The 66431-nt window shown below is 47.0% G+C and overlaps 8 protein-coding genes across 15 annotated transcripts in view; 5 read left to right on the top strand and 3 right to left on the bottom strand.

Moving 5' to 3' along the window:
* The window catches only part of arpp21 (cAMP-regulated phosphoprotein, 21), a 12181-nt gene extending 2579 nt beyond the window's left edge, over positions 1-9602 (top strand). For 2 of the 4 annotated variants that reach the window (XM_076139496.1, XM_076139497.1), the window contains exons 2-20: positions 1964-2126; positions 2227-2401; positions 2592-2630; positions 2834-2911; positions 3006-3117; positions 3335-3473; positions 3884-4021; positions 4122-4221; positions 4473-4568; positions 4720-4757; positions 4856-4912; positions 5617-5807; positions 6525-6665; positions 6846-6967; positions 7109-7186; positions 7363-7512; positions 7592-7676; positions 8749-8858; positions 9011-9602. In XM_076139496.1, coding sequence (XP_075995611.1) covers positions 2231-2401; positions 2592-2630; positions 2834-2911; positions 3006-3117; positions 3335-3473; positions 3884-4021; positions 4122-4221; positions 4473-4568; positions 4720-4757; positions 4856-4912; positions 5617-5807; positions 6525-6665; positions 6846-6967; positions 7109-7186; positions 7363-7512; positions 7592-7676; positions 8749-8858; positions 9011-9169 — 2004 coding nt within the window. In that variant the 5' untranslated portion in view covers positions 1964-2126; positions 2227-2230 and the 3' untranslated portion in view covers positions 9170-9602. The remainder of the gene's footprint in view (positions 1-1963; positions 2127-2226; positions 2402-2591; positions 2631-2833; positions 2912-3005; positions 3118-3334; positions 3474-3883; positions 4022-4121; positions 4222-4472; positions 4569-4719; positions 4758-4855; positions 4913-5616; positions 5808-6524; positions 6666-6845; positions 6968-7108; positions 7187-7362; positions 7513-7591; positions 7677-8748; positions 8859-9010) is intronic. The other 2 variants (XM_076139498.1, XM_076139499.1) reach the window with 2 other exon arrangements.
* Positions 9603-11062: 1460 nt separating this feature from the next.
* On the bottom strand, positions 11063-19159 carry zftraf1 (zinc finger TRAF-type containing 1). 3 transcript variants are annotated; one of them, XM_076139376.1, is made up of 8 exons: positions 18631-19159; positions 18055-18495; positions 16834-16928; positions 15438-15485; positions 14848-14991; positions 13578-13789; positions 13052-13230; positions 11063-12957 (listed from the first exon to the last, which is right to left on the bottom strand). In XM_076139376.1, the coding sequence occupies exons 2-8, from the start codon at positions 18340-18342 to the stop codon at positions 12745-12747; spliced, it is 1179 nt and encodes a 392-aa protein (XP_075995491.1). In that variant the 5' UTR covers positions 18343-18495; positions 18631-19159; the 3' UTR covers positions 11063-12744. The 3 variants fall into 3 exon arrangements, with proteins under 3 accessions (XP_075995491.1, XP_075995492.1, XP_075995493.1); XM_076139377.1 differs by having other exon boundaries at positions 18055-18375; XM_076139378.1 differs by lacking the exon at positions 15438-15485.
* An 891-nt stretch (positions 19160-20050) lies between these two features.
* dclk3 (doublecortin-like kinase 3) lies at positions 20051-25324 on the bottom strand. Its single transcript, XM_076139090.1, has 7 exons — positions 25210-25324; positions 23824-24017; positions 23602-23733; positions 22173-23375; positions 21873-22005; positions 21583-21750; positions 20051-21444 (listed from the first exon to the last, which is right to left on the bottom strand). The coding sequence occupies exons 1-7, from the start codon at positions 25259-25261 to the stop codon at positions 20750-20752; spliced, it is 2577 nt and encodes an 858-aa protein (XP_075995205.1). The 5' UTR covers positions 25262-25324; the 3' UTR covers positions 20051-20749.
* A 4741-nt stretch (positions 25325-30065) lies between these two features.
* On the top strand, positions 30066-33072 carry fabp3 (fatty acid binding protein 3, muscle and heart). Its single transcript, XM_076139365.1, has 4 exons — positions 30066-30283; positions 31714-31886; positions 32379-32480; positions 32575-33072. Exons 1-4 carry the CDS (start codon positions 30211-30213, stop codon positions 32626-32628), a joined length of 402 nt encoding a protein of 133 aa, XP_075995480.1. The 5' UTR covers positions 30066-30210; the 3' UTR covers positions 32629-33072.
* A 2903-nt stretch (positions 33073-35975) lies between these two features.
* On the bottom strand, positions 35976-40507 carry zcchc17 (zinc finger, CCHC domain containing 17). 2 transcript variants are annotated; one of them, XM_076139363.1, is made up of 7 exons: positions 40462-40507; positions 39394-39584; positions 38293-38393; positions 38034-38125; positions 37853-37953; positions 37612-37766; positions 35976-37353 (listed from the first exon to the last, which is right to left on the bottom strand). In XM_076139363.1, the coding sequence occupies exons 2-7, from the start codon at positions 39530-39532 to the stop codon at positions 37189-37191; spliced, it is 753 nt and encodes a 250-aa protein (XP_075995478.1). In that variant the 5' UTR covers positions 39533-39584; positions 40462-40507; the 3' UTR covers positions 35976-37188. The 2 variants fall into 2 exon arrangements, with proteins under 2 accessions (XP_075995478.1, XP_075995479.1); XM_076139364.1 differs by having other exon boundaries at positions 39394-39546; positions 40462-40497.
* Positions 40508-40617: 110 nt separating this feature from the next.
* Positions 40618-44139, top strand: snrnp40 (small nuclear ribonucleoprotein 40 (U5)). Its single transcript, XM_076139035.1, has 10 exons — positions 40618-40837; positions 41330-41459; positions 41570-41663; positions 41780-41945; positions 42162-42284; positions 42373-42493; positions 42591-42673; positions 42947-43008; positions 43482-43585; positions 43870-44139. Exons 1-10 carry the CDS (start codon positions 40727-40729, stop codon positions 43917-43919), a joined length of 1044 nt encoding a protein of 347 aa, XP_075995150.1. The 5' UTR covers positions 40618-40726; the 3' UTR covers positions 43920-44139.
* A 1139-nt stretch (positions 44140-45278) lies between these two features.
* Positions 45279-50304, top strand: nkain1 (sodium/potassium transporting ATPase interacting 1). Of its 2 annotated transcripts, none has more exons than XM_076139399.1 (8): positions 45279-45378; positions 45690-46063; positions 46891-47028; positions 47177-47257; positions 47367-47564; positions 47870-47930; positions 48796-48877; positions 49038-50304. In XM_076139399.1, the coding sequence occupies exons 2-8, from the start codon at positions 46010-46012 to the stop codon at positions 49045-49047; spliced, it is 624 nt and encodes a 207-aa protein (XP_075995514.1). In that variant the 5' UTR covers positions 45279-45378; positions 45690-46009; the 3' UTR covers positions 49048-50304. The 2 variants fall into 2 exon arrangements, with proteins under 2 accessions (XP_075995514.1, XP_075995515.1); XM_076139400.1 differs by lacking the exon at positions 45279-45378 and adding an exon at positions 45406-45486.
* Positions 50305-51931: 1627 nt separating this feature from the next.
* The window catches only part of pum1 (pumilio RNA-binding family member 1), an 18543-nt gene continuing 4043 nt past the window's right edge, over positions 51932-66431 (top strand). Inside the window, exons 1-19 of the mRNA XM_076139217.1 lie at positions 51932-52043; positions 55175-55347; positions 57446-57568; positions 57721-57789; positions 58747-58852; positions 58994-59187; positions 59330-59502; positions 59592-59856; positions 59955-60048; positions 61595-61693; positions 61849-61991; positions 62808-62946; positions 63174-63308; positions 63441-63740; positions 63894-64136; positions 64315-64585; positions 65407-65536; positions 65702-65836; positions 66054-66191. Of these exons, the coding sequence (XP_075995332.1) occupies positions 55186-55347; positions 57446-57568; positions 57721-57789; positions 58747-58852; positions 58994-59187; positions 59330-59502; positions 59592-59856; positions 59955-60048; positions 61595-61693; positions 61849-61991; positions 62808-62946; positions 63174-63308; positions 63441-63740; positions 63894-64136; positions 64315-64585; positions 65407-65536; positions 65702-65836; positions 66054-66191 (2919 nt within the window). The 5' untranslated portion in view covers positions 51932-52043; positions 55175-55185. The remainder of the gene's footprint in view (positions 52044-55174; positions 55348-57445; positions 57569-57720; positions 57790-58746; positions 58853-58993; positions 59188-59329; positions 59503-59591; positions 59857-59954; positions 60049-61594; positions 61694-61848; positions 61992-62807; positions 62947-63173; positions 63309-63440; positions 63741-63893; positions 64137-64314; positions 64586-65406; positions 65537-65701; positions 65837-66053; positions 66192-66431) is intronic.

Raw genomic sequence — 66431 nt, 5'->3', positions numbered from 1 at the left:
TCCCCGGGCGGCGGGGCGCTTCTGCAGCGCTCAGCTCAAAAATCCGTAGCGCCGCTCAAATCCCTTCACCGCGGCCGTCGGCTGAAAAAGCCCCGGGACGGGCGGCGCTGCGGCGAGCAGCTCCATCACCAATCCTCCACTTCTCTATTCATCCCTCGCTTTCCCCTCACCCCTCTTCACCTTTTAAGTCCCCTCAGACTGCTTCCTCATCTCTCTTCCTCGGCCTCCCATTCATCTTGTTTTCTCCACAGTCTCTCCGCTCCCTGTCAGTGTTTCTGCCGCCCGTTTCTTATGTCACGTTCTTGTTCTCACTTGGAGAAAATGCAACACCAGCATGATTTGGATGCCAAATCCGGCCCAGAGGAGCTGTGTTGTTTGTGTTTGCCTCTCTCTGGGAGGTCAGAGGTCAGGCAGCCATGAAGTTGGTCGATCCCCAACGTCCTGCTCAGTGGCACCTCAGGCCCGATCCTGTAGAGTGTTTGTGATAGAGCCTGGTTCAGTCTGTAGAGACATGAAGGAGTTTAGAGGTGACGTCAGCAGACACCATCACAGTCTTTGTCTAAACAAGGCTGAATTGGTCTTCAGTGGGAGTTGGCCGATACAATTTACACCTTTTTAAAATTTTTAAGAATTACTGCGTTCAAAATGGGACCAACGAGGGGGCGTGGCTTTTATTGCGTGATGCTGACGGCACGGCAACAAGAAAATGCCAGGAGATAGATGCTGTCAGATTTATTTCATTGGAAATATTTTCTATGTATTTCATCATAAATTCACAAAATACAAGAAACAGCAGAGAATCGAATATGAACAGTGTTATACATTATACATACGGCTCAAACACACTATAGAACACATGTTTAAGCTGTAAGATGGATGAAAATAAATCTACATCTAAATAAATACAAACAGATAAGTTATCATTCTATATAATTGTGATTAGTAGGATCTTTATTTTGTGTAATTTAATCAGCAGATATCTTATTTTTAAATTAATCAATGAATCTTAGCTTTGTAAAATATTTAAAAAAAATAGTGACAATTGCAAAAACAGCTCAAATATGACACAGATCTCATTTGATTATTAAAATAATTGAAAGATTGATTTTCTTTCTGTTGATGAATCCAATTATTGATTCAGATCAGTCATCATTGTTTTCCTTTAGGCTTTGACTTCTCTTCCTTTATCCGTGTGAACATGAAGGCGTCACACTGAAGCCTCCCCACTCTCATTTTGAGTGTAAACGTTGCTGTCAGGTTCCGTGTTTTCGCAGTGGTGTCGTGGGACGTAAACACGGCTCACACAGGCACCCTTGGGTGTCACAGCCCGGTGTTGAGTAACGCTGTCCTGGGACGCAGCTTCCCTCTGTCTCAGGTGTTACAGGAATAAACGTTCCCATGAGCAAGAAGCGTCCCAGCTGAGCGCGCTCGGCTCTTTGTAGAAGATGGTGGAATGCTGCCTCCACTTTGTGTGTGTGTGTGTGTGCTTGTGTGTGTGTTGGTCTCGCTACCAGGATCACAGGCACAGCTTGGCATTCTGGGAATATCAGTGCTGGTGGATCGGATGATGCTCACCACAGCTGCTGTTTCTAAGAAAAGCTAGAGAACACACACACACGCATGCAAACACACGCACACGCGCGCGCACACACACACACACACACACATGCATACACTCACAGGAGCTGCACACAAGCAAAATACCACAGCCAAGCAAAGGTCTACATGTTCCTGTCATAGATACACACACACACTTTAACTGTAACACAATTTCAGCAGCAATTAACTGTCGAGCCATGGGAACACACACACACACACACACGCTTAAATACTCAATGTAATTTCCAGCAGCTATACTTTTTATGCAGCAACAACAATTTGATGGTTTGTTTGTGTTTTTGTGTGTGTGCGTGTGTGTGTGCCGACTAAAGCTCTGTTTTGCTTGTTTTTCCGATCGCGTCAGGCTTTTGGCTGTCGTGCTCTGAATCGCTGGCAGACAGAGGAGCGGCAGCGACGGCGAAGACGAGCCCAGAGCATAATCGCGTTACTGGCTGCCCCGTGGGATCATGGGATATATGACCTCATCATTCACCTGTGAGGCTCTGCAGTAAACAACGTCCTGATAGGTGGGGTCCGCAAACACACACAAAGACATCTGAAAGTGTACACACACGCACACACACAGCCTGATCATCCTCATTGTGTGTGTGTGTGTGTGTGTTTTAGACAGATGACTGAAGAAGCTGTAAGAAGCATGGACGTCCTCCCAGAATCCCACGCTCTGATGCCATGTGAGGTCATCGGCTGCTCCTCTCCTTCACCTTGTCTGCTCCCCTGCACCAATCAGAAGGAGGCGGAGGCGGAGGAGCATCTCCATGACAACAAGAAACAGGACCAGCAGGTGGGGAAGATTTATCCTAACATGAGAATCATCGTTGGGGAAAGCTGCTTATGATTTAAGGGCCAAGCTACTTTCTGCGTAAAGTAGTTAGCTACGCTACAAAAAAAGCAAAAAAGTAGCTGCACACACACACACACACACAGACACACACAGACGTTCACACTTTATAACAAATTGTCTTTCCTCGCAGAAACACTGTAACCAGGTGCAACCAAAGAGAAAAGTGAAGGTAAGCTAAAATAAAGTCTCTCTCACATTATTCATCTGACTGGGGTGTCAACTGCATACACTGTGTGTGTGTGTGTGTGTGTGTGTGTGTGTGTGTGTGTGTGTGTGTGTGTGTGTGTGTGTGTGTGTGTGTGTGTGTGTGTGTGTGTGTGTGTGTGTGTGTGTGTGTGTGTGTGTGTGTGTGTGTGTGTGTGTGTGTGTCAGCCCAAAGGGAGGTTGGTGCGGAGTATGGCTGTGTGTGAGGAGCCCTCCCCACCTGAAGATGGAACCCAAGACAGTCAGGTAACATACACTACTCACTACACATACACACACGGTCTTCCTCCGCCTCCTCATCATCATCATCATCAATCCTTTTCTGTTTCGTCCCTCACAGGCGTCTGTACAAGCAAACGGCTCGTCTAGCTGCCATGACAACGAGAGGACTTCCTGTAAGGAGGAAGAATTTGAGAAGAGCAGAGATCCAAAGAAAACCTCGCTGCCCAAAGGTCTGTGTGTGTGTGTGTGTGTGTGTGTGTGTGTGTGTGTGTGTTTATGATATCTCAGGGAGGAAAGCAAATCGGATGTAATAAGATGTGCTGTGGCTCTGCTGCGCTCTTGTTCATTGCTGTGACATTTTGTGTCTTTGTGTCGCCGCGGTAACGCGTCGTGTCTCTCTCTCTCTCTTTCTCACTCTCTCTCTCACTCTCACTCTCTCTCATTCAGAGCCTACACTGGAGTACAAAGACTCCACTGGTGTAGACCTGCACCAGTTCATCGTCCAAACTCTCAACAGCAACCCCAGAGACCGCATGATGCTGCTCAAACTGGAGCAGGAGATGATCGACTTCATCACCAGCACAAGGTCTGCTCTCTCTCTCTCTCTCTCTGTGTGTGTGTGTGTGTGTGTGTGTGTGTGTGTGTGTGTGTGTGTGTGTGTGTGTGTGTGTGTGTGTGTGTGTGTGTGTGTGTGTGTGTGTGTGTGTGTGTGTGTGTGTGTGTGTGTGTGTGTGTGTGTTAGGTTACTGCTCAATATATGGGGCCGGTTTTGTGTGTGTGTTTGGGCCACAGGAGATGAAATTGGACCTGAGGCCAAAACACACCAGCATTCTAAATCTATCTTCTCTCTCTCTCTCTCTCTCTCCTCTCTCCTCTCTCCTCTCTCCTCTCTCTCTCGCCTCTCTCTCCTCCCTCTCTCTCCTCACTCTTCCTCTTTTTTCTCTCTCCTCCCTCTCCTCCCTCCCTTTCTCTTCACTCTTCCTCTCCATCTCTCAGTCCCTTCAAGAAGTTCCCCCAGATGTCGTCCTACCACCGCATGCTGGTCCATCGGGTGGCGGCCTACTTTGGCATGGAGCACAATGTAGACCAGACAGGCAAGTCTGTCATCATCAACAGGACGAACAGCACACGCATGTAAGCACACGGAGAGTGTGTGTGTGTGTGAGTACGTGGGCGTTAAAGTCTGTGCGATGTCACCGTGCAGTAACGACGCTCGGCTCTGGTTCGTTTTCAGACCGGAGCAGCGTTTCATGGAGGAAGTGCACGAGGACAAAACGGAGGAGGTCCACCGATGGAAAGCCATTTTGAAGAGAGATAACAGTTCAGAGGAGCAGGTTAGACTCTCACTGCTCCCTCTCCTTCCTCAGTAATTGACATTGATCGTATCTGATTGGTCGAGTTTGACGTGTCCCCGTCTCTGTCTCTGTCCCCGTCTCTGTCTCTGTCTCTGTCCCTGTCTCTGTCTCTGTCTCTGTCCCTGTCCCTGTCCCTGTCCCTGTCCCTGTCCCTGTCCCTGTCTCTGTCTCTGTCTCTGTCTCTGTCTCTGTCTCTGTCCCTGTCCCTGTCTCTGTCTCTGTCCCTTCAGACACGAATTCACCCGCTGTGGGAGAAGCAGAGCAAGTCGATGGAGGAAAGAGAGGAGGAGTACAAACGAGTACGAGAGAGAATCTTCAGCCAAGAGGTAAGAGAGAGACACAGACAGACACTCAGACAGACACTCAGACAGACACTCAGACAGACACTCAGACAGACACTCAGACAGACTGACAGACAGACAGACAGGTGGACAGACAGAAAGCAGGATCTCTAATTTCTCTCATTCGCTCTTCCAGCCGCTCTGTGCCCAGGAGAGCTCCTATGTAGAAACCAGGTAACCTTGCCTGCAGTGTTTTCTCTCAATGTGCCTTTTCACCGTGTTACATTTAGATTACAATTTGACAAGTGTGTGTGTTTGTGTCCGCTGAGCAGGGCTGTGGAGGAGTACAATCCATACGCTGAGACCCAGAGGAGAAGGCAGCTCTTCAGGTAGGAGGCCATTTATCATCTTAATCTCGTCAGCCTACAGACTTCCTGCAGTAATCTTACATTCTGCAGACAATTAAAAACATTTAGATGCAGAAAAATACATCAAAACACTGAAAGGCGACACTTACACAATCACAACACAGATTACATTACTGCACGGTGGCATCAGGGGGTCGCCGCTCATTTCTTTTTTGAACCCATATAATGCTATGGTAATTTTTGTTCACAGTAATTTCTGCCTGTGAGTGCGGTAATGAAGCCGTCTGACTGTGGGACGCTGAGTGTGACACAGAGGAGTTCATGTGCAGACAGACAGGATGGGAGGGAGAAACAGAGACTTTCTCACTTTCTTATCAACAACAGCAGAATAGATCATGTTGTTCTCTCAGTGTAAGAATCAAATAGTTCCTGTTTCCTTTTCCTGTATAGAAATCCCGACGTCTCTTTGTCATCCATGCATCAGAAGCATCCGGGCGTCTCTTGCTTGCTTCATAAACATACACACACTCTGTAGCACAGGATTCATTTGGCGTACAGGATCCTGCGTGTTGCACTGGTCGGCCCATATCTGACCTTTATTGTGTGTGTGTGTGTGGAGGCATCGCAGCGTGTGTGAGAGCCGCTTTTGTCCCCGGCGTTCACATGAATGGCGCGGCGCTGTGCCGCTGTAAAGGCCGAGGGATGATTCTGAATGTGCCCCACAGGGGGAGCCGTGACAACTCGGGCTCCAGCTGGACGGGCAGCAGCAGGCACAGCAGCATAGAGACCGACTGTCGCTATGGCAACGAACCCCGACCTTGGAGCAGCACAGACTCCGACTCTTCATACCAGTGGACGAGCCCCGCCCCCAAAACCCGCCCGGCCGCCAACCACAGCTGGGACCCCCGAGGTTCAGGTGCGCCTCCGTTTTAAATCCAGTGTCAGAATCCTGCTTATCGCCGCTTTAACACTTCAGTCTGTATCGCAGCTTTGCCGAGGCGTCAATTCAGTCAGTCGGGGTGAGACAATTCGCTCCTTCGCTCCTACCTGCGCGCGATTGCACTTCATCACAGATTTTCCTCGCCACGTTTGGGGAGAAGGCTGTTTATACGCCCGTCTGTTCTCTACACTGCAGCGTCTAATTAACAAAAGGCAGTGAAAGTTCTGTTGGTGTGAAAATTTAACTCGAAGCGCCCGACGTTCACACCAGAGCTGTAAATTTTCACACAACACCTCCTGCCTTCCTCACATAGTCAGGAGGAGAAAAATACGTCATCACCATGGCAGCGCAGAGGGGGCTGCACGCTGCGAGCGGAGGGGATAGGAAGCCTCGCTCTGGACCCAAACCATGTGTGGTGATAATTGAGTGCTCTTCCTCCTTCCTCTTCCTCTCTAACTTTTGTTTTGTCGTCTTCCTCCACGTCCCCGCCGTCAGGGGACTGAAGAGCAAATAAAGTGGGAACGTTTAGAGACATTCAGAGGAAAATGGCCGCTCCCGTTTCTTCAAATAGCCACAATACTTCTCAAATTATTACAACCTAAGTCTCAAAACATTTAGTCTCTTCTTCTGGATCTCTATTTATCGTATCTGTCTCTCTCTGTCTCTCTCTGTCTCTTTCTCTGTCATTCTCAGGCTCCATCGCTCTGTTGCAAGTGTCCTCCACCTGTCCCCACCCGTCCTCCCCTCCCATCCTGGAGGAGCCTCCTGCGGCGACCTCGGCATACATGGAGAACGGCATCCCGCCTGGAAGCATATTAATGAACCCACATACTGGTGAGCGACACACACACACGCGCACACACAGAGCGGTGACATTTGAGCGTGATGATAGCCCTCACGCTGTGGCTGTAATGTCTTCCTGCGTGTGGGAATCGTTTTGTTTTGTCTGTTTTCTCCGTAAAAGAATAAACAGTGAGTGACATGTCCTCGTCTCCTCCTCTCTGCTGCCTACAGGACAGCCTTTCCTCAACCCTGATGGAACCCCTGCTGTGTACAACCCTCCTGACAGCCAGCAGCCAATCAGGAGCCAGACACAGCTGCAAGCCCCGCCCTCTCAACAGCAGCAGCAGCAGCAGGTAGGGCACACACCAATACACACACAGAAGGTGTCCTAGATGTACATGTACTATAACAGACATGTCTCTCTGTCTGTGTGTCTCTGTCTGTCTGTCTCTCTCTCTGTTTGTGTGTCTGTCTGTCCGTCTGTGTGTCTCTGTCAGGTGCTTCAGTACTCGTCTGTCTCTTACACAGCCCCACAGATGTTGCCTGTCTCTCCCTCACAACAGTACTCCACAGTATGTATCAATGTGTTGCCTTGACGATGGCAGGGCTTTGTGTGTGTGTGTGTGTGTGTGTGTGTGTGTGTGTGTGTGTGTGTGTGTGTGTGTGTGTGTGTGTGTGTGTGTGTGTGTGTGTGTGTGTGTGTGTGTGTGTGTGTGTGCACGCTGACCTCCTTTCTCTTGCCTGACAGGTGGAAGATCTCTCCACGCAGTTTGCTCACGTGACAGTGAGCTGTCAGCCATCAGGAGAAGCCCCGCCCCTTTACCCCCCAGGTCAGGGTTACATCTATGCAGCCCCGCCCCCCCCCACCCCCTCCAGCTACTGCCAGCCCTCACCTCAGGTAGGAGGAGCACCCTACAGGGCTGACACCCACCCTGCCCTCACGTGTGGCGCCTTCATGTCTGGTTGTGTCCCTGCAGGTGCCTCTGTATTACTATGGCCAGTACCCTACCTCAGCCCAGCACTCATGTAGGCCGCTCTCACCCAGCCAAGCAGCTCAACCAGGTACCCACATTTCTGCATACGTCTGTGTGTGTGTGTGCGCCGGCCTGTGTGTGTGCGCGAGAGAGAGAGAGGCTGTGGCAGTAGGGGAGGGGGCCGTTACACTGTCAGAGATGTAGTCTGAGGGTCTCACAGTGAACCGGTCTCTTTTCTTGCTGTTTCTGTTCATCAGAGAGTGAAACGATACGTGGCCCAACATAAGGCACCGCTTAAACCTCACACTGTTGGAAAATAGCTTCTAGTATATAAGCAGTAATTTGTCTAACCACCACTAATACACGTACAGTTTGCATGAGTGTGTGTCAGTGATATAACATTTACTTTCTCTCTTGTCAGATTGGTGTCGTAGCGCCGCTCCTCAGCCTCGCCTGCACTAACCTGCTTTCTGTTCTGACATCACTCCGTACATTTACATGCACTCAATACTCAAGAGCTCAATCAAAATGTGATTAACACAAACAGAAGCACAGAATCAATACGTACACACAGCAGGGTGTGTATGCACAGTATGAGACGACTCGGTCTAAAACATTTAACCTTAAAAAAATCCATTTACAATCATCTGGATCTGTTTCTGAGGAATTTTACTTCAATTTGCATTTTATATTACATTTAAAAAAAATGTAATATTGCCTTAATCACAGAAATATAGAAGTATTAAAGCACACATAAATGTACGGAGTGTTCAGTTCTCATATGGGTTATTGCTTATTAACTGCTGAAGCCGGACCGCACCTCTATTCTGGGTACCCTGAAATAAAGACCTTAACCCAGTTAGGGCTAATGGAGGGGACATGAAGTCAGGGGATGTAGTTGGTGTCCTTACCCAGAGAAGATGCCTGCGATGAACAGAGTGGAAACCTTGCAAACTCTGGAGCTCTACTCTGGACTAAGCTTCTAGAAACTACTAACCTCACGAATGAAGAGCAAAAAAAACGAATTTGAAAAGTATTATATGCAATGCTGACTGCAAGAATGAGCTCAGTGGGAGAAGAAATATGAGGACTGAAGTGGTTCAGCCAAACAGTAGTGGGGTGTTGTGGTGACGTTGTGTTGTATGTGTGTGTGTATGCAGCAGGTTACGCCCCCCCTGCCCTCAGGGTGCAGCAGTCCTCCCCCGGCCGAACCCAGGCTGTGCTGGGGACCTACACACCCATGGCCTCTCATCAGTGTAGCATGGTTCAGGTAACACAGAGCACCCAAAGGTCTCATTGTGCCCCGGCTATAAACATCTCAGCCCCCCAACCCCCCAAACAAGAAGTGTGTAAGTTCACAAAGTGCTTGTGATGGCAAATAACTTCCTCCCTCTCTCTCTCCCTCCCTCCCTCTCTGTGCAGGGGGGAGTGTCTGTCGCCTATCCTCAGAGTAAACTCATGACCGGGGCTGGGGGGGAGGGGGGCTTCTGCTGCATGGTGCCTCCACCCGCCCACCACAGCAGCTGCCACCCCCCCAGCTGCACCAACCTCAGCGGCCCGGCCTGGGGCGCACGGTACTGAAGCACGAAAGCCACTTCCACGGACGGAGCGTTGAGACTTTGGTTCCTGTGTGAACGTGCACATACTCAACGCACACACCTTTTTTCTTTTCTTTTTTTTGTTCTCACTGCAGACCACCCCTCCCCCTCCCTCACTTTTACACCCACCTCCTCCCCAGGGATGCCCACAGGATACATTGTTCCCACTCACACACATATAGACTATCGTGTATGCACAGAGACACACACAGGCACAAGCACAACACCCACTCACACAAATGTGTCACTGTACCAAAGCTTAATAGTATATATCAGTCCCGCTGTATTGAATGCATACTTTATATACACAAATGAAGTTTTATATTGATATTAAATTATATATTCTGTTTTAAGCAAATGCTATGTGTGAAAATAAAAACGGTGTGACTGGATTGATCCGTCACATTTCTATACGCTCTGGACTCACTGTCTCATCTCCTGCAGGCCCGATGAGTGTGTGTAGGGAATAAAGCACAATGTCCTGCTGACTCACAATATCACAACATGACACACAAACACTCATCATGCACATTATAAAGACATTTCAAAGTAGTGTCTCATAATATCTGAATAAAGATCTCAGGCAGGTTTTTGTTTTCACTCGGTTGGCATGCACATTACAAGCAGGCTTTCATGATATCAGCCACATGAACATTTACCTGCGGTCCAACATTTGTAAACAAACGCCACGCGCTCGTAAACTGTTTTGTGATTGGTCAAATTTGAGCAGGAAGTGACTTCGCCCCCTCACCTGGAAAAAGTTCACTTCTTCCCTCAATCAAAATCTCTAACACACTCGTAAATGGAGCATCAGCACCATGTGTGTGTGTAATTGCTTTGCTTGCTGTTGTCTCGTTGGTTTAACACCGTTAGGTCAAGTCACCAACAGATGCGCTCTGATGGAGGCAAACAACCAAATATTCACAATTTCTCTCCTGAAGACGCATCAGGTAAGCTTGGTTAGATATCTATTTTTTTTGGGCCTTTGAAAACATCAACAAACTATTTTTTATAGCACTTACAGTACAGGAAGTGTCGTTTATTGAGTCGGTTGCTTTCTCACTGCAAACAATTGCAACCGGTTTCGGTTTACAAACTCACCAGTGGTCGAACTGTGACGGATAAATTGACACGGACATTGATTTAGATCAGCGGCTCTACTCAGGATATAATAATAAATATAATGAACAAAATACACGATAACATTAAATCTGATAAGGCAGATGGCTGTTATAATGTATGAGACGTTGTAAATGTGATAGCTCCCGAAAAAGAATATTATAAAACGCGGACCCCGATCAATAAAGCACATGAATTATTGGCATTAAAAATAATAATAAAACATAAACATAATAAACATAAATCAAATACAGTGCAAACAAATCAGACATATAAACATGAAGCAGTGCAAGAGAAAGTATAAGAGAAAGTATAGTGATTGGGGACATAGATGTATCTCTACCAGGCTCCAGGGCGCCCTCTGGTGGCTGCTGAGCACTAGAGCCATCACACACACATATACTGCAGCTGTTTGGTCACTATGGGAACTTTGATTCATCTTCCTTTTTGAGGGGTTGAACTGTTTACCCAAACTCAGATTCTGTCAGTAGGAGGTGCTGGTGACACAGATACACAAACTGAAATCTTTCAAACGTAAATATAAATGCTTCACTCTTGCGAGTTACTGAATTTAAATAACAGCGTTGCCGTGGTGCAAACAATACTGTAAGATTACATCATTTCTCAAGACGGCGGCTTAAGAAACGTATCCATCATCCATATATGGAGAACTGCAGTTAAGTTAGGTATAGATCATAACTGTGGGAGCGACCTCATCATTTATCCGGCCACAGTCAGACACACACAGGCAGCGGTGCAGGTTCCATCATCTTTAATAAAAGGCACATGTACAGCCATAGTGAGATGAGTGAGTCCACTGGCATAGAGACGAAGCGTTAAAACACAGAAATACAGGAAGTAGAGGTCAGGAGGAGAGAGAGAGAGAGAGAGAGAGAGCTCTATCTGCTTTACAGTAGAATCTATTCCTAGTAACAAGATCTCGATCTCATTCAAGTAAGTCTAACACTAATATGTCACCACGGTAAGGTAACCCCCCCCCCCCCCTCCCAACCCCCTCGTCCCCCTCGGCCGCTCATCCCCAACCCCACCCTGCTGACACACACATACACACACACACACACAAACATGCACGCACACACACTCAGCCACGCGTCCAGCACCGTCTGATTCCTACTGCCTACTGGTCTGAAGTCTTTGCCTGGTGGGGGGGGCGAGGGGGGGCAAGGTTTCTCTCCAAGCGTGGTCCAACTCCAGGTCCTCGTCCACCTGAGAGGCCCGTTGCACTCTGGGGGTTTTGTCGCCCCCTGCTGTTGAGATATCCTGCTGCGAGGGGGGGGGGGGGGGGGGGATTAGATTGTTCGCAGAGGGACGCGGAAATCTCACAGCTCTGATCTGTTTACGCACACACACACACACATTCACACACACACACATACAGGCACACACACACACTAAAATCCAACTAAAAAGTTCACAGGTATTTAAATATTTAGGGTTAAAGAGAAATAAAAAAAAAAATGGTTTTAAGTTAGCGTCCAAAGGGTCAATAAGCATAAGGACTTAAGATAAGGGTGCAGCCGGGCCGTCGCTCCTGTGGGGGACACGGGAAAGGGGGGGGGGAGGAGGCCATCTTTGTTTCGCTCCAACAAAGTCTGAGACATAAAATGGCTGCCGGTGCCAAAACAGAATAAAGTCTGTGATAAAACTCAGGCCTCTGTGTGTGTGTGTGTGTGTGTGTGTGTGTGTGTGTGTGTGTGTGTGTGTAGAGGGACAGGATGAAAATGCGCACAAACACACGCACGCACGCACGCGCACACACACACTCTATACATTGATCCACAGGTCCCAATCAGAACAGCTGGGAGTGACTAACAGTTCTCCAGTCCATCACTTTTCACCATTTTGTCTTCTTTTTTTTTCACATTAAAATTCTTTGGGACATTTTGAACATGCAAGCCGAGTTTGGGCTTCACTCGTTGTCTTTCACACTCGTTCTCTCGTTCTCACACACACACACACACACACACACACACACACACAGAGCCACCCTTCACATCCCGCTTTGGTTAGGTGTGTGTACCACCTCCCGCCCACACACCCGCACCTTGAGGCCCCCCCTCCCCTCCATTCCATATCAACAGCCACCCATCTCCATAGCAACTGGGGGGGTGGGTCGCACTTGTAAAGGAGGTAAGTGTAATTAGTGGTGTGTGTGTGTGTGTGTGTGTTGAATATACCCTGCAAATGTGTCTATCCATGTCAATGCGTGAGTAAATATGTTTATATGCATTGGTGTGTGTGTGTGTCTGCGTGTGTGTGTGTGTGTGTGTGTGTTGACATTAAGAGGTATCAGTGGTTCAGTGGTGTCTCGTAAATCTTCGCCCACGCTCTTCTCCTTCACGCGTTTCCTCCCTTCCATGCACTCTTCCTCCTCCTCCTTCTCCTCCTCCTCCTTCTCCTTCTCCCCCCTCACTCCTTTTATTTTTGGACTTGGAAGATAAAGAGGCGCAGGTTGATGTTTTTGGCGGCCAGCAGTTTGTTGCACTCCACCGAGTCGGAGATGGGCAGAGGGACGTACTCGGTCTCGTTGGCGTCGTTGCTGAAGGAGTGATGGTGGATGACGGGCTTGATCCGCACGTCGTCGTACGGCCCCTTCAGCAGCAGGAAGGAGCACTCCAGGGCCGAATTCACCTGGAGACACGGCGGTGACAGGCGTCAAAGGGAAACACCAAGCTTAGGAGTTGCTTGTGTGTGTGTGTGGGAGGGCGTGAGTGTGTGTGTGTACCTTGCTCTTCAGGATGAGCTGGAAAGAGAGGGTGCGCTTGCAGGACAGGTTGGGATTGCGCTCCGAGTCGTTAACGCGGGCCTTCAGGACCCACGTCTGATTGAGGACGGTGAAGCGCGGTGTTTCATAATACAGGCGGGTGATGAAGTCGTCGGTGCGGTACGGCCGGAACTGCACCTCTGCACGGAGAGGAGAGGGAGAGGAGGAGGAGGAGGTAGAGCAGATAATGAGGAGAGGGAAGACGAGACATGGAGGCTACGCTGCTGTAGCTCCTGGTTCATACAGCTCAGTGTGTGTAGCTGCTCCCAATACTGAGTATGAATGCCATTACATGACGTACACATTGAGGGAATCAGGACGTGTTGCTTGATCACAGTCACAGGCGTTTACTCTGATTAAGACGTTTACAAAGCAGCGTTAACCTCATAAAACCTCAATTACTCCGAGTAGCTTGTGCGGAAGTGTGTAAAGTGTGTGTGAACGTACTGAGTGGTTGAAGGGTGTGTGTGTGTGTGTGTGTGTGTACCTGTAAACCCGATCTTCTCGTAGCAGAGCAGGCTGAAGATGGTGTTGTAGAGCTGCATGTCTCTGCGGTGGCTCTGGTCCATCTCTCCCAGTATTCCCATCAGCTCCGTCCCAGTCTTGGTGGGATGGGAACACTCGCCCTCGTGTGCTGGCAGCTCGTGGAACGGCCCCTGCCAAGGGCAGCCGATCCTCTTGTACTTACACTGTGTCACCCTGGCAACAAAACGGCAAGACGGTATTGAACGTGAGCCTCGTGGACAGAAAGGCTCTGTATCAATGACATTTGAACAGAAAGGATCTTTGATGAATACTTAGAGAGTGTAAGGCTCTAATAATAATCAAAGGTACTAATTAGCAGAGGTTGTGAATTGAGGCTAATCATTACCGTGCTAATCGCTGGTGTGTGCCGAGGGACGACCTCAGGAAAGAACGATATGGATTCATATCAATTAGACCGTGGATAAAGGAGCAGTGCAAAGAATGCCTGTGTCTGTGTGTGTGTGTATGTGTGTGTGTGTGTGTGTGTCTGTGTGTGTGCGTGTGTGTGAAAGGCAGCAATTAGCCTCCGTGCTGACACGCTGCTAATTACAACTCCACTCATTCATCTCCATTCAACTGCAGCACAAAGTTTGGTCCCAGCCGTTACAGGGCTGCTGGGAGTCGGCGCCTTGCTCAAAGGCATTAAGGCAGCCTGAGATGAGTGAACCTATCCACCGTTCTGTCATAAAGAGTAAATACCTATAAGCACAAATTCCCATTGTTGCAGATACACATCAGCAGAACAGCACGCCTGGAGTCACCTGATGACGGCCACCACTGTTGTCATGGTAACACAAGCATGGGCATTGCTGTCCTAAGAATCTGTTGGGTCATCTGTTGCTATAGGAACAAACCCACTGGGTTTTTTTGCAGGGGAATTTAACTACCCTGTGCTCTCACACACACACACACGCACACACACACACACACTCTGTAATCACATTAGTTGTTTTTTTTCCTCAGAAGCTGTAGGTCACATGCTTCACTTTCCCAAAATCAACCCCATGTGACACTGCTCAGTTATCACACACACACACACACACACACACACCACATGACGGCCTTTTTAACCCTGGTGTGTGTTAGATTGGACACAGCTTGTGTATTTCCTTGTTACTTTCCAATGCGAAACCCTGTCACGACTTTGTCTGTAGCTGTTGGTTATGCATGGTAGAGTTCTGATCTGGCAACACAAAATGTCTATTTCTGAGTGAGTGTGTGAGTGTGTTTACCTGTCTTGGCACTCCTCTTTCTGGTGTCTCTCTAAGCTGGAGCGAGCAAACTGTTTTAGGCAGAAGGTGCACTCTGTGGGCAGCTCGCTGACCGCCTTCTCTACTGCCAGGTTCCTGCAGCACAGATTCTTACTAATCTCACACCTGCACACACAGATACACACACAGTCACAACACAAGTCAAGTCAGGTCAGTAGCCCCATATCATATACAATGTCTCAAAGGGTTTAACAGGCGGTGCCCGACTGAGCCCAGAGCTCTCTAGGAAAAACTTAAAAGTTAATAAGTTTACCTCAATACTCAATGCACTCTGGACTGCCTTACTGCTATTGGCTTTGTGTTGTGCATTTTTCAGACTCTACAGAGACCCCGCCCCCCTTTAAAGATGAATCAACTCCATCCTGCAGGGACGGTGACGCTATTTTACAAAGGAGTTGATTGGTCATCAGGCACAGCTTTGTGTTTCTGCCCGACTAAGCGCCAACCTAACCTGCTCAGTCCCAGGATAGCTGTGGAGCATAAGTTACCATGGCGACAGAGTGTGATTAGAATTGAGGCAATGAGAGAGAGAGACAGGGAGAGAGAGAGACCTTTCTGAAGAGTCCTGATTCCGGAGCTGCTGTCCAGAACTGGATCGGCTAATCGAGAGAGGCAGGAATTAATCGTTAATTTAAATTTCAACTTACTTGTTTAGTGATGTTAATTAGTAGAGTGTGTGTTAGGTAATTACCAGTGTTTGTGTAGAGAAGTGAAGTGTAATTGATTGATTTAAATGTAAACACCATAACTGACATGTCCATAGCAATTAATGAGGTCCGGACAGACAAACAGGCCATTGTCTGTGTGTGTGTGTGTGTGTGTGTGTGTGTGTGTGTGTGTGTGTGTGTGTGTGTGTGTGTGTGTGTGTGTGTGTGTGTGTGTGTGTGTGTGTGTGTGTGTGTGTGTGTGTGTGTGTGTGTGTGTGTGTGAGAAACTAAGGCAGTTGTCTGGGGGACAGGAAGTAATTGAAGAACTGAGATCACTATGATGAATACTTCTTTATACTCAAGACTTGAGTTCGCCATAATATTATTAGATCGTCATTTCATGACGAGGCGAAGAGCAGAAAGACACATGTGACACGTAAACTTGGATGCTAAGAAGAGAAAGGGGGCGCGGAGGAGGCGAGGATAAATTAGAAAAGCGCTCAAAGACGACGCGACCAAATTATGTTTTGACATTTTTCGAGGTACAGCCGACTGTGTGGTAGCCGTCTTCATCGTCCCCACATACTATACATATAATTTCCCCTCGGGGATCAAAATAAATAACCTTTACTAAATAGAAAGTGAAAGGTTCATCAAAAGAGCTGGAATGGATCTATTTTTCATCATGGTTTATGAGTCATCCGTTATTTTAGATGGTCTGAAAGTCTCACACCAGCATGAAAAGCAACAAGGTTGGCCATCTTTGTATTTATATTTCCCAAACACTGAAATACTAAGTGAACATCCTACCAATTATACCTAAAAACACAATACTACACAACACCCATAATAAATGTCTTTACTTTGTTAACATCTAATAATTACATACATTAATCCAAATGGCTGTCTTGCCTCCTCTTGAACATCGATGTCACTTCTCAGTTAAACCTTGCAAATGCTGCAACTTTACTTTGTTTATTTAGAAAAGAGGCGAGTACAGCGCCAAATGTGCCGTCAAAATTATCATAATCTAAAGTTGCCTAAATAAATGATAGTGAGGTCATCAGACTGACAAAGTGACATCATAGAAACAATGACAAGTACAAAAGTGATGTCATACAAACAGTACAATGATGTCATATTTGTGTGTGTGTGAGAATGAAATACCAATCCCCCAGTTTATCTCTGCGCCTACTTTACTATCTAATAACGGCATAAAGCACATGAAGCCAAATATCTGTCTATTTTAAACTCTTAAGCTCTTAAGCCATGAGATTGTTGCTACAGTAGTTTGGTGTACCTGCAGTTGGGACACGTGGCCTGTTCCTCCTTGAGACGAGAGTCAGCCAAAAGGTGGATAAAGCAGCCGGCACACATCAAGTGTCCGTTGGTGCACTGTAACAGAGAAAAGGGAAGAGGGACAATTAAACCAAAGGGTCTGAGGAAAGTTTTTGGAACATTTGGTTGGATAGATTGTGTCGTATACTCATACTTCCCAGGAGTGGGAGGAATGGATATTTTGGTCAACAGAACCATTTATGGTCAATTTAAATTGTTGAACCCAATACAAAAGGTATAAGAGAGGGCACAGCAACTGACGACATATCCCTTTAACCTATCTAATAATCAACTCATTTGTAATTTTTTTAACCATTTCTTTTACTTATTGGATCTTCCCTGTCTCATTATGTGCAATGTTGTGTGCTGACACTAAGCTACATTCTCTGTATGTACAGTATTGTTAATGCTTATGGTAATGATAATATTGGTAAGATAGTGAACTTGCTTGTCACTTGCCACAATAAACCAAAGGCTAAATATGGGAAATATAAGAGGAAATGTTTAATTTGGAACTTTTTGAATAAAGGATGGACGTTGCCTTTGTTCACTTTCTGGTTGTGACACAGGGATCTGGACTGTTGTGGGCTTTGCTTTTATGGCATAGTGTCAGTGTGTGTGTGTGTGTTTGGCCTCTTATGGACGGAATATGTTTGCGATAAATGTGAAAAATGTAACAAATGCCACGTGTGCTGTGTGGTAGAGAGGGGCGTGTAAATGTTTGCAACTAATGATTCATTCAATATGGCCACTTGACTTTGAAGGAAGCAGACCGAGGGCTCCATTTTGTAGAGGACCTCTGGGTGGGTTCAAGGAAGGGGACTGGATTATGTAAATTTAGGTTTGGTTTCAACTCGTGTGGTGTGTGTCTGTGTGTGTGGTGTGTGAGGGCTGGGGCTTGGCTGAAGGTTATTTTGAGGGTCATTCACAGTATTATGACATACTGTAAACTTCTGGCAGCACAGCTGACCAAAGGGGCTTTCTGGTTGATCTGTTTGTATTAAACTCAGAAACATGGACCTGTGTGTGTGAACCTGCATCACTACAAACAAACGGGCTTTAGAACATTCAACAGGTCTGGAGATGGGGGGCTCATGTGGGGGTCCTAGTCTGGAGGCCTCCTGTTAAGTGTCAGTAGCTTTAGGTTTATGAGGGGCAGGATTGTGATTAACACCATGGTTACCTGGTAGACAGAAGCCTTGGGTAAGTCTAGGCACACGGTGCAGCACAGCACTGAGTACAGCCTCTCCTCCAGCTTCCCTGACTCTCCTTCGGGCACTTTGGCCCTCTTCTTGGGTGGCTCGTCCGGTTCAGAATCAGGCCCGTCTCGTCGTATGCCGACCTCCTCTTGCATGGCTGCCACCCCGGCGACAGCCTCCATCGCTACCCCCACGGCCCCGACCCCCAAGCCGGCCGAGGAGGAGCCAGGGGCGGCCGCAACGCCCACGTCTCTCTCCTCCAGTGAAGACATGTCGAAGACTGTCTAGAATCGTATGATGTGTACCTGCCAGGTAGGCAGAGCCCGGAACATAAGCAGGTTAGCTCAGGCTAGCGCTCAACCTGTCAGGCTAACGGTCAGCTGACGGCAACTGGCTAGCTCGTTAGCTAAAGCTACGGCAGCGGGCTGTCAGAGGGAAACACAGGATAACTTGATATTAACGCCCCGGAAAAGCCAACGACTGTGTAATAACGAGCTCATGTGCATAATATAACTACGGCTACCATCATCATTAAATGTTTACTAGTTTATTGGACTTACAGTGGTGCTAGCGGACTATGCGGCTAGCTCGGTTGACAAACACAGCCGTCCTCTCTCTCCTGGCTCAGGCAGAACAAAAACAACTCAGCCGTCTCTCTGCTCTCTCTTGTTGTGCTCTCTCTCGACGCCGTTATTCGCACTGACAGCAGATTTACAACGACGTGCACCAGCGGCCCTCCTCGGCTGCTCGGTTACGGTCTCCGCTCCGGTACCTGCTGACTATTCACGGGACTCGCGGGAGCTGTCGTTGTGTTCGGAGCTGGGGCTACAGGAGAGTTTCGCTGGGACTCGTCTCTTTAGCTACACAGCCATCTTTGTTTTTTTTCTGCACGTCTCCCCCGACTTCACCGCGACTCTGGGTCAAATTTCGTTATTACTCAGGCAGGTTCACGGCCGTGGTGAATAACGCGAGTATACACGGTTAAAAAAAAGTCAATATGTCGTCTGTAACTACAAAGACCTGTTCAGCATCACAGCAGCAGCACAGCCATGCTCGGCTGACAGCGGAGTGTTTAGTTGTGGCAGATGACTTGGGGTATTTAAAGAGTTTGGCTCCGCGCATGCGCACCGAGCACCTGCGGGTCAGTATATGTCAGGACTTGAAAGGTGACCAAAATCTGAGATGCGACAAAACAAAACGTCCATGAGGTGAAACATCCTTCATATATCTACAAATAAAACGTTAGACCACAACAATAATAAGACTTTAACTTCATACAAGGAATTTACAAAACTTTACCTAGCAACAGCAATTCAAAACATTCAGTTGTAGCTGCTTTGGTATGCTGGCAAAGTGGTTCAACTGGTTGTAAGGGACCCTATCTGTGTGTATGTGTGTGTGTGGAAACATGAATAATAAATGATTCAGACCAGAAGAGGGTGATTGAAGAGAGGAGAAAGAAGGCCGAGCTGCCCTTGGCTATGAATACGAGGTCAGATGGCATTTCTAGTCTTTTTCATCCCTTCAGTGCCCCAGATATGTTGGCTTACCAGCTTCAGGGGCCGGGCGGGGGTGGGGGGTGTTTGTGTGTGTGGAATGGGGGGTTGTAAAAGTGTGTTTGGGGTGTGGTGAGCAGGATGTCACAGTGTCAGCTGTCTGTGATCAGGAGGGACAGGCTCTAAAACACTCCCATTGGACAGCCAGATACGCCTTTTATGGTCTGTGTGGAATGGCAAGTGAGCCATACCATTCTCAGCCACACGTATAGCACACACACACACACACACACACACACACACACACTTTAGTTTACACAGTAGCAGTACGCAGTTCCGCACTGTGTTATTAGAGTCAAGCCTGTTATTTGCATTATCATTTGAATAGGATGGCGTAATCATTTGTGTTCATTCTCCATTGTCACCATGTCGCAGTGCCAGGGATAATATTTCAGTTTCAGTATTTAATAACAAGCACGGTAAAAATAAATCCATTCTCAGAAAGAGGCTATTCATAATGTTCTGTTGATGGCATGCGAGAATATGTTAAATACAGAATGCAACTACTGCACGTCAATTATAAATGTCTCAGAGCAGATGCTTCTACTTACATGTTATATATGTTAATACTGCCAGATAAGGCTTCATACAGGACAAAGCCTCCACACACCCCCATTCTGCACTTTCATTTCCATCTAGGATTTCGAAAGGAGGATGGGAAAATAGCTGCCAACAAAGTTAAACGTGTGGTTCTGGAAAATAGGAAGATAAACAAAACAAAGAAGGACTAAAGGATTCTTGTAATACAGAACGATGTTGGGAAAATGGATAAACCGGACTCCATTCATTATAACAGTCATTTCCCAAGTACATCACTACTGCCAAGACTGTAACCCATCATCCTCTTACAGTCCCAGATGGACATAAGCCCTCCTTCATCTACAAAAGATGACGATCTCTTGACAGGATAAAAGCCTTTCACAACTTTTAAGAGATGTATCTAATCTTGTCTATCTATCTCTATTCACCAGGCTCTCATCGTCTGTAGGTCATTGAAAGATTCAGCAGTATTGTTAGTGACGCTGCCGACGCTGATCTAATCAGTCAGGACGGCCGTTTTGCTGACAGTGAGGCTGGGACTGTGTTGGTGCGGGTGGCTGGTTGATCTTCGGGTGAAGGTTCGTTAGTCCGGGCCAGAGTTTGTGGACGTTTCCAGCTGGGTGCTGGATGCGTTTGGCGTTGTTTTGTTGGTTTGAGGTGTCGGAGATGCTGGAGGAGACTTTAGTGGGTTGTTTTCTTTGGATTGGTCAGTTGTAATGCGGGGCACAAGATCAGTTTGGTTTGCGTTGGCACTGAGTTGTGCAGGGGGGCTGGTCAGGGCGACTGGGCTGCAGTCTGTGTTTGACATTGGGGGATCTTGACTCTGAATCGGTTGCCTGCCGAGCTCCGAGCTGTGTGATCCAGAGTCTGCAGAGGGGGGCTGTGACTTCTGATGGACAGATCTAGTATCTGACTGTGTGTGTGCCTCCATCTGTGCTGGTTTGTCCTCGTCCCGGGCCTGGACAGGTCCTGTGTTAAGCTCACTTTGTCTCTCATTGCGTCTCCTGAGCTCTGCTTGGTCTATGAGAGCTCCTTTACCGTTTACGTGTCCCACTTCTTCATGTGTAGGTGTTTCTGCTGCATTTGTCAAAGTTGGCGTCTTCATTCTAACTGGTTCTCTCCCAAGGTCGGCTGGGTTCATTTGAGCTTTATGTTTGAGCGCCCCCTGCCTGCAGATTGAAGCCATAGCCTTTACCCAGGGGTGCAGCAGGGCCTGTTCTGCTGTCAGCCTAACAGAGGGATCCGGCTGAAGCAGAGCTCTGACAAGACCCTTGGCATCTACACACACACACACACACGCAAGCAGGAGAAAAAAAGAGAGTGTGTATTTGAGTGTTCATTCATGCGGGTGAATGCACATGTGAGGATACGTATGTGCGTTTGTGCAGGTGCACCGTGTGTTTCTGTAAGTCTCACCCTCTGAGATGGGGTCCCAGTAGGGGGACAGGAAGTGGAGTTGTGCTTGTTTTATTAGCTGAAACAGTTCTTCCTGGTCCCGATCTCGGCTCCGGAATGGAGGGAAGCCACACAGCAGGATGTAGAGAATAACACCCAGAGCCCATACATCCACCGCTACTCCATAACCTGTGGGGTCAGACCACAGACACTTCTGTCAAGTCAAACACCCCAGTCTGACAGAGCAAAGGTGAATTCAACAGTGTGATGGATGCAAAGAGGAAATGACAACGACAGCAAACCGCTCTAACCTGTCTCTGCCAGGATCTCCGGGGCTACGTATGTGGGTGTGCCACATATTGTGAAAACTGGTTCAGTCACAACCATGGCCAGACCAAAGTCGCCCAGCTTCAGCCTCCAGCTAGAGTCGGCCACATGCTCGATCTGAGAGAAAGAGAGAGGAAGAGGAGGGAGGAAGAGTTAAGAGCCCAGAGATGCTTTGAGTCACAAACTTTAGCTACCAACCTATTTGTTTCCTACAACATGTGTTTGACTCAGACTAAGAGACAAAAACAGGTGGACACCAGTGAGTCTTTACTGGTTTCACTCACCAGCAGGTTTTCAGGTTTGAGGTCTCGGTGGACGATGCTCCTGCTGTGGATGAAACTCAGCGCCTCGCTCACGTCCGACACCATTAGCCCCGCCTCCGCCTCGGGGAACTTCCCCCTCTCTGCGATGGCCTCAAACAGGTCCCCCCCGCTCACAAACTCCATCACCAGGTAGGAGTGTGTGGGCGTGTGGTGGTGGGCCAACAGGCGCACAACACGTGGGTGACGCAGGCTCCCCAGGAGGCTCAGCTCGTTCTGCATCATGTGCTCTCGACCAATCAGCTTGGAGCGCTCGATGATTTTCAGGGCCAGGGTTTGTCCGTTGTCACGGCGGCGGGACTCTCGCACCACAGCGAAGTTCCCGTCTCCCACCACGCGGCCTATGTCGTAGCAACGCTCGATGTCTGACAGGGTGACGTCACTCCCGTCTACGGGGAGGTCAAAGGTCACCGCCTGCTCTGTTTCTCTGTGTACGGGCCTGATGTCTGGCAGAGGGTGTAGGAGCTGGATTTGTGGCTGGCATTTATCTTCACTCCTGCTGATCGGTGGAGGAGGTGGAGAGCTGATGAGAATCTGCGGGTTTGTCACTTCCTGGTTTGTTGGCGAACTTCCTTTTTGCTTCCTGGACAAAGGCGGAAGTGGGACTCTCCCAGGTATGGGATTGGTCCGCTTTGAAAGCTGATGTTTTGCCCGTCTTCCTAAGCAGTTCTCACACAGTGCAGGAGAGGGGACGTCCTCCTCTCTGAGACCCTCTTCTGGTTTAAACGGACCAATAACAGAAGGCTGTTGCTCTTTGGCTCCGCCCCTCAGGTGGAGTCTCTGCAGGTGGTTTGGAGGGTGGACAGGTTTTCTGCATGCGTTCCTCTTATGACACTGCTTTGTGTCTGAGTTGTGGCTCTCTGGCTGTTGTGTCTCTGTGTGTTGTGCGATTCTGTGCGTGTTAGAATGCGTCTTGACGTTGGCGTCCTGGTTGGTGTCTGTCCCGCTGCTGTCTGTCCCCTCGCTGTATCCGCTGTCTCCCTTAGTGGCTTTATCTGGCGCTGGACGGAGCTTCTTCTCCCAGACCCGCAGCGCCTCGGCCCTGTACTGGAAATGCTCTGGAAACAGCTCCTCCAGGGCCTCCTGCACGCCACCCAACTCTGGGCGAGACTTCCCCAGCGCCAGGAACGCCACCTCGCCGCAGAAGAAGTCACACACACCCCTCACCTGGGAGCAGAAAAGAGAGAGGGCAGCAATATTTTAAAGGGCTATTCCACACAGAATTCCGATGCCAATTGGAACTTATGACATCACCAATCATAGTTCTGCCAAAATGTTAATCTTAACATGACAGTTGGGAAGACGATCACATTTATTTGTAATTGTTTTCATTGTTTTGTCTTTGAGTTCAGGCCCGGGCAGCAGATGTGTGTCAGCCGTGTTTGAGCCTCACCTCTCGTGCGCAGGGCGTGTAAAGGCGTGTGACTCTGGCCCGATGCCAGCGAGGAAATCCCAGGGCTTCTGAGATATCCAATAACAGCTGGTCAAAGGAAACTACACCCCTACGGTTCAACAGAATGGTTACCTTGGAGACAAAGACACAGATGATGGCGAAATGAGACGAGGATTTCCCATGTGAGCGAGCTTCTTTGTGACTTTGTGACGCTGCGTTCACCTTTCTCAGGGCGCTTTGGCCACAGGGGCGGACGACGGTGACCAGGCGAGGACGCTCTGCGCTCTCCTCGGCGTGCCGGGTGTGGAAGACCGGCGGAGGGAGGCACTGGTTCCTGTTGACCCGTCCATGGTGGGGACGAGCGGGCCACAACTGGGGCGCACAACCGGGACGTTTCACAGAGGGCGCAGGGTGAGCTGGAGTAAGGGGCCCGGGAGGAAGGAGAGGGAAAGTGAAAAGGACACATCATCACCCAGTCTTTTTTTAAGACTGTATACAAAGAAAAACTAATAAGTAACACAACACCAGTTTCTCATCCTGTGTGTGTGAAAACAAATCCGACCGATCAGATTTGAGGCTTTTCCATCCTCTGAGTGCAAGAGGCCATTTGAGATTCTTCGAGCACCTTGCCCACTTGCTGAATTATTCAGGCTTCCTTAAGTCATGCACACCCACACACACACGCACACACCCACACACAACTTAACAAAAGCTTGCCTGACCTGGTTAGGGCTCAGCTGAATCTGCATGATTAATGAAGCATTAGAGACACACAGCATCTTTGACGTTTCACTTTCTGGCACACGCAGGGAGACGGAGAGGAGATGTTATCCGTCCGGTCAGCAGGAGTTTGTTTAGTGTGTTTGCAGAAGCAGAAACACAAGAGCATGCCTCTAACATGATCACCCCCCTACCTACACCCCCCTCTAATGAAACGCTACTGTCCCCCTGAGAGCGGGAAATGCCACACACAAGCAGAACAAACACACAAAGTCCACATCCCCTTAATAAGCGTTTTCTAAAGAGCCAGCAGAGGACAGTGGACGCAGACGAAATGTCTTCTATAAGTGTCTCTAAATCCTAACTCAGACGAGACGACAATATATCAAAGTTATCACATGAGATCTACTTCATATAAGAGACAATTTCAAGTCCTAATATTTAGTTTAACCCTTTCATTTTGACCTCTCAAACAACAAAACAAACCCATAGTACTTTAATAATGGACTTGACCTTTTTAAGGCCTTTTTTCTAATTATGGTTTGATATTCAATTATGGGTCTGTAAACATTTTTATCCATTAACGGTCCTTTCATTAAAACTAAGGTTCATTTAAAATAAATCTAATTTTCTGGAGCCACTATGAATCAACTCAAGATACACTCATTCTGTCTTGAAGCGTTCTATATGGAATTCTAAATTTCCCTTAAAAATCCATTAATCGTTGTTGTTTTGTGCTTAATCTTACGCACATTTGCCTAAATTATCCCCGGAAAGTCTCCAGAATCTGTTTGACTCATGGAACACAGACCAACAGATGCAACACGTGTTTCACCTGAATTAATAAATTAATGATCAATACTAATAAATAAAAATCCATCCACTCACGCGCGTGCCTCAGGTTGGCGCATCCTTGCCTCGCTCTCCATGAAGGCGTCATGTCTCTGCAATAACAACAACAACAACACAGCAGCAGCCACCGGACACCGCGGGAACTTGTGCTTTGTTTATTTCCCCATAAGTCTCCGTCCCTCCGTTTGCTCGGTGACGGGCAGCGCTCCGGACGCGAGCCGGACGTTCGGCCGTTGCCATGGGAGCACGTCAAGCTCAGGGCTCCAACAGGCGATTAGGCGATTTTACCTTCAAAGTAAAGGCGACAAAGAGCCTAAAGATGCTCAACAACATGTTTTTAAATAAACCTGTGGCTTTATATACTCGCTGAAATGAAATATATTCTCATTTAAGCACTTTAAGATTAGTTTTCATCATTTAAAGTGAGATACAACAGCACATTCTACTCCTTTAAACAGGCAGAACGACTCAATTGGTTACTGCTTATTGAAATCCAACAATCCAACAATATATATTTTACATTATACATTTCACATTTCATTCTAATGTGTTCAGTCATGTCTGCTTTAAGTATTATATCCCAACCTAATTTAGGGCTTGGTACACTTTGGACTGACTCTTATCTTATCAGCCATCTACACACTCACTAACACACCTACCTGAATGCTGTGTGTGCACTCATGCAGCTCTGTGAGATGGAGTCACTGAAGAAAGTTTTCAGAGATGTAAAAAAAAAAAAGAACAGGCCCAACGGGGACAACCGACACCGCTGGATGTTCTTCTGCTCTTGCGTAATAAAAGCTCCTCTTGTCAGTGTCTGTAGTAATCAAATCACACAGGCTGAATGTGTTGGCACTACTCGCACCCCTGGCATCATATCTTCCCAGTAATGTTATACCTGCACCGTCTTGCATGAGACAACAAAAGAAAAGTTTGTGTGTGTGTGAGGGGGTGGGGATTACATAACCCAGGCAATTACAGTTTAGCTGCGGGGGGGCTGTTGTAATTAAAAATATGACAGTAAGTCAACTGCGATGTGCTTTACAGGATCACATAGGAAGAGTTTGGCATTAGTCACATTTAGGTCAAAGAGGTTCATGTGAGTATCATGTGCACTGTGGTCTTTGTGTGACAGTGAGGAGTAAGAGCAGTGGTGGTAACGGGTTAAGACCTCGTTCTGTGGGTACCGGGGAGATGGACAACATGGATTCACACAAAACAGGTGGAAGAAAGAAACCAAACCTTCACAGTGGCAGAGAGAGAGAGGAACTGTTGAAGTAACGAGCAGTTGCCCCAGTTTCATTGATGGAATCCCCCAATACTTTGCCCCCCGCACACACAAACACATGCTTACACACACAGGGTCCGTCTGGTCTATTAATACACTGTACCCCTGTGGGTCTGTTTCCAAGGATACTGCTAACACTGGAGTACTGAGCACTGACTCTGTTCCGGCTCCTTATCCTGGATTCACAGCTTGAGGACAGCGTGTTTGTATGTCTGTGTGTGTGTTTGTTTTGTGTGTGTGTGTGCACGTGCGTGTGTGTGTGCACCTGTTATTTCATGGGTTTGTGTTACTGGATGTATGCTGTTGTCTGTGTTTTTCTTATGTGTATTTTGGTTTGTGAGAGGCCTTTTTAAATACAATTTTTAATAAATGATAGTATTCAGTAAAAGCTTAAATAAGTTAAATTAATAGTTTCCATTTCCAATGTTGGATAGCGCAAAACGTAAACAAAAAGTAATAAATGTAAGAGTAACAATGTAAATATTTCCAAATTTATTTCCGACTTATATCTAATAGATTTAAAAAGGTAGTGCATTAAAAGTATAAATGTTTTGTTTCGGCTATATAGTTAAGTAAAAGTAAGTATTTATGAAAGAATAAAGAGAGTACATTTAAGTACTGAATGAAGTATTATTACTTCACAACGCTGCCATTTTCAGATGTAGTTACAGGCCTCTACCACCCGGGGGCAGATACATATTATGCAGTACTAGTAGTTGGCCAGCAGATGAGGCAATTGCGCTTAAATACTCAAACCTGCGTGCGCCTCAACTCACAGCTGGAGCTCGAAAGAGAGAGTTTGACCCTGGCACGCTGACGTCAGAAGGGCTCAGGTGGCTCAGCGGAAGAAGAAAACTAGAGCATCCTGTTGAGTAAGAGTGAATATATTGTTCCTCATCAATACATTAGGGAGAGATGGCCTTCGGATGCTGTAGAAATTCCAAAAGAGGCTGGAAATGTGCCAGGATACCTGAAATCAGTGTCATTATCCCTCTGTCTTTCTCCCTCTGGACCAGGAGAAGAAGATTTATGGGAACGAGTCAAGTTGCATCTTGAATCCATCTGCTGTGGACACACACACACACACACAAACACACACAAACACACACACACACACACACACACACACACACACACACACACACACACACACACACACCACAGCCAAGTGCTAGCTGCTGTTACTACAGCAGACGCAGTTGGTAATAATGTGGAGAAATGGTTTGTTATTCCTCAATCTCTTCTTCCGGTTAAGCTTCTCACTTTTGACTTAAGTCTCTCTGTGGATACAGAGAAGGGAGGCAACAATGGATGTGTGTTGGAAAAGCCTAGAGGGGGGGCGGGGTAGGAGTAATGAGTGTGTCTGTTAAGGGCGTGACCATGTGGAGGTCTTTGTTTAGTTCTACTGGTTACACACACACACACACACACACACACACACACAATACACTTTAGGATAGCTGGGATGAAGATCAACATTCCTCACTTCATGGCTTTCCCACTTTTCCTGTAGCTGTACAGGGATCTGGGATTGGAGCATTCCAGATGGCTTGCTGATTTGTTCAGCTCAATAGAGGTTTACACACACACACACAAACGCACACACGTAGAGACGTCTGTGTCAGATAAAGCTGTTGTGTGTTAAGGTCAAACACAGATTGTTCAAGGTTCGTCTGGTATCTACTGTACATTCAACAACCTACAGAGCAGTCTAGCCTGGAAAATGGATTTTTTTGAAACTCTCACACTCACACACACACATGTGTGTGTGTGTGTGTGTCATGAGAGTGTGTTACAGTTGCGTAGAGGGTGCGTACTGGCTCACACTTGGAGCCAAAATCGTCCCCCTGTGGATGTGCCCTCCAGACAGGGTTGATTTGTTCTGACCCTTCACCTCCTCTCTCTCTCTCTCTCTCTCTTTTTCCCATGCCTCTCTCACACCTGTTTGTCAAATGTCAGTCGCATGCACATTTGTTCCATTTCTCTCTCTCTCACACACACACACACACACACACACACACACACACACACACACACACACACACACACACACACATGCTGGTGTAGACACACTGCTAAATGCGGGAGTACACTGGCCACAGCAGGACAAGGGCAGCAGGACAGGGTGTGTGTGTGCGTGTGTGTGTGAGGGATATTGGCTGATGTGATGTAACATTGTTCTCTGTATGGCCTTTTTCCACAGCTTCTGCTTTCCCAGATCACGAGTGTGTGTGTGTGTGTGTGTGTGTGTGTGTGTGTGTGTGTGTGTGGGGGGGGGGGGGGGGGGGGGGTTTGTGTCTGACCACGTGGCAGCACAGGAGTACTTAGTTGAAGTGTGTTTGTTTAATTACTCAACTTCCAAAGATCATTCGATCATCTGCAAATAGGACGATTTCATCAGACAGACAGATGTGTGTGTGTCTGTATGTGTGTGCTAAGAGAGAGAGAGAGAGAGAGAGAGAGATGCTGTGCTTGTCTGTAATGGCAGACTAAGCAGCGGTCCTGAATGTGCTGATAAGAGGAGTCAGAGGGCTTGATCGTATGTTGCACACACACACACACTCTCCCTCTCTCTCTCCCTCTCTCTCTCTCTCCCTCCCTCTCTTATCCTTTCTTGCTCCCTAGCGGTCCACCTCGAGGTCACTGGAGGTCAGCGTCAGAGTTTCAAAACTGAGGAAGACGAAGAGCAGAGGAGAGTATCACCCCCCCCACGCACACACACACACACACACACACACACACACTTATCTCTGTCTCTCCCAGAAACCTTTAAAAAGTTTCTTTGTTATTCTGCTGTATTCACGTCTCACATCAACCACTTCTATGTGTTTGTTTCATTATTCATGTTGGGCTCGGCAGCTTGTTGCCTCTCTGATCTGCATTTTATCACCTGAGATCCTCTTACCTGGAGAACTTGATTTACTTTATACTCTCACATCTGCTCTCTCTCTCTCTCTCTCTCTCTCTCTCTCTCTCTCTCCTTCTCTCCTTCTCTCCCTCTCTCTCTCTTTGATGTAGTCTGTTTGTTCCCCGGTCGCACCTTTCCTTCTCCCTCTCCTTCTCCCTCTCCTTCTCCCTCTCTCTCCCTCTCCTTCTCCCTCTCTCTCCCTCTCCTTCTCTCTCTCTCTCCCTCTTCCTCTCCCTCTTCCTCTCCCTCTTCCTCTGTTCCTGGTTTTCGTGGGTCGCCCTCTGAGACCTTCTACGTGATCTTGGTCTTCACAAACAAACTAGACTCGGATGACGAAGGAACAAAGAGAAAGGTTTGTCGAGTCCAGAGCCAATTTTTATCCCACACATAAAAAGCATTTCTCTTTCTTTTGTAAAAAACATTTCTCTGAATCTGTTCTTTCCCTTTCCTCCCAGTGTGACAGTGAGAGATTGTTCACCAGTCCCTCCTCCTCCTCCTCCTCTTCCCCCCCTCTACTCTGTCTTTTATTTTACGCTCCAAGTAAGAGGTTCTTCACCATGACCCCGCTGCTCTCTCTCTCTCTCCCTCGCCCACCGCCCTTCTCTCTCTCTCTTTCTCCCTCCCCCCTCCTCCTCCTCTGCAGCACCGCCTGGTGACATCATGAACAGCCGGTATAAATCCAGCCAGTAGCAGCTCAGCTCAGCCTGTGGTGCTGACTACCCTCTGTCTCTCTCTCCCTCTTCTTTCACTCAGTCACTCCCTTGCTTTCTTTCTCCACACATACACACACAGTCTCTCCTCCCTCTCTCTGTTGCTCTCATTCCACCACATAGCTGCAGACATGGCTGACGCATTCGTAGGCACGTGGAACATGAAGGACAGCGAAAAATTTGATGAGTACATGAGGGAACTGGGTAAGTGTGTGTGTGTGTGTTTTAGGGTTAAACGGGCCTGGGGACGTGCTTGCATGTGCATGTGCGTGGGTGTGTGTGTGTGTGTGTGCGTGGGGGTGTGCACGTGTGCGTGTGCGTGTGTGTGTGTCTGTGGGAGAGGATGCAGGGAGTGACTGCTGCATGTGAGCACATGTGATAAGGGCGTGAGTAATGAAAAATGAAATGCTGAAGGAGAGTGTGTGAGTGTGTTTGTTTAAAGGGTTTAAGCTTATTATAATGCCAGTCGTGGGAAAAGTAAAGAGTGTGGAGGGTTTGTAAGGGAGAAACCAAGATGAGGACAGAAAGAAAAAGATGCAAGTGAAAGAGAGAGACAGAGAGGAAGAGGAAGAGTGGTTGACCACATGGTGTGAGTGCTGGGAATGAAGGAGGGTGAGGCCTCTCTCTCAGTGGGGAGGGGAAACTCAACCCCCACTGAGAGAACCCTGAATGGACATGAGACACACACAACATAGCACACACACACAGACACAGACACACACACACACACACACACACACACATACACATTCTCTCTCTCCCTCACACACACACACACACACACACACACACATACACACACAATGTGGATGACCTGAGTTGAAAGCTAGTCATTGTTTGAGTCGGCCTGCTGGGTGGGGGTTCGAATTTTAAGATTGTCCCACTGCCAAGGAGGCCTGTTCCTAAAAGTAATAAGATGAGAATGTAGCCATGAAGCACACGTCATACACATGTCATGTCATGTCACACACACACACCCCCACACACACAAACGTGTTTAGTGTGAGCAAACAACAAACTGGAATAACGATGAAATGATACAGTGTTATTTTTTACAACCCTGACAGAATGACACAGAGGAATTTGACTTTGCGAGGTTGTATGTGTGTGTGTGTGTGAGAGAGAGCGGGAATGTCATGCATGTCTGATGACCTCAGAACCACATTACTATCGACCTGTCTGCTCTGGTCACTATAGAAACCATAGACCCTTCAACCTCTGGCACCAATTCTCTTGATCAGTCAGGCAATTACACACATACACACGCACACACACGCACACACGCGCATACACAGTGAATTGTAGTTTTATCTGCCTGCAGCTGAAACACACCGTGGAAATAAAGGAGGTGTAAGCCACCGTGAGCCAATGAAACGATCTCCTCTGATCTTCCTGTCGCACACTTGTGAAGGAATAAGTCATCATTTCAAACATGCAGGCCCCGTCATGCAGGCAGGTCACTGGGACTAAGTGTTGTTTGAAGAACATGCTGCAGGCTTGGACAGAAGTCAAATAGAGATTAGGTCAGAGCGTGTCAGGGGAAACGCACACGGCGATGGCTGCGTTGCACATTTATCACTTTTATCGCCTCTATGCATGCAAATAAACGTTACACGTGTCCTGGTGTTGTGCAGGTGTGGGCTTCACTGTTCGTCAGATCGGCGCCAAGACCAAACCCACCACCATCATCTCGTTGGATGGTGACAAAGTGATCCTGAAAACCCAGAGCACCTTCAAGACCACACAGATCAACTTCAAGCTGGGAGAGGAGTTCGATGAGACTACAGCCGACGACAGGAAATGCAAGGTGAGAGGCCAGACCAGATCACCAAAGGGGGCCTTAGATCCTCCGACAAAACAGAACAAAAGCCCAGTCTGACTCTTGACCTCGAGGGAATTATACCCTCAAAATAATTAGTTGTATCATCGCCTCAGGCCAAAACGTAAACTTCATTAAAGCGTTCAGAAACATAATTAGTCTCATTTGTTTTTGGCTCCTCAGCAGTAATCATGAAGCGAGTTTGACAGATGATTGAACACTGTGTTTGTGTGATTCGTCACAGTCGGGGCTCTCGGGCTTGTTTTGGATCTACGGGGTCACAGGGGTCGGGGAGGGGAGAGGAACGGGTCAGAAAAGATCACAGAGGATGGATTACTCTCATCATGCAAGTGAGAGGCAAAGCAAAGGAGCCTGAAACTCATTTAAATGGCAGCATGGAGGGGAAGGAGCCTGTGTGTGTCTGCGTGTGTGTGTGTGTGTGTGTGTGTTAATTAACCACCTCTATTCTGTCGTCTGCAGTCCACCATGACAATTGAGGACGGCAAGCTGGTGCACATCCAGAAGTGGGACGGTAAAGAGACCAGCCTGGTGAGAGAAGTCAATGGAAACGCCCTCACACTGGTAAGTTCAGCTCCTATGTCAATACACACATCCTGTCTCTATGTTTCTGTTGTTTTATCACTTTGGTTGATCCCTTGTTTTGTCTCCATGACAGACGCTCACAATCGGAGAAGTCGTATCCATACGTCGCTACGTGAAAGCCCAGTAAAGCCCGACGCCCTCAACATCCACTTGCGTCCGATAGAACCCTGTATCCCCTAACACCTGGAGCAAACCTCACCCATGGGTGCTGCTGACCCCTCCACGGTGTCCCTTCACGATCCCACTAATAACTGTACTGCTGACTGTGCCCCCCCCTTTCTCCCCCTTTCTCCCCCCTTCTCCTCCCTCTCTTCTCTCTGTTGTTCCACTGTTTGATACACTGAAAAGATTCCAGTGATTTCAATTTTTTATTCCGGGTCAGCACTTTTTTTACAGTGTTATTATGCATGGTGCCCCATGAATAAGTGTTTGAGTTTTACCACAGCTGAAAACTTTAAAGAACAAAGTGTCCTGATTATTGGACAAACTGGAATAACAATGACATTGGTGTTGGCTCTTTATTTCCTCCTCTTCTTCGTCTTCTTCCTCTTCCGGTGTTCAGTCACATGTGGCGGGAATGTAAAAAGAGCCAGAAAATGGTGGCAAATAAAGAATAAGTGTCATAACTCAGTGAGGTGGGGTGGATGTGATGTGTGGATGTCACATGACTAAATAGCATCAAACTAAGCAATAGTTCACATCAATTCGCCGTACGCTTGTGTGCAGTTGGGTTACAGTTTCTTCACTTCCTGGTAAGGAGGTGGCGTGGTTCTTCCGTGTTCTTGTGTATTGGCAACAGACTTTGTGGTCTGGACTCTCACCTACATGTCAGAATGTGGGTGGGGTAAAATAAATGAGGCTTCTTGCTGCAGAGAACATGAGACACGTTTGACTCCTGAGGTGGTGACTCCCCGCCAGGTAAACGGTGTGTTCAAAGGCTTCTCTCAAACAAGTTCACACCAGTAGGAGGTGCTAAGGAGCAGTATGTTTGTAGCAGCCATGCATTACATTACATTACATTACATTACATTCATTTGGCAGACGCTTTTATCCAAAGCGACTTACATTACATTACCACACTTCGCAGAGGGGGGAGCAATTGAGGGTTTGGTGCCTTGCTCAGGGGCACCTCGGCAGGGGCTCAAACCGGCGACCCTCCAGTTCCCGAGCGGAAGCACTACCCACTGAGCCACTGCCTCCCTGCAAAGAGCAAAGAGTAAAAAATTACGAGAAGAAACCCCCAGGTTATTGCTTGGTTCCTTCCTCTAAGGCTGAATTTGAGTAAACAAATATGGAGGAAGAGTCCAAATGTGAATCGTCTTTCTTGCACCTGGAGGAAGACTCAGCCCGGCAGACATGTTGTGTCCGTGGTTGCAGTGCAGCTGGTGGCATCGTGGTGAATTCAGCTCTGTGGTGAGCCTGCAGCGCTCTGCTCTGAGTCAGAGAGTTGCCCTGCGTCTGAGCGAGTCACAAACAGCTCAGGAGCTTTGAATCACATCTGAACATTGTGACCACAGTTTCCATCACAGCTGTTTTTACACACATTTAAGGGGCAGTTAGTTAAGTACAGCTCTTCAGCTCCTCTGTGTGTGTGTGTGTGTGTGTGTGTAACTGTGTGGAATAGATCGTTTTTATTAACTTTTTGCTCCCACTCCTGGTCGCTTCCCTTTGCCCTGGATCGGTGAGAGGAATATGTAATAAGTGTGTGTCTGTGTGTGTGTATGTGTGTGTGTGTGTGTGTGTGTGTGTGTGTGTGTGTGTTGATGTCCTGAACTACGTAAGTGTGTGTTCTAAATCCGGCTCATTCCCTCCCACTACACGTGTCAGAAAGGACTGCCAACCAGGGACAGGGTGAAGAGGTTTCCATACGCAACTCGAGCGGGCCGCGAACACACCACCTCCTGGCACCATCACGTCATCTCATCTCAGCCTCACACACAAGCTGACACCAATTAACACACGTGCACACTGATTACAAGGAAGGAGGAGACCCATGCAGTCACAACACAGAAGCCAAAATCTCTACTCAAGCCCTCAAATTAAGACGAGCGGTGAAGATGATGATGATACTTTAGGCTGCCAGACTGAGCAGCAGAAGAAGAGAAGAGAACATTGTGTCTGATTGTCTCTACATGTTCCAGCTAAGTGTTGACATTTTCATCAAACAGAGGGGGCTGGTGTGTGTGTAAGTCTCACCACACATTACACACTTGACACTGAGCTAACACAACAATTACACGTATGCAAATGACAGTCTTAAATACGCTGAAACAGCTAGGACATCTTGATAAACGCTCAGCTTTTATCACACCTTATGTAATCTCAGGAACATTGGGGGAGCGTCCTCGATTGCGATGGTGTTGAGGTATAAAGAGGAAATGGATAAAAATAGCCAGATCCAATTACAAACAGCAGAGTTTTGAAGTGCTTAAACAGATGTTTTGGGTGGGGAAAAGGCAAACATCAGCAGGCACGTATTGATCGGAGAGATAAGATATCCTGCAGTTACGTAATTCAAATCTTTAAAAGTAATTAGGCCAAAGACTGAGAGCCAGTTTGAGGTATAAATAGTGGAAACTGGAGGATCAGACTATTTTGAGAACGTGTGACTGTTGGTATTCCAGGTTAGACGTAAGGGGAGAAGACGCCGACAGTCACATGTTCTTGTTTGTAGGCTGCAAACGAGTGACAAATGAGTGACATGAGGGTGTTTTCCTCATGGTGGTGCGTCTGTCACCTTGTTTGGACCCTAAGAGACCTCCTGACCTTGACTTTTTTAAAACTACTATTAAATCATTCACCATCCACAAAGCTTGGATGTAAAATATTTCAGTTGGTATCCATGGAAATTGATGTGGAAATATAAGAATACACAAAAAAGCGAGAGACAAATGTAGTTAGAATAGGAACACCAGACCAGCAGCTGTAAATGCTTCATTAGACGTCAGCCTGTAAACACACACTGGGACAAGAGGACCCAGGAGGAAAATAAAAGAGTCTTCAGACTGACCGGCGCACAGAATTCAGTGGAAAGCAGCGAGTTTGTTTCAGGCCACAACATCTGGAAACGATCGATCACGCCTGATGCTGCGCAGAGACTCGGACTTAAACAACAGAAAGGAACAACATGTGGATTCCCTCGGCGCCCTCTTATCTCGTCTTACACTGACACGGGTCATTAGGGGACGAGACCTAACCTGCAGACGAGACCTAACCTGCAGCCGTGTTGTGTAAAGCCCTCAGTCCTGCCTCATCACGCTCACTGCTTCACTTAAAACACAAACAAACCACTTGAGACCATTATACTTGCATGACCTTAGAGTGGACCTGGACCCACCCTTGAGACTCTTAATGTGTGTGTGTGTGTGTGTGTGTGTGTGTGCTTATCCCGGATCTCTCTAAATCTAGACTAAATCCTGCGACAACAACCTCGGTTCAAAGTCCAGGAAGAAAGATGTTGGGAAGCAATTTATACTTTAGAAAAAAAAACCTTTAATGGAGTAAACAGTGAACATGCAGGAAGGGCTTGTGTGTGTACGGTGAGCACACAGCAGGGGGCAAGATACACAAACACATACATGAATGTACACACACACAGACAATGCACAGGATATCGACATAGCACATGGTTCCTTTCATGTCGTATTACACTTCCTGTTTGCGTCTGTACCACTTCCCATGTGTGTGAGAGTGGAGCCCCCCTTTTATGTGAGACATCATTACCCAGAGATCTTGAGATGGAATTTCTCTGATCGAAGGAAACCCGATCGCTGTAAACAATAGCTGGATTTCAACATGGAGAGCTGCTGGCTGCCATATTGCTGTCCCCTATCGCGTTACGGCTGATCGGTTAACTGCTGGCGGCGTGGGAGCTGAGGGTTACTTCGGGACGTTCGGGGTCCGTCGTCTGATCTTTGTTTTTCCATGCGGTCCCTCTTTGATCTGTTAAACTCCATGTGGTGTTTTAACGCGATTACGGCGGCTCAGAGATAAAGACTGAGCCGTTTCTTTACTTAGAGTGATAGCCCGGCGATGATGGAAATTTGAGTGATTTTGAGGGAAATGATGTATGGACAGGGTCGTTGGCAGTGTTTTCTTTTGTAAGCTGGAGCATTTTTGTCGACATTAAGTGTTCCCTTATCAGGTCTGCAGGCCTTTGAAACTCTGCTGCTATGATGTCAAGACAAGCAGCCGAGAATAAAAGCTAAACATGTCGGTTAGTTAATGTAGGATATGGATCCATGAGAAATACAGACGAGTCAGAGGGTCAAAGGTCACAGCAAATCATTTTCTGAGGCCACAGTGAACATGTTTGTATCTGACTGGACTTAGAACTTCATTAGAGGTTTGTTCACGTGTTCCATGGATCCATACTACCAAATACGGACACGGAGAGTCTAATATTATTGCCAAAAATGCTCCAATTCACAAAAGAAATCAATGTATGTGTGCAAAACACACACACACACTTAAACACACATAGAGCAGGATGTCTGTAACTCTGTTTCTAACCACTTCCTCTTCTGGATCTGTCAGATAGCTGCAATGTGTGTCACTCTAAATGTATGATGAATCTCTCTCTCTTCTTGCTCACTCTCCCACTCCCTGTCTCTCTCTCCCTCTTTCTCTCTCTCTCTTCTTGCCCACTCTCCCACTCCCTGTCTCTCTCTCCCTCCCTCTCTCCCTATCAGCTGTGTTTGTGTGACTTGTGCTTCTTGTGTTTCTTCTTCTTTTTGTCCTGATTGTGGTCGCGGCGCCTCTTCTTGGCTTTGCCGTCGCCGCTGCTGTCACTGCTGCTGCCGCTGTCCGAGTCCTTCCTCTCCCTCTTCCTCTTCTTCTTCATCTTCTTCTCCTGGAGAAAGAAAGGAGCAAAGAAGCAAGTGTTTAAAAATGAAAACAGAAACCTGGTAATTGCAGTTTTTTGCACATCTTGCCGAGCTCGCTTGTGTCTCTCTCTCTCGATGCACAGTCAGCTTATTATACACAGACGTGGGCTGTTGCATCCGATGACTCACAGCCGAGAGAGAGAGAGAGAGAGAGAGAGAGGGAGGGGGAGAAACTGAAAAATCTTGAAGCAAGTCAACAGGAACATCAGCTGTCACATGTTCACCTTCTTTTTCTTCTTTTTCTCTGCATCTTGCCGTGGCGTGACGGTTGAGGGCTGCTGCTGCTGCGGTGGCTGCTGCTGCGGTGCTCCATCGTCCTCTTCAGGTAAGAGAGCGTACTGCAGGCCCGGAGCTGAGAAGCAATCCTTAGTGAAGTGACCTGAAAGAGAGCAATTCCGAGAAGAGACTCGTCAGCGTTGAAACGATAGATCATCATTTTGCCTTTTTGTAGTGAAGTCATCTCACCTTTGCAGCCACACTTTGAGCACGTTGTGTTCAGCACCGCCTCCAGCGTGATTCTGTTTCCTGTGTGGTCTCTGAATTGTTTGCGTCGCCGGGCATCCTGCCTACAAAGACGCACAGAGACAATGTAAACACAAACACACACACAAGATACATACAGACACTGAAAGCGGCAAGTGCTTACTCTGCCATAACGTTGTTGGGATCCAAGTCCCGCCCTGTTCCCTGATTGACAGACTTCATTGAGAAGGACAGCTTCACTTTATCGTCCCGCATCTGAGGAGAGAGAGAAGACGGAACGCAAAACTTAATCACCCTGGTGTGTGTGTGTGTGTGTGTGTGTGTGTGTGTGTGTGTGTGTGTGTGTGTGTGTGTGTGTGTGTGTGTGTGTGTGTGTGTGTGTGTGTGTGTGTGTGTGTGTGTGTGTGTGTGTGAGGCATTACCTCTCTCCCAATGACTTTAATCCACACCTTCTCTCCTACATCCACAATCTCAGAGGCATTTTCAACACGTGTGGCCGACATCTCACTCACGTGTACCAGGCCTGTGTGAGGAAGAAAATGAGTTTAGATGTTAAGAGAATGTCCTAGTAATAATAATAATAATCCTGATTTGTAATTGCAACTACAAAGTTTGACATCAGGCTCGTTCTGACTTCCTTAATCGGTTGGAACATCAGAACATCATTAATTTTAATGTGTAACGCCAAATTTAAACACAGTTTCTCTGCATTTTTAGGCACATTTATGTCTCAGTTTGCCCTCCAGTGGTTAAATGGAGCATGACAGAGACATCGGCCTCTGACACAGCATGACATTCTGTATAAAAACATGGAAAATAGCAACAAGAAAATGGTACCAACCCCATCTGTTTCTCATCTCTGCATCTAATAGCAGAAACCAAACCAAGCTTAAACCCTTCCTCATCATCAGTCATGTCCCCGCTATCATGCACTTTGATCAACAGACAGCAGAGCATCTCCCTACAGCTCCTTTTTGCAATTAAGGGGTAAAAATCTGTGGAAACCTTCAAATCCAAACTCAAAGACTGTCTATTCTTGCTGTCATATGACTGCAGCACCATCTGGCTTCAAAGCTGTACAGCCGCTTCTCCAGACTCTGGCTTAATACCGCACAGATCTAGTCGCCCCCTGCTGGGAGGCTCATGCAGAGCTGCCTGCTGGCGTCTGCACTCACTCCCCCCCCACAAAGCTGCAGCCAGGACACAGCTTCTCATTCAGCGGCTCACACTTCCAACCTTGTGTCTTTTCTGATCATAATCCTAATTATTCACACACACTTTTTGAATCAAGTAATATACTGCATCCAACAACTAACTGAGACAGACTTACTAAAGGCACAGGCTTGATTTCTTCTTATCTTTGTATTAATACCTTGTGTACTTATTATTGAACATTATTTACTGTCATTATGATTTAGGTGTTACTGTCCTATTTACATGTTGTGCCAGTTCTATCCATTACAGTGCTTTCTACTTCTTTCTACAGTTATGATGTGATATAAATGAACTTGATCTGTCCCCACCTTCCTTCTTGTACCCTGGCAGGCGGACGAAGGCTCCGTAGGCCTGCAGAGAGACCACCTCTCCCTTGGCGATGCTAAACATGGGTGGCAGGCCCTCCAGCCCAGCAGGCTCCCGCGCTGCATCGTCACTGTCAGACATCACCGTCTCTGCTGCTGAGGTAAACCAGAGGTCGATATGAGGATCTAGAAAGCTGGAGAAGAGTTCAGGATCTTAGTAATAAAAGGATGAGACAGAATGATGGAAGAATTCAACTGATCCACTGTATTTTAGCCACTAGAAGTCCATTGGGTAGATTATTCACACACACACACACACACACACACACACACACACACACACACACACACACACACACACACACATACATACAATGAGGCCCAATACTGTATATAAATGTGCATATACAGTATAAAGAGATGTAGATATGATGTCATTAATACTTTCATTTTGCTTTTACTTTGGTGCCTTGTCACTGCCTTGTCTGCTCATCTCACATTAAACTCTTGAGTCAACACATCTGCTGCAACAGACTGAATGTTTGCTTAGTTTTCTGATGTGCTGCTGTTTATCTTGTTGCTCTGTCATTTTAATTATATATTTATTTTGTGTGTTGTACATTTGCTGTGTCGGGAGATCGCCGCAGAACAGGTTAGGGTTTATTAAACCGAACGCCCAACAATCTGACTTCGAAAATAATCGATTAACTCGTCAAAAATACACGTCCATTATTATTTCAGTCCCGTTTAATGACTCGGCTAATACGATGAAATAAATACTCGTAGCTTTACCACATTTACTTTTTTAAAAATATACTGCACATTACTGGATTTCAGAAAAACATTGAAACAAAACAAAACTCTAAATAAGTCCTGTAATGCGATAAGAACATGAGTCAGATGTGCACATTTTAGAGTCTCTCTGTATTTAAAAATAAAACCGCAGAATTATTAAAAATGCATGCTACAAAAATTGTGCCACTTCTATAACAATGCGAGATGACTTAAAGGTCACATAAGTATCAATAATCGTGCTGATTGCTGAGAATGTAAAGTAATATGTGTCGTTACCTTTTAGCTGAACGGCAAATTCAGGTTCGCCTCCGGAATAACTACATCCGGGGCACGTAGGTTTGTCAACAAGCAATCTAGCCAATCGTCGCAGTCCGCGCAAATCTCAACCAATCACAACCCTCGTAGCTACCGGAAGTATTCGCCTCTGTTCTTCTTCGGTGTTTCCGCTTCTTGTCGGGCGCTACTGAAAGACGATCAATACTTTTCCAGATTTAAAGCCAAATATCAGTTCACAGGTTACTTCTCTTTCCACTTACGCAAAATGATTGATCCCAAGAAGAGAGCGGCGGACATGGCGGTGGTCCCGACCGCCGTGAAGCGGCCCCGGACGGAGCTGGTGGCCGCGGCGCAGTCCCAGCAGCTCGTGGCTATGGTAAGCTAATACTAATGCTAACAGCTACAGTGAGGAGTTTGAATAGTAGCGTAAAAGTAGCGCAGAACGATTTAATGGTGCAGAATCTTTATAGAGGCGACCGAAACACAAGAGAATGTGCGGTGCGTCAGACTCTGATTGCATTATTTACAATCATAGAGTGCTGTGCTCAGTCTGTAATATGCGTGTATTAAAGTTCAGTTTTATGATCATTTAGTCAATTAGATCCAGGAAACTCCATCTAAAGTGGAAAGTAAAACGTTATTTGCTCTGCATTTCATTAATCTATTTATTTTGTTGTTGTTGAGTTTGTCCTCTGATAAGCAGATCAACAGTAGGATGTGAAATTTACACAAAGTAATTTTATTATGTGTAATATAATAAAGAGACCATCACTCCAGGCACCTTATATGCACCGATCTAAATTGTGTACACCAGCAGAGCAGGTACAGGTATCGCTGCCCCCCCTCATGACTCCGGTCTTCTCCCTAGGGCCCCCCAAGGACCTCCAGCTTGCAGGCTCCCATTATGCTGATGTCTGGGCACGAGGGTGAAGCCTACTGCTGCAAGTTTCACCCCAACGGAGCAACGCTGGCCTCCTCTGGATTCGACCGGCTTATATGTAAGTAAACACATGGTGAAGGATCTAAATCCACATGTCATTCACCATCGACCATATTCATACAGAGTTATTGTAACTGTTACTATGATGCTGTGCTTTTGTGTCTGCAGTGCTGTGGAATGTGTATGGAGATTGTGAAAACTATGCCACTCTGAAGGGCCACAGTGGAGCGGTGATGGAGCTGCACTACAATACAGATGGCAGGTGGGAACTCAGAGGAATAATGTGATTGTGATGTGTGACTGTCTGACTCATTCTGAATGAAAGGGACCGTGTTCTCCACGTGTGCTCTAACACCGACTGTGTTCTGTTTCTGTCAGTTTGCTGTTTTCTGCAAGTACGGACAAGACTGTAGGAGTGTGGGACAGCGAGACGGGGGAGAGGATCAAGCGCCTGAAGGGCCACACCTCCTTTGTGAACACCTGCTACCCAGCACGCAGAGGGCCTCAGCTGGTCTGCACCGGCAGTGATGATGGAACGGTGAAGGTGAGGGTTCCAGAAGCTCCTGCTTAGAAGGATCTGTTTGACGTGATCCCGTTCTCAGTGTTGGTGTATTTACTCTCTCTCCATTCTCCGGGCACGGTCTCGTACTTGTTTTGGCAAACCGCCACCGGCCCTCTGGTTTGCTGTTACTGCTTTATATGAAACATCTCTAACCGTGATCTTGCCTGTGTCTTATTCGTGTGTTTGTCTCTGTTGTAGTTGTGGGACATCCGTAAGAAAGGAGCCATTCACACATTCCAGAACACCTACCAGGTCCTCGCCACCACCTTCAACGACACCAGTGATCAGATCCTGTCAGGAGGCATCGACAACGACATCAAGGTAAAACTATAAGACTGCACTGATTTTAAATTTGCTGCGATATTATGTCCTTTTTTATAACCTCTCACCATGCATGCATGCTCTGTAGGTGTGGGACCTGAGGCAGAATAAGCTGATCTACAACATGCACGGCCACGGGGACTCAGTAACGGGACTCAGCCTGAGCTCTGAGGGATCTTATCTCCTTTCCAACTCCATGGACAACACAGGTAGGCACATATCCGTATCACACTTCCATCGCATATTAAGGTTGCATTCTAGATGGCTGAGTCATTCATTGCAAGTTTTGCCCATGTCTTTGTGCAGTGCGGATCTGGGATGTGCGACCTTTTGCGCCCAAGGAGAGATGTGTGAAGATTTTCCAGGGCAACGTCCACAACTTTGAGAAGGTACCATAAATAGCTCTTTGTCTTTGTGGACAAGGGTACATGCAGGATACTCACACTTAGGCCTGCAATGACTCTATCACAGCTATAAATAAAGTAAACATTAATGCATTTTATGAACAGACAATGTTTCTCATGGGACTTTGCGATTAAGTCTCTTAAATTCAGTAATCTAATTTTGAGTCTCTATATAACTGATTTGATTTGAAGTTGTATTTGTGAGTACTGTACTGTATGTAGAACCGATGCTAATTAACATCTGGCCCTGTTTTTTAGAATTTGCTGAGGTGTGCTTGGTCCACTGATGGCAGTAAGATCGCTGCAGGCTCAGCTGACCGGTAAGAAACAACAACACAAATTAAACACGACGGCACACAGAGGGCGCCAAACATTGCTCTTTAGCTTTCACAAAACAACATACCTTTCCCTCTCAGAATCTGTCTGCTTGAACCTCGAAAACTTCCCCATAGAAACTTGAATGATATCTCTTCATCAGTTCAGGAAATTGATCATTCATTAATGGTGGTGCTCTTCTGAACAGAGTTCTGTAGATATTAAAGATTCCTACAAACTGTTTGTGCTTTACTGAAGTAGCACCTAATAGAGCTCCAGTCTGAAAATGCATTTATGACCACCAGATCATAAATCTAAGGGTAATGAACACTTAACACGATCATTGGTATCTATGAAAATACTGTTTCTGTCAGCAGTATGAGAGCACAACAACAACCGACTCCCTCCCATATGTCTGGACTCTGTATCGCCTCACACCATGAGCCATAATAGCTCCTTGCTGTCTCTGTGTTTATAGATTTGTGTATATTTGGGACACCACGTCACGCAGGATCCTCTACAAGCTGCCGGGCCACGCCGGCTCCGTTAATGAAGTGGCTTTCCACCCAGAAGAGCCTATAGGTGAGTGAAACAACTGCTTTCATCTCCTGTTACCAGCGGCTATTATGTATTGGAGGAATAGAACGGAGCTATTTGGAGGCACGGCTCAGTAAAATTTGAGAAGACAGCTGGAGATAGTAGAGGGAAGAGGGCCTCTTTCCTCAAATTTCCAAAGTTTTCATCCCTGCAGCAGAATGTTGTGACCAGCTCGCTCTCTTGTTTTCTTTCAGTTTGCGTCTCACATGTGTCACCGTGGCAAAACACGAGTAAGAGTTTAACTTTTCTCTGTTTCTTTCTCTTCACAGTGCTTTCTGCTGCCAGTGACAAACGGCTCTACTTGGGAGAAATTCAGTAGGGTGTGTGTGTGAGTGTGTATGTGCGTGTGGGTGTGTGTCCTGCTTTGAAAGTGGATGGGCGGTGTTCCACAGTTGGGTAGGAGTCTCTGTAATTTTATATGCTTCAGCTTGTCTCTGAACAACCTCAGGACGTGTGTTTTGAGTTTTAGAGCCGGGAAAACCTCCAAGATTATTTGACTTTTATTGTTTTTCTTTTTAATAAACTCCATTTGTAAAACATATCCATGTCTTTGTGTTCACGGTAAATTCACTTCATGTGCAACATGCTACTTGTTTACACATCAAACCTGAGTAAAAGTTGGCCATCTGTTGGAACCTGATGCGACTTCATTCAGATGGAAACATGGCTTTTATCCCACTACATTCATGACAAATGTGGTTATTACTTAATTTTTTCTGAATGAGAGATTAGTTACATCATTACATCATTACATCGTTTTATGGAGTTGAAACTCAACACCAGTGCAGAGCAGTTAAGAATGAGTAAGATTTACACAAATCCAATTGATGATCTAACACTGCAAGGGGCCAATCTTCAGAATAAGTGCTATTCATTTTACTTCAGAGTATTTTACTGCTAATGTTTATTGCTGCTGGGTCACTACAGCCGTTGTAATTGGATATTTCTGAGTTATGCTTTGTAATTTGAGCCACTGAATGTTTTTTTTTTTTTTTTTTTACTGCACCCTGTACTTTGCCGATTATAGTTAAGCTGCTTTATTCATTCAAGAAATGCTTTGTCTGAACCAATAGAAGTGTGGAAGACACAACGTTTAGCTCGTTCACACCATTTACATTAGTTCCATTTCAAGTTTCATTTGGCGACACGTGGCAAACTGTTATAAATCAATGTAAACCGTATCTGATTTGAAGGCTGGAATCGGAACAACTGGGGAAAAGCTCAGAAGAGATTTAAGAATAAAACTTTTTGAATGTCTCGTTCAAACAAAGGTTCCAGTTGCTCGGTGCTTGTAGCCTAAGTAAACCCCGCTTTTTCTCGCCTCAAGCCCGACATTACAAATGAGGCCACTGCGCTTTATTCCGCCCTGAATCGCCGCGGGCCCTGCGGCGTTGCTCCGGGCTCCGTCCCGGCCGCTCAGGCAGCAGCAATGGCCAGACTTCATTCATTCATCCGGCCTGTCTGTCTGGAGCTCCTCTGCCGGCGCGAGCCCCCGTTTTCTTTTGTGCTCTTTCCCCCAAAAACACCTCGCGGGATTCCTCGGCTACGCGCACGCACGAGCGCACGGACGCACGCGCGCGGAGCTGCAGAATCCATGCAGCTCCTCCTCGAGGGGGTCGCCGTGACTGAAAGCCCCCACCCCCCTCCTCTCTCTCGCTCACTCGCCCAGTCTCTCCCCCCGGCTCCTCCTGCGCCCGCCCCGGCACCGAGTGTTGACAAAAGACGCCGCGAGACGCACCGGAGGGAGTCCATACACCCGGTCCGAGTGCCCGGTACCGGTAAGCGGACCTGCCCCGTTAAGTTGACTTCTTTTCTCCCTGAATAGCTCGAGGAGGAGACCGGGACGAGGGGTGGGGGGACGAGGACTCTTCCTCTACTAGAAAACCGTGAGTCACAACGGGCTGCTTTGTGTCCGGAGAAGGTTGTTATGTAGCCTACGTTAGCCTCCGTACTGCGGGAACGGTCTCCCCCTCCCCGCCGCCCCCGTGTGATCCAGTATCATATGATGCTCATTTCTGTCTGTATCAGGGAGCAGATTATGACAGCTTTCCGTCTCTCTTTGTGCCTTTGTGCGTCCCTTCTCCGGAAGGTGTGGCCGAGGTGATTCGGTTGTCGGTGGTGGTCGGACCGCAGCAGGCCGGCGTGAAGTGGACGCCCCCCTCCTCTCTCCTCCTTTGAAAACCCCCCACGACTAGTATTTACCGACAAAACTAGCGGCCAAGATGGGTCACACGCTGTGAGTGGAAACCTTGCCAGACCAGCGTATCAGGAGGAGGAGGCGGCCCCCGAGGAGGTCTGTTTAGCCGGGAATGGTGTGAGCTGAAACGGCCAGGCAGTCTGGATCTGACCGGGGACTCATCTTTCCCCCGGAGCCTCCGCGGCCCCAAGCCGCGTCCCGAGCCCTCCAAGATGGGGAAGTGCGACGGAAGATGCACTCTGCTAGTGATATGTTCACTGCAGTTGGTAAGTGTGTGTGTGCGTGTGTGTATCTATGTTTGTGTGTCACTAAAGAGATATAATTAGACCAGCGTGCTACAGACCCGCACATTGTAATCAGACATTTTTCTGTCCAGCCCCTCCATGCAGTCACAAAAAGCTTGGAGTTGCAGCTGCTGGGTGGCATGCCACATTAGAGACAAGGGTCTGTGTGTGTGTGTGTGTGTGTGTGTGTTGGAAATAGCAGGAGTAAGGCATGGTTGGCTGTGTTGTCAGGGTGGTCTGTATGTTCTGTGTCAGTACTGAGGGGTGAGCACTATTCTGCCAACAACACTGTGAACCCTCAGCATATAGACACATGAGGCCCTCTTCCCCATCTGCTCCCCTTTCTACAGTGAACTTAGCTGTTCCTTGCAACTCCAAACAGCTTAATCATAGCCCTCTAAAAGTAATAAGTGTGTAATACGAGAGTTTCTCAGCTATTCTTATTGTGTGTATGACGCAGGCATGCACGGCAGCAGTGTGAGGGCCAGTTGTCCAGGCTATTGTTTGCTGTGCTGATGAGTTGTGTGTCAGGGGGATTTGGCCCATAGATTCTCATTAGTTTGTGGGAGCTTTTGGGGGGGTGCTCCTCTTTTACAGTCACTGGACTGGCTGGTGCTCTAGGCAGTTACCATGGAAACAACTGCGGCAGACCTGTGTATGTGTGTCCCTGTCACCATGTGTGTATGTGGTTAAGGGGGTGTGTTTTATGTGTGTTTTAAACCTTGATTATGTGTGTATGTGTGTGTACTGATTTTGTATTTGCAAAGTATGTCTTTGCGTGTAAGTGACCCTCCACTCTTGTCCCCTAGGTGGCAGCACTCCAGAGGCAGGTGTTTGATTTCCTGGGCTACCAGTGGGCTCCCATCCTAGCCAACTTCCTGCACATTATGGCCGTCATACTGGGCATGTTCGGCACTGTGCAGTTCCGTTTCAGATACCTCATCTTTGTGAGTATCGCTCACCCTCTGCCAATGCCATAACTCTTGTTTACTGCCACCGTCACTTCCCAAATGGATAAAGGAGTGAAAGTGTGTGCGTGTGTACGTGCTTTCATAGTCAAGCAGACACACACTGACCTCTGTGTCTGTTTGGCAGTATGCAGTGTGGCTGGTCCTCTGGGTGGGGTGGAACTCCTTCATCATCTGTTTCTACCTGGAGGTTGGAAATCTGTCTCAGGTAAGCTGTGTGTGTTTGTGACAACATCAATGAGCTTAACAGCTCCTTTCATGAGAATCTTCTTCTGTTATAGACACGTATGTGTGTGTGTGTGTTTGTGTGCATTCAGGACAGGGACTTTCTTATGACATTCAACACATCACTTCATCGTTCTTGGTGGATGGAGCATGGTCCCGGTTGCCTGGTAACGCCAGTGCTAGACTCTCGCATTGCCCCTGATGACCACCATGTCATCACCGTCTCTGGGTGTCTCCTTGACTACCAGTACATCGAGGTGTTGAGTTCAGCAAATCAGATCCTATTGGCTGTAGGTATCAAACACTTACCGCACCTTTAACCACTCACAGTCATTTTGCTTCACAACACACATAAACAGAATTCAGTAGAACAAAGCAAATAAAATGTGATTGACTTGTCTTTATTGATTAACAGCTGCACATTTATCAAAGATATACTGTATATATCATTTGATTTTAAGTGAACCCAAAAAAGTAGTTTTCAGGAAGCAAAGTGTCTCTCAACCTCTCATGAAAACATTGTGTAGACGCTCTTAAACCAACAGTTCATCAGCCTGATCAACACCTCCTTTATGTCCCCTCTCTCTCCTCACAGCTCTTTGGCTTTGTGTACGCATGCTACGTGAGCAAAGTCTTCCAGGACGACGAGGACAGCTGTGAGTGTGTTTTTGTCTTCTACGGCTCGTTTATCCTGTTCTAGCACCTTGTTCACAGCCGATTAGATTTACTTCTGTGTTATTATTGAGGAGGCTTTTGTGTTGAAGTGCTGTTAGCAGCTTGTTGTTTCCTTTGTCTGAGTCACGCCGAGCGGTATCGCCACGGAGGATTCCCTCTGGGTGATCTGAATGCCCCATCTGTGAGGAGTATTAGGAATGTCTGTCAGAATATTCTCACTGTCGGCACGTCCGTCTGTGCTGGCTCGGGTTTGTCGGAGTGATTTTCCACCTCAGATGCCTCTTCTGGGTGGTTTTCTCTCCCAATAAAGGAAATCAATAACTGAAGTTGAAAGGTGGCATAATAAACTGGACAAGGAAGGGAATACCGCAAAATTTCCCATATTTGAGAACAGCTTTAGAATGTAATAAAGTATAATATGGGGTGATTTCACATGAAAGCGCTACACATCACCTGTCAAAATATTTCCTCTGGGGATAATTATGTCATCTTTGTCATTTTTGTGCTCTAAATCTGTCCCGATGTTGAAAATCAGATGGTTTTCTTCCTCAGCTATACAATACAGAGGTTTGTTCCTCACGATTGATTTTGAAAGATTAGAGCAGTGTATCAGTGACATGGAGACAAGTGAGAAAGATGAGGTATTGGCTCATCGCTGCAGATTCTCATATGGCAGTGACTTAATGGTTTTACTGAAAGCATTATGATAAACATGCGATGCCTTAATGGATTGGATTCATGTCCAAATAGAATTTAATCTGGAAATACAACACTTGGTTCAAAAAATAAGATTAATTTAAGGGAAAGAAGAATGATGTGGTCTCTTCTCTTTGTCTCATTTTGAAGTTGATTTTATTGGTGGCTTCGATTCCTACGGTTACCAGCCTCCTCAGAAGTCCTCCCATCTGCAGCTGCAGCCTCTTTACACGTGAGTTACAAACACGTCTTTCTACAGATGTGTCAGCTTCTCTTCTCTGTTTTGGTCTCAATATTATGATTGATCTATTATTAAGTCACTTCTGTTTTTATATGAAATTCTGCTGATATCTAACGGATGTCTTTCCCTCCTGATCTCATCCCCACTGCAGGGCTGGTTAGCTGCTGGTACTGACACTTAGGGCCAAACCCCGGTGGTGTCAATGTGGATGGAACGCAGCAGTTGCCCTAAACAGTCAATCTGTGTGTCACAGTTTAACTGAAGAATGGACTAAACCCACCCAGAGGGAGAGACATCTGTTTGTGTTTGTGTGTGTGTGTGTGTGTGTGTGTGTGTGTGTGTGTGTGTGTGTGTGTGTGTGTGTGTGTGTCAATGTGTGTGTGTGTGTGCGCCTGTGTCTAAGAATGAGAACTACATCCCTGAATAGAATGTACAGAGCTCAGGGAAGAACCAGCATGCCAGGTAGTGATGCCATGGAGGATAAGGATGTGTCCAGATACAAAGGACAAAGAAGAGCTTGGGACATTTCTATCAAGTCAAGACACACTTCACTAAACTGCCAGCTCTCAACACTCCACATGAGTGAGTGTGTGCGTGTGTGTGTGAACGCCTGTGTGTCTGTGTGTGCGTATGTGTGTGAGGCTAGCTGGTGCATTTTGTGGTTGCACCCAGGACTCCTACCACTCTGTGAATTTTTGTTGGGGCGGCTATGTGTGTGTGTGTGCGAGACGGCAGGGGTGGGTACATGGGTGGGGAGGGGTCACATAATAAAAAGAGGCACGGCTCGTACCTTTTGTCATTTTAGAATGTGGTGATGTCATACTATAGCAGTCTTATGATGCCCGTTCCCAAAGCCGTCTTCCGTCCGTCTCGTATACCCGTTGCGCAACACCAGTGAACTAATCGACATACAAGCTTTTACTTTCTAGCTCTATTAAAAACAGACCTGGTGTACAATTGCAGGTGTTAGTGGCAAGTAGTTGGCTAGGGATGCAGATGGCTTTGGGACCGGGCATGTGTGTGTCTACTGGGGGAGCAGTGGGGATACTGTGCATGTAAATAACCCGCCAGTGATTGTTTTGTTGGTTCCATTTAGAGAGAATTTGCATTAGAGGGTGGGTGGGTCTGGGCAGAGGGCACATATCAAAGGTTTTCCCTCATACCGGTATCTCTCTCCCTCTCTTGGACACTGTACTCAGAAAGCAAATTCTCCCAATCCTCCTTTCTACTGATGCAGCTCTTTCACTGATCTCTGCTCGAGCATGGCTATGAAGGAGGCTTAGGAGGAAAACATGATTCGAACATTCACAGCGACATGAATAGATTTTGTTAATGGAAACAGGAAGAGGGAAGAAGGGAGACGGGTATGAGTTGAATATCTTGGGTGTAAGGTGAAGTTTGAAATAATAAAAATACAATTTCTACACTAAATATTGGCTCTATTGTCATCTGTAGACATGCATTTGTCTCAAAGAGGGAGATTAAGGGTTTTGTCAATGGAATGCTTTCATTCCTACCTAATATTTGATTCTTTATTATTGTAATTTAACAATACATGTAATACATTTCATGCTGAAGCAGCCTGTCACTACAACAATAACACTGATGATCATAAAGGGGCTCATTGTATTCCGCATTAATAACTAGTGAGCTCATTATGGCAATTTCCTTTGATTTAACCGTAACAGTAATGATCAGAGCGTGAAGAATTGCATAAAAGACGACATTTGCAAAACCTCAACATTATCTTTTTTTGTAACAACTGATATTTTAAGAAGGAAACAAACTACACTTGTGTCTGCTCATACATGCTTTTCATTTGCTACATAAGGCATGTACTGTATGTTTGAAGTCTGGATTCTTCCACTGGAACAATGCAAATTTTCCCTGATTTACTTTATAGTCATTTAATTAACTAGAGGCCATAGCCACTTCAAAATTGTCTCCTGATGTGGCGCACTGAAAGGAGGACTGAACAATCGGAGCTAATTTTTCAGACCTATAATTGCAGCACACTGGATTGATATATTCTCTTTGAATGAAAAATGTGCTCATTTTTGCCAATTGTGTCATAATAGCTTAATTGTTTTAAAATGCTTCTGTTTATTGATGTATTACATATGATAACTGAGAAAGTTTCTAATTCATCAGGGACACTTCAGCTGAGAACAGAGATCATCACGTGGAGCGTGTATGGGCTCCATCTGGCCCATGGGCCTGATGTTTGACATATGCATTTGTTTTGCATCCCTCCAAAGAGTATCATGAGCTCATCATAGATTTTACTCTTATGCATTTCCATTACGTCATGCAGACACAGAACTGGACCAGTCTTCCCTCCGGTCCGCAGCCAGACGGTCGCCGGTGGCACGGTTCCAAACAGCCCTTTTGGCATTTGTTATTTTTTGGCCACGCGCGCCCCTTTTGTCAGTAAATTTGCATTCCGTGGGTGTAACGGAGCGTCCAGCCACGAACCATGACCGTGCGACGCAGAACGTTGCCATGGCTGCCGTACACTTTACCGTAGATACCCCGGTACATTGTGTGTCCCCCCCAAAACGGGAGAAAAACCTATTTGTATAGTTCTCTTACACTGAATTACGGCGCGTCAGTGGCACTCAATGATGCATAGCGAGATATGGCGTACTTAAGTGCTTTTTAAACATTCGAGTCGCTAATGTATATCCGTGCAGTACACACAGAGACACGTGTGATAGCCCGTATAATAAACATATATTTCTGTTGTGATATTTACATTGCAGCGTTTTTTCGTTATATTTATGTAATGGATCTCTGCCTCCCTCTACTCAAACTAACACAGATCTTACGCCACTTGAGGAAACAATATGCAACACATTTTCCATTGAATAATATCGTAACCTATTTTCCATTGAATAATGACGCGAATGGGGTCGAGGATAAATAGTTGTGCCACATAAATACACTTCTCCCGTGCACGTCTAACAAAGAGACCGGTCCGGTGTGACCCCCGCCCCTCCCGGTTGGCGCAATGAACCGCACGCTCCCTCTCATCCCTTCCCATCATGCAGCGCTCTCGCTTGCTCCTCCGTCGAGCCGCCATGTTGTCGGAGTGAAAGCCTGGGGGTGTCAGAGAGAAACTGGGGCCGAAATCCGCGACCATCCACCCTCTCCGCCGGTAAGTATCACTTTTTACCCGGTGTCGGTAGCTTTACATGTGTCTAGTCCACGCATCGGTGCAGGTATTGTTAAGGCAATGGCTTCCAGTGAGGTTAGCCGGGCAAATTTGCGGGGCTCGAGAGGCTGCCTCCCTTTCTGCTGTCTGCCTCCTTCCTCCCGTTGTGTCGGTCTTCCGCTCCAGACAGCTCTCAGGCCTTTGTTAGCATCCGCGTCACCGGGACCTGTGGGGCTGCGAGCACGGTAGACACACGTTGAATTCACCGGCGTTTTTATGGACGAGTTAGCATTGTCAGCGGGCCACTGCAGCCGATAAAACATTGTGTACAACCCGTGCTGGCCCCCGGTCCGACCGGGTCGAGCCTTGTGTCGGGAGGCCGTGTTATTGTTGGTAAACGGGCAGTGAACACACCATAACACATTTGAAGCAGATGCGTGAATCCGACATAATTGTCACGACCCTTTTCACCGGGCTGATTTCTATCCCTTTGGTTTTGATGTGTCATGTCTCCTTGGTGATAACATGTTAGGTTCGTGTAGACACCTAGCTAATGCCGTCTTGTGTTAGCTGCAGGTTGCCTTGTTGTATTGTCACACCCCTGTCTGTGGCCGGTATGCGGTGGAGTGATCCCGGTATTGAATAATGATTAACCAGGCTCGATTATGGTCCGCGGCGCTTGTTTCCGGGTGCTAAGATCGTAGCATAACAACCCGGGTGCGCTTCGCTTTGGGAAATGGTCACAGTGTAGTGAATTTCCGGGTGTTTCTCTACCTGATTTCGCGCTGTAGCACCGGAATGATGAGCTAACACCTGGTTTGTGTTCGATTGAAGATAGGGGGGGAAGCAGAAGAAGCATTCGTGTATTTATATAGTGAAAGCTCAGTTTGCTTTGCAGGTTTATTGTTCCTCTCTAGGTGTGGAGCCGGTCAGCCTGCGGGGTTTTTGTCCCCATGAAGGGGGTGTGCGCCGGGCTGCCTCACGGTGCCTTCACGGGCAGAGGGAAAGCTTGAATGTGTTTGAGGTTCATCGTGTGAGACTCCGAGAGAGATAATTACTGTATATGGCTCATTGTAAAAAAGAACTGCTTGTAATTTCCTCATGGCCTGTAGGGACACTAATGTGAAACGTGTAATTTTAACCTAGATCAGAGCTGGTTGGAGAAGGAGGGGCTGTAAAATACAAATTATATCCCTCTGACTACTGCAAACCACTAACATTGTTGTGCTCTATGTTGACCATGACCACTAGACATACTGTTCTCTGAAAAGTAACCCAGTAATTAATTACTATCCTAAAATGAAGACGTTAGGCCAGCCATTATATGCTTTACTTTTTTCTCACCATTATGTGTTCATAAATTGTAAGGCCGTGATTCTGCCCCTCGACGTGAACACAGCGTTTCCTCCACTAGGTAGTCTGACACATTACTTTCATTTCTACGTGTTACTGCTGCACACCCACCTGAACACTGATCTTAGTTTGTCAGATTTACACATTGATAAAAAACACAAGTTAGTCTGTTCAACAAGTTGAGAAATGATTATAAAGCTGATCTTAGTCTTTTCAGCAGGATGAGTCACCATCTCACCTCGTGGGGAAAGTTTGCATTTGCTGACCTGAAACTGTGCAGTGAACATGTACTATGTTACTAGGAAAAGCAGTTAGACCAGAGAAATGTGTTCCTTTGTACCGTGTAACACTGTGTCACCGTGAACTTTGATTACATAATTATAAGCTGCCCACAAACCCTCACCCAAGTTAATGAACAGGACTTGTACAGTTTGTTTCCATTCTTTAAAAAATAAAGTTCCTAATGTTCCAGTTTAAACTGAATCAAACAGTACTATGTTTTGCGTTGTTGCACATTGTAAGTATGTGGTTGTGGTTGGCTGACACATAATGTTAAGACGCACTGAGCAGCCATGCCACACAGCAGATTTATCTCTCCTCGGGTAAGGTGTTAAAATGTTGTTGGAAGTGAATAACAAGAAAATGTTTTGAAGCATATGTATGTGGTAAAGTAGAGTCTGTATTGTTTTACTCTGTTGATGTGAGAACAGGTAGGCTCCATTCCAGCAGAACACAAAAGGAACCATAATGTTTGCAGTGTGTGTGAGGCTTTGGGCACATGGGCACACTGCCAGTTTGTTTAGATCAGAGATCTTGTGGTTTGTCTGGATATTTTGATAACAGCACTCGTGTTAGATTATCACTAATTAAATGGTCTAGGTTTACATTTACAGGTCTAATTCCAGGATGTCACCTTGTTCCACATCTGTTAGACCTACAGTGTAACTAATTAAGACTTCTACCGCCTCCAAATGTCTTTGTATGCTTGTGCTCCGAGGCGCTTGCACTTTGTGAACAAAGCTAGAGGTGTTCAGTTCTGTGTTGTGGAGGAGTGTAGATTTTATTTATTTAATAATTCCATTTAAGTATGAGATCAAAGCATCTGTACTCTTTGTGATGTCTTAAATGCCTCTGGTTTGTAGTGAACATTATCTCATGTATTTTGACATGAAAAGCAGTGAATGTCACTGCGGTCTTTGATGTTTTTATTTCCATCGTTGTGTGACATTGTCAGTGGCCCATCTTCGCTTGAACATTTCTGTGATATTGGTGTCTTTTTAATTAGATTAGATTATGTGGTGCTTAACTTTCTAACTCATTTAGGATTTGTGTGAGGGATTTACGAAAACAAACCTCTTTAGAATAGGAAAATGTCAGGCAAATGAGTTGATGGCTCCTTGCACTGCCTAGTGTTGGCTTGACTGTATGAAGAAGTATTCCAGAATAAGAACTATTTAGATTTTCATGGTCAAAAGCTGTTGCTTACAAAATGTCACTACTTAAAAAGACGATGTTGATGTTGTTAAACTAGCAAAGTTACCACATTGATGTCATCCAAACCAAGAAAGCTACAACAGTGATGTCATCCAAACATACAGTACCAAATCTAGTTCATCCTTTCCCTCTCACAGTAGCCGCACTGATGTGTGCCAACTTGTGAATGTGCCTCTTTGGGACACATTGACCACTTCTGACCCAATTGTTGCATTAATGTGCTCGTTCATTATATTGGTCCATTATGCCGTTGCTTGCTAGTGACCAATGCCCTTCTCTCTGGACAGGCTGTGGTGGAATGAGCAGCGTGTGTGTGTTGAAGAGGAAAGCAGTGCTCTGGCAGGATTCATTCAGCCCCCACCATAGAACTACTTCTCCCAGCATGCCTGTGGTGCTGAGCAGCGGTGGACATGCCCCTCCAACTGGGCCGACCCCTCAGGCCACGCCCCCCAGCCAGCAGGTAACAAAAACCACCTTGACACACAGAAACATTTGTTATGTTCACATCAGAAAAGTCACGATATCAGTGAAGTTTTCAGATTGGTGATACTGATTCAGCATTATGATGAAATGGAATTGATAGATACCTTTTGATTATAAAAGTTGCATCCTCCTCAGCCTGATGAAGCCATGTCTAATATTTAGCTTGCAGATACCTAGAGCTGCATGTACTTGCATCTTGTGACTGGTCAACGTCTGCTGCTCAAATGGTTTAGATGTCTGGATAAGAACTCTTGACAGCAGTAAAGCGTTCTAAATACAACCGAAAAGAAAAAGTGAATCTCAACCACAATATGATAAACCTTTGAACCCTTTGCTGTGTGCACAGATGGAACATCAGTTATGGTTAGGAGATATTGTATAAAGGAGTTGACTAAACTTTCACTCATGGGGGCAGTTGGTGACTCTGCACATTCCTCGCACTCGAGCAAAGGCACCTTTGAGGCCCCGCCCCTTAAAAGTGGCCTTTGGGCGTTTGTACCTTTTCTTGCAGACCCTCCAATGATACCCCTCCCCCGTCCCCCTCAGCACTAACCCAAGCTCCGGGTTGTGTATGAAGTAGTGTTAAATTAGGTAATTATTGCCTGGCTGTAGTGGAGATTCACTCACTGGAGACGACAGTGACGGACGCTTCTCCTTTAACAAGATGCAAACGGTTTAACTGGGGAAAGGATTGGGGTTTGTTTTTGCTTTAGATGGTTATATTTATGTTAACTGTGACATCCATCATGATGTCGTTATGAGGGCTCTTTGGTTGGTTCCATTCATGCTTCTTTACTGGCGATGTGACGTCACCTTAACAAGTGACATCATTCATGTTGTCAGGGTAGTGCAGGGGCGGCTCATTCATGTCTCCATGGCAAGTGTGACGTCTTGCATGATATCATTATGGGGGGCGGGGGGGCAAGCGTGGTTTCTTTCATTCATGTCTCCCACTACTATCATTTGGTAATGAAAAATCAAGCTGCTAATTTTATGTTAATGAAATGAAAAGCAGTCTATGCACCCCTGAACACTGATTTTGGCAAGTTTGGAGGAATGTTGTAACTCAGTGTATACACACACTCGCATGCACACTCCAACTAAGATTTACACCATCTCAGCCAGACGGCCTTGTTGTTCTTCATCTATTGAGGAACAGGTCAGTGGAAGAGGAAAGTGGTTTGCTGTAGTGATACAGGGAAGCTGAAGTGCTGTGGACATCAGAGTGTAGCAGTTTAGCACCGCACACACCTAGGTTATACAAGGGTGTTTTGAATTTGCCATTCCCTGGTTTGTAATTGGACAATTTGGGCTGGTCCACACAATCATAAATGGTCTGTGTGTAACACCTTAATCAAGAGGGAAGTACCATATTACAGTGTCCACATATTTCCTGCTGTTCTCATTCTGTCACCTGAATGTGCATAGATTATTGTATTTTTTCAGGAGTCCCACAATAACAAATGTGGAACATTCACAGCAACAATTGTGCTCTAGCTCTCACAACAAACCTTAATCTGGCTATGAAAACGTCCCAACAAAAAAGCAGCCATGTATTTGAATCAGAACGTCACAATGAATACACCTTTGTGAAATATCTCCCTGCAGAAAGTGACCTTAAGGGTAGGTCAGAGCAGCCGTTCTTGGTCCGTCCTTGCAGGCTTTAAAGCTCTGTTGTTGGGTAGTCAAATTATAGTAAAATGTCATCCATAACTAAATCCCTCTGCACGCCAACTTGGTTATTTTCTACCAGAAAGAGCATCTTGAACTAAGTACGACTTTGCATCGAGTTCATTCTGTTGAGCCACCAGATATCCATCACAAATGGTTTGGGAACGGTCTCTGTTTTGTGTTTCTCACGTTGCATCTGTTAAAAGCTCCAAGGTTAAACTGATGAATTCATTTCCTTTCAAAGTAAACATTAAATGAGGGAATTTTGTCATTGAACTGAACTGCTAACACGTGTGTTTAGGTTCAGACGTTCCACCCCTCCCCAGGTGTGACCCAGACACATTCTGCCTCACGGTGTTGCCAGTAATTCCAAAGTAATGTGCATGTGTGTGCGTTTCCTCCAGGGTGTGGCAGGTGCGGGACGTTCCCAGGACGATGCCATGGTGGACTACTTCTTCCAGCGGCAGCACGGCGAGCAGCCCGGCAAACATCGTTGGCCCACTGGAGACAACATCCACGACAGCCAGGTGGGTGGAATACGTTGCCTACATTAGCCACACTTTGATTAGGGAACATACATGATCCTAACTTGGTCTAATGGTTTCTAGAATCAAAATGTATTAGAAAAAGACTGAACGGCTGTTATACTCCGTGTGTGTGTGTCTGTGTCTGTGTGTAGGTGCGGTCCATGGATGAGCTGAACCACGACTTTCAGGCCTTGGCTCTGGAGGGCCGGGCCATGGGAGAGGTGAGGGTTGATGGATGATGTTTTGGGGTCACGTATGTTCAGGAGCTTTACGACACGGTTCAAGGGTAGATGGGTTATATATTGTAGCTGTCACAAGCAGAGTGGCTGCACACGGCGGCTTCCTGTTTACTTCTGCAGCACACCATGTTGGAACAGTAATGATATCTTATCTAAGCCTGGTTGCCGTGTTGCTCAGATTGTTTAAATCACAGGTGGAAGATCCTTTGTGATGGAAAGAGAAACATGTCTTGTCATCCAAAGGTTTGCTTTGCTGTGAATTGATGGTAATGGATTCTACTGAAACAGCTGAAATGGCTTTTACAGAAGCTGGCACACTAGCAGGTTTGATCCAGGATTGTCTTGTCAACCTGAAATGTGGAGGATTTATTCAGGGTCTTTTCTGCGTCTGAAGGGAAGAATAAAGTCAGGGATTGATTCCTAATAGGTTCTCTCCTGGTCTGAAATTCTCACTCAAGATTCATTTCCCTTTATCAACCGATGGAACAGTTTGTGTGCACAGGAATAATGGTTGTGCCTTCCTTGAATGTCAAAGTTGTTATCATTGTGAGACGAGACTGAGCAGAAATGCCTGTACATTTGTCTTGGGGGAGTAAAACATTCACATATTTAAAAGCGTCCTCACACAGTGACGTCATTACTTTGGGTCGGTGCCTACGACGAGCTCGTGCTTGTCTGGTGTAGTTTTAATGTAGCCAGGAGCTTATGTTTCTGTAAGGTGTCATTTTCGCCCTATCCCATTATATATGTAGCGTGGTTTCGTATTGGCACGCAGCTCCAGACTGTAACGGCTCTTTAAAATGAGAAAAGCTAAGTTTTGTGTTGTGCTGCAGAGCGAGCTTGATGTGCTCACTGTGACTGCTCTGTTTTTGTTTCTTTCTCACGGCGTCTGTGTCACCATATTATGTTTTTTCTTCCCTGTTCTCTTGTTCTCTCCAGCAACTGCTAACTGGTAAGAAGTACTGGGAGACAGACGACTCTGGGAAGGACGGACCTAAAGGGATCTTCCTGGACCAGTGGAGGGACAGTGCATGGGGGGCCTCAGGTAAACGCTCCTCTGGTTTACATTATGGATATTTATATATTTATATTTACATTTCCTTGACCTCGCGTATGGATATGAAGGAAGAAAGTGGCGTGTTTTGGTAAATGATGGTTCTAAATGTTGTGTTCTTTCTCCTGCCAGATCACTCCGTGTCTCAGCCAATCATGGTGTCCCGTCGGCCAGGGCAGGGTTTCCATGGTGGTGGCGAAGTCGGCGTGGGATCAGTGATGTCACCGCGGTCTGAGAGCGGTGGGCTGGGTGTCAGCATGGTGGAGTACGTTCTCTCCTCTTCGCCAGCTGACAAACTTGATTCCTGCCTCCGGAAAGGACCTTATGTAAGTCCAATGAGTGACTTTCCTTTATGTCCTTGTCCGTGTGTCTGTGTTCTCTGTTGCTACCCGTTTTCATGGCCTTTTATTTTACATTTGCACTGTAACAATCCATCACCTGTATTTGTCTTTGGTGTTGATCACACAGGGGCAGAGGGACGGAGAGGTGGAGGAAGAGAAGAGGGAAAAGCCAAAGGCAGCTTTTGAGGGAGAGAAACTGAATGAATTGACAGAAGGTGAAGCCGATGTCATCAGCGACGTCATCAACCCTAATGGACTGCCCGTACAGAATGGCCTTGATGTGGATGTCAAAGAGTTTGGGTAGGACTAAATAGAACAGAGACACAAAGAAACACGCTCTGTACTAAAGAGATGTTGAGCTCACTCTTTACTCCTCTCTTGCCGTGTAGTCGTCCTCCAGGCAACATGCCTCCCCCAGGCCCTGAAGGCGACCTGCTCGGGGGTCCCGGTGGCGTAGGACCAGAGGGCATGACACCCCACGGAGGTGGTGGAGGCCCCAAGCCCCCTGAAGACTTCTCTGGTGTGGAGCAAGGTGGTGTGACCATGGACCAGATGGAGTCTGTGATGGAGCCTCTTCAGTTTGATTACAACTCCCAGATGCCCATGGACTCTGCTCCCACCGTGGGCTTATTTGACTACACTAACCAGCAGCAGGTACCGGAGCCTGGCAGAGATTGAATATATTAACAAATGTCGTCTCCTCTGGGCTTCAGTACCATTCCAATCTGATTACCTGTCGCTGTGTGTTAAAGCTGTTTCAGAGAAACAACGCGCTGGCAGTGCAGCAGTTAACAGCAGCCCAGCAGCAGCAGTACGCCTTGGCAGCAGCGCAGCAATCTCACATTGGTAAGTTGTGTGTGTGCGTCCCGTTTGAGCAGGAGATCTGAATGTCAACATCTCATTTATTTGAAATGTATTGGCTGACATTCATTTCACATTTCATCTGCCGCTCTTTCCCACCATCGGTGGCCTCAGAGTGCTGCGACATGTCTGGCTTTACAATCATTATCTCAGCTTTGCTCCAACTGTATATGATCAACCTAGGGGTTTGAGTTAAGTGAACCATTAAATTAAATGTAAGTGCTGCAACAATGTCTTTGTGGTTCTGTTAAAAAAGAACACCAACTCACCGCTCACATCCTTCCTGTTGGAATATAGGTGGAGAGGTCTTAAGTCCCAAATGAAGCTACATGTCAACAATGTTTTTGAGATCCCACAAATGTCATCCCCCCCATGGAGGGAATCTAATCGGCGCTGTTAAACCTGTGTATCCCCTCTTACGACTGTGTTGCGACACATAATTACCGTCGACCCCCCTCTCCTAAAGTCATAGTGGGTGGCGTATCCCTGTTTGTATGATTAATCGCCGCCCCGCCCCCGCTCCTCCAAGTGGGCACTGGGAAAAAGGTATAAACATGTTCACTGGCCTGTGTCGAAGGAAGCATAATGAGGCTTTAACAGTCACCTTGTCTCTGTTCCTCCACAATTAACAGGGTGAGTAACTGCTACCCTGATATAACTGAGTAATCGTCGCCGAGGCCGCCAGGAATAGAGCCGAGCCGTACGATGATTTCTGTCTTTCCCTTTTTTTGTTGAGTGCCATTTTCCCTTGTGCTCATTGTATTTATGATGGCCATTGGTGATGCCTGGTTCTCTCTCACTCCTTTGTCTAAATAAATGACAGGATGAAATGCACCCCCGGGACGGCTACAAGTGCCGTTATGTTCAGACGTGGTTTGCATGGCGGATTTTATTACCGCACGCTGCTTTACAGTATTACGGATCCGAGGCATCATCCTCACCTTATCAGTGCAGAAATCCACTAGTAAATAAAGTAAAAACACTCAGGAATATTTAGTTCTGATGATTGTTCTTCCCCTGATGATTTATTGCTGTGTTTGATCAGAGTTTGACAGTGCTTTAGTGGGCTTTAGATGATAATAACAAAGCTAAGGAGTGACAGACCGCAGAGACTCGCAGACACCTCTGTTTAGCTGATTCATTCTGTTATTAGCCAGTATAGTCATGAGAATGATAAAGCCAAATGGATTAGACACAGCTGGGAAATTGCCTTGAAGAAATATTCATAATAACTCCCAATGGGTGATGTTAAAGTATTAAAAGTGTTTTTTTTTTTTATTCTCCCAAGTCATATATTTTTTTAAAGCTCCCTCGTTTCCTGTGGATTTAGCTTTAATAAGGAATTTTGTGTTTACGTGTCCAACAGTTAATCCACAAATAAGGACAAAAAAGACATTTTAGGGTGAATTGCTTTTCATCAGTTTGCAGACTTCAGTCAAAGCTCTAAACTACATCCTCTCACCCTCTCCCCACATTGCTCTATGTTTGACTTTACACTGTGTGAACCCATTTCCCCCCCTGTGCTCTCCAGGTTTGGCCCCAGCATTTGTGCCCAATCCCTACATCATCAGTGCCGCCCCACCAGGGACAGACCCGTACGCAGCCGGACTAGCAGCCGCAGCTACGCTCGGTGAGACATCCACGTGTTGAAACGCCACAAACGGATGCTTTGAGCTGCCACGTTAACGGCCGCTTCAGAAACTGTTTCACTCCAACTTCCACAATCGATGACCTTCATAAACATCCGCTCACTTGTCTCAACCGTCTCTTCCTGATTGTCTCCAGGTCCGGCAGTGATGCCTCCCCAGTACTACGGTGTGACCCCCTGGGGAGTGTACCCCGCCAACCTGTTCCAGCAGCAGGCTGCGGCAGCCAACAACTCGGCCAACCAGCAGGGAGGAGGCCAGGGCCAGCAGAACCAACAGCAGGTCAGTCAGCTGCTCGCCAGAAATGCTGTCACGCTGATTGCCACTGGCTCCAAATGTTCCTCTGAGGGTTTAGATTTGCATTCAGTGTGACCGCCGCTCCACAGAGCTCTTCACGCAGAGTTTAGATTATGAATCAGTCATGGAGGTTCAGAATAATTAAGTATGACCCAACTGTCTTTGTGTTATTTACCTGCCACTTTACTTGTGAGCTTAAACTTGACCTGTCTCCACATGTTGTGAAAACAGTAATTACATGAGTCATGCCCGTTAAAAACATTTAGCTGTGGCGTTCTCAGTATAAGATGGCAACACTGCTGCAATGTTGATGGCAACCCCGAAGGTAAACAGGTTGGTAAAAGTACCGAATCACAGAAAGAGAAATTCACAAAATACTGAGGATGTGCAGAAACTGAAGATTTAGCCCAGTTAGCCTCAGCATGAGCTACTGACAAAAGGCTGGAGGGCAGATCTAAGTTTGCTGCCTGCGACCGCCTTCATCGTCTGTTGTGAGACGCTTCTGACGGTCCCAACATACAAGTGTGTCTGCCAGGAGAAAACGTGCATAAACAGAGAGATTGTTGTTTTGCCTTCACACCAGCAACCAGGGCCACACAGTGTTTACTTGTTGGCTCCTCCGCCTGCGTTTACAAGTGGGAAACATAAAGGTTTACCACCACTGTGACCATGAGACCTGCTGCTGTTTTCTTTTCATATGAGACCCAGCCAAGACTGGTGATGATGAAGGAGCATTTGAGTCACGTTTGCCTGGCCAGACATTTGTCAACTCAAACTGCTTGTTTTTCTGGCTTTAAAAAGGTGATGCGTGCTGGAGGAAACCAGAGACCTTTGACCCCCAGCCAGGGTCAGCAGGGTCAGCAGAACGACCAGCTGGTTGCAGCAGCAGCAGTCAACTCTGCCCTTGCCTTTGGGCAGGGGCTGGCAGCAGGCGTCCCTGGTGAGTCACTGCACTGTGTGTGTGTTCTCTGCCAGCTTGTACACACGCTTGAAAGACATATGCTCTGTTTCTCTAGCTCTATTTATTGCTCTAGTTGTAATCCAGTTACATTTGCAAATACAGCACAATTGTCCAGCGCCTATTGACAGTAATGAGCCTTCCTATCTACACAAAGTTACTAAACCAGGTCCCGTGCGGTCTGATTACTCCAGTCTTTCTGCCCTCAGGGTATCCGGTCCTGGCCCCAGCAGCCTACTATGATCAAACAGGGGCCCTGGTCGTCAACACTGGTGCTCGTAGCGGCCCCGTCCGTCTCATGGCCCCTGCCTCCGTCATCATATCCCCCTCTGCAGCACAAGCAGGTAACATCGTGAAGTTAGTTTCCCTCACTGTAGGTTAATACAGTGTGAAACATCCAACCACCCTCTTTGTCTCTCCTTTGGAAAACCTCTTTGAATCCCGCTTGACTCACTCCTTTATCTTTCTCTCGACAGTTGCGGCAGCAGCAGCCTCAGCGGGCGGTGCCAATGGTGGTCTTGGAGGCGGGGCCAATGGTCCATTCCGTGCCATGACGTCCCAGCAGCCTCAGCAGCAAGGTGGTCCTGGTGGTGCTCTGGGAGGAAGCTCCTTCTACGGATCCTCCTCCCTGAGCTCCTCCTCCCAGAGCTCCTCCCTCTTCTCACAGGGTTCTGGCCAACCCGGACCAAACTCTGCCTCTTTGGGCTTCAGCCAGCCCACCTCCTCCTCCCTCGGTGCCACACTGGGAGCCACACTGGGAGGGTTTGGCACTGCAGGTAAGGGAATCTGTCTCCATGCAGTGTTCTGCTGTGTGTCTGTGAATCCTCCAGAGATTTGTTTGCGTCACAAAAATGTTCATCTGAAATTGTCGAAGGGACCAAAGCAAAGTGATCTCATTGCACCTATTTTGTAACTTTGTGTCCCTCTAGTGGCCAACTCCAGTGGTGGCAGTGGTTCCAGGCGGGACTCCCTGACCGGCAACAATGAGCTGTACAAGCGCACGCCCTCAAGCCTCACTCCCATTGGCCACGGAGGCTTCTACAATGGCACCTTGGGCTTCAGTCCCTCCCCCGGCCCTGTGGGCATGCCCCTGCCCAACCAGGGCCCCTCCCACTCCCTCACCCCTCCACCTTCCCTGTCCAATCACAGCTCCTCATCCAACCTCAATCTTGGTAAGTGTGCAATCCTGTCCAAACATGTCAACAGGAAACTACAACCTGCTTTTCTTAGTGCACCAGGAGATGTTCCCTGTCATTCCTATTGAAAGTGGTTGAGGTTATAAGTGTCAATTAATTTAGATTGACAGCTGTTGAACTGTCCTGACTCCTTTCCTCATCTTGGTCCCCTCAGGAGGCCTGACCAATGGCAGCGGCCGTTTCATCTCTGCAGCTCCTGGAGCAGAGGCCAAATACCGCAGTGCCGCCAGCTCAGGCTCCTCCCTCTTCTCTCCAAGCAGCCAGCTGTTCCCGTCGTCACGGCTACGCTACGGCATGTCCGACGTGATGCCATCTGGCCGGAGCCGTCTGCTGGAGGACTTCAGGAACAACCGGTACCCCAACCTGCAGCTCAGAGACATCGCCGGCCACATCATGGAGTTCAGCCAGGACCAGCACGGCAGCAGGTACACTCAGGCTCCATTACCCCCGAACCACACGGCAGCAAAACGCACAACAGCCTGCAAAACAGCAATATCATATCAGCTCAAACGTGACTGCTTGATGCCAGAGATATGTAAGATGACTCCAGCTAATAAACCTGGTGAAGCAGTTCCAGTTCATGGTCATGTGAAGTCCAAGTCCACTTACAGGGATCCACATAGACTCCACGCATCAAAATGAATGTGAAAGCCCTGTATTGGCTTCATCTCAGACACATTTCCACGCTCTAACACCACGTGCGTCCACATATCTTACCTCACCTTATCTGATACAGTCGAGAGTGCTCCCTGTTCATTTGTGTCAGACCCTCCAGCCCTCTTCCTGCTTGGGCCCAAGCAGCTTTTTGCCTTCTAGCTGAAGTTTCCTACTTAAATCGTTCTATTAATACTCTGTGACATCCAGTCTCCCCATTCCAGACATGTTCTCTCCTCCGAGCGTTCACTATCACTCTGTGCTCTTTATCTCCGCCGCTGCCTGGCTTCCATCACTTGAGCTTCCATTGCTTTCTTCCCTCCGCTCCCTCCTCACACTGACTTCACCTCCTCTCATCTGATCCTGATAAAGCTTTAGGAGCTGCAGTCACTCTGGTGTTTCTTTACGCTTATCCAAAGTTGGGAAATGATCTGAAATGGAGGGCTTATAGTTTTAGGTAGGATTTTGGCTTGCCTGTCTGGTTCTTTGCTGTACTTATTGCTCTCTTAAATATTTAATGAACTGAATGAATGTAGCTGAGCTCTTGTTCAGTCACAGTTACCCAGCATGTTCATCCTCTCCGTCCCTGAAGGTTCATCCAGCTGAAGTTGGAGCGAGCCAGTTCAGCAGAACGCCAGCTCGTCTTCAGCGAGATCCTGCAGGCGGCCTACCAGCTCATGGTGGACGTCTTTGGAAATTATGTCATCCAGAAATTCTTTGAGGTGTGTGTGTGGGCCGCCAGTCATTCTCACCACTGTTCCATGTGTGATGTGTAAAGACCCACAGTCCTAAGTTATTATCTTTGATTGATGTGGTGTAGTGTAATGTGTCAACATCACAGAGCTGAGAATTCACAGGCTTCTTTGTGTGTGTGTGTGTGTGTTTAGTTTGGCAGCCTGGACCAGAAGCTGGCTCTGGCTGAGAGGATCCGTGGTCATGTGCTGTCTCTGGCCCTGCAGATGTACGGCTGCAGGGTCATCCAGAAAGCCCTGGAGTTCATCCCCTCAGACCAGCAGGTCATTGTAAGTACATTCGCACACACGCACACACACACACACACCCTCCCTTGGGACTCTGAGAAAGAGGACAAGAGGTCACTGTTGTTCAGAAATGGTTTTGCCTCTTTACACTCCAGTCATCATGATGCAAACTCTTTCCTGTTTCTTTCTCCATCCTTCTCCTTGTTCTTTCCTCTTGCTCTGCACTTCCTCTCTGCCCCTCTTTCCTCCTCCACTGCAGAGTGAGATGGTGCGGGAGCTGGACGGCCATGTGTTGAAGTGTGTGAAGGACCAGAACGGTAACCACGTGGTGCAGAAGTGTATCGAGTGTGTCCAGCCACACGCACTGCACTTCATCATTGATGCCTTCAAGGGACAGGTTGGTCTCTTTGTGTGCACGCACCAAATATTTCCACATTCAATTACTGGAGCCTTGTGGCGCTCGACAGGCGTCCACACACACACTTGCTGGTGTCCACACACACACTTGCTGGTGTGCACACATACATCATCTCTGCCTGGAGGCGGCGAGCATATTGTCACCGCCAAATTACAGATCTGTCCCAAACTGACACCTAGAACACCGTCACTTTCTAGGGACAGGGTACATTGCCATGGC

This window comes from Genypterus blacodes, unplaced genomic scaffold (assembly GCF_046128005.1).
Source record: "Genypterus blacodes isolate CSIRO-AG114 ecotype Tasmania unplaced genomic scaffold, CSIRO-AGI_Gbla_v1 ptg000438l_1, whole genome shotgun sequence".
Taxonomy (NCBI): domain Eukaryota; kingdom Metazoa; phylum Chordata; class Actinopteri; order Ophidiiformes; family Ophidiidae; genus Genypterus; species Genypterus blacodes.
The sequence above is the reverse complement of the archived record's forward strand: the minus strand, read 5'-3'. Positions and strand labels throughout refer to the sequence as shown.

Excerpts from the sequence above, each read along its gene's own strand:
- zftraf1 (XM_076139376.1), bottom strand. The coding sequence starts at position 18,342 with ATGTCTTCACTGGAGGAGAGAGACGTGGGCGTTGCGGCCGCCCCTGGC. Across the intron at positions 16,929-18,054 it reads CCAAGGCTTCTGTCTACCAG|TGCACCAACGGACACTTGAT; the intron begins GTAACCATGGTG and ends TCTCTGTTACAG. Across the intron at positions 12,958-13,051 it reads AGCTCATCCTGAAGAGCAAG|GTGAATTCGGCCCTGGAGTG; the intron begins GTACACACACAC and ends CCGTGTCTCCAG.
- dclk3 (XM_076139090.1), bottom strand. The coding sequence starts at position 25,261 with ATGACGCCTTCATGGAGAGCGAGGCAAGGATGCGCCAACCTGAGGCAC. Across the intron at positions 23,376-23,601 it reads ACACGCCCTGCGCACGAGAG|GTGAGGGGTGTGTGTGACTT; the intron begins GTGAGGCTCAAA and ends TTCTGCTCCCAG. Across the intron at positions 21,445-21,582 it reads CTGGGACCCCATCTCAGAGG|ATGCCAAGGGTCTTGTCAGA; the intron begins GTGAGACTTACA and ends GTGTGTGTGTAG.
- snrnp40 (XM_076139035.1), top strand. The coding sequence starts at position 40,727 with ATGATTGATCCCAAGAAGAGAGCGGCGGACATGGCGGTGGTCCCGACC. Across the intron at positions 42,285-42,372 it reads GCATCGACAACGACATCAAG|GTGTGGGACCTGAGGCAGAA; the intron begins GTAAAACTATAA and ends CATGCTCTGTAG. Across the intron at positions 42,674-42,946 it reads ACGTCCACAACTTTGAGAAG|AATTTGCTGAGGTGTGCTTG; the intron begins GTACCATAAATA and ends CCTGTTTTTTAG.
- fabp3 (XM_076139365.1), top strand. The coding sequence starts at position 30,211 with ATGGCTGACGCATTCGTAGGCACGTGGAACATGAAGGACAGCGAAAAA. Across the intron at positions 31,887-32,378 it reads CCGACGACAGGAAATGCAAG|TCCACCATGACAATTGAGGA; the intron begins GTGAGAGGCCAG and ends TGTCGTCTGCAG. Across the intron at positions 32,481-32,574 it reads ATGGAAACGCCCTCACACTG|ACGCTCACAATCGGAGAAGT; the intron begins GTAAGTTCAGCT and ends TCTCCATGACAG.
- nkain1 (XM_076139399.1), top strand. The coding sequence starts at position 46,010 with ATGGGGAAGTGCGACGGAAGATGCACTCTGCTAGTGATATGTTCACTG. Across the intron at positions 47,258-47,366 it reads AGGTTGGAAATCTGTCTCAG|GACAGGGACTTTCTTATGAC; the intron begins GTAAGCTGTGTG and ends GTGTGCATTCAG. Across the intron at positions 47,931-48,795 it reads CCAGGACGACGAGGACAGCT|TTGATTTTATTGGTGGCTTC; the intron begins GTGAGTGTGTTT and ends CTCATTTTGAAG.
- zcchc17 (XM_076139363.1), bottom strand. The coding sequence starts at position 39,532 with ATGTCTGACAGTGACGATGCAGCGCGGGAGCCTGCTGGGCTGGAGGGC. Across the intron at positions 38,394-39,393 it reads GCCAGGGTACAAGAAGGAAG|GCCTGGTACACGTGAGTGAG; the intron begins GTGGGGACAGAT and ends TTCCTCACACAG. Across the intron at positions 37,354-37,611 it reads AGAAAAAGAAGAAAAAGAAG|GAGAAGAAGATGAAGAAGAA; the intron begins GTGAACATGTGA and ends TTCTTTCTCCAG.